We start from the raw sequence: 72,089 nt of genomic DNA, 5'->3' as shown, positions 1-72,089 counted from the left end.
GTGACAGGGAGGTACAAGAGATATGTCATATTAAAACCCAATGGGTTTTAAGAGGTTTTACATTTTTAAAAGCCAAAATTTTGTTCATTAGGAAGTAGACGGGAACCCACTATCTTGGACTCTGTGTCCTCTCCATGCACTTTTCATTCATAATTTCAGGGAGACATAGAGGGCGGAAGGAGAGTGGTGCTGAGTAGGACCAGTGTGCAATTGACAAATGTTCACTGCAAGCTTGTCACCATATATTTACAAGCTTTAGAATTGCATTCATCACCTGAGTTTGTTTATTTAAAATCAAACAAAACCCCTCAAGTGACCAAAAATTTTGATTTTGACATAAATCCACATTTAAATGATCCGTTTTGACATCTGACTGATTTTGATCCTGCCACATATTGGACTGATGGTGAGGAACAGGAGTTTGGGGGAGGAATGGAGAAAGCTGAGATGAGAATGAGGTGAAGCTTGGAGAGCAGGCGCAGCTGCTAGACAGTTAAATGGTGATTCTCAGGCACATGGGAAAACACAGGTTAGTGACATGAAAAACACAACAAAGAAAAACACTGGGTAAACTGAGCCAGCCTCGACATGTGACTACTAGAGGCTGAACAACAATCTGACGATGAGTGGTTGGAGAGTAGATAAAATAAATGTGGATGAACTGATGAGAGGCAGGTGCACTTGATGAGCTGATAGCAGACAGGTGAGTGGTGAGCAGAGCGTGCAGCTGGGAGAATGAAGGAGGAGGACTGTGCCCACGCCGGCAAAAACAGGCAAAATAAAACAGAAAGACAAAGAGACAAAGGGGAAACACAATGAAACACTAAGGGAAATACATTTACAGCATGTCCATAGCAGAACCCACAGATTATTGTAACATACTCTGCAGTCCCCTCAGCTCTTCAGAGTGTTTTAGCCTCTTTCATCTAATTGTTTGACAGCTCTTATCATGTTTTCAGCAGCAGCAGCAGCAGCAGCAGCAGGCGGCTGTTTTCAACAAAGAAGCTTTAAAAACTGACTGCTCACTACCTGCCCAGCACCAAACAGAAGACAGGACAAAGATCATTGGTGAAGACATCAACAGAGCTAAGAGGTGATAATGTGTCCTGTTGTTGTGTGTTGCACTGCCCCCAAGTGGCCAAAAAATAATGCAGCTTTAACAGTAAAAATAAATAAACTAATAAATAATATATATGTTCACACCCAGGGTACCTAGCATGTCGTATGTGGACGTGGAAAGTCCATGACCAAAACATCAATATGTGACAAGGTGGGAGTGAGAATGTGTTGCCCTGCAAAGCACTGTTTTTTGTTTAGCACTGTCTATGGAGTTAGCATTGTTAGCCGTTAGCCACCAGCTCAGCCACCTCCATGTTAAGAGCTGAGTCCAGACAACTAATATGCTCTGAAGTTTGCATAGAGCCCCTAAAGGTAATGGGAAAATCATGATTTCAGCTGAATAACTGTTAAAATAATGCAGTAGTCACTACAAGTGGATAATGTGTTGCAAGATTGGCCATTGTGACAAAAAACAAATGTTGTCAGCAGACGTTGCGCTAGACTTTTTCGTCGGCGGTCATTTTGACCGACAGGGTCATAAAAATCCGGTCATAATCTATTTTTACCGGTCATTTTAATTTTCGTTTTTAAATGATAATAAAGATATTCAAAGACATTTAGTTTTCATTCTTTCGTTTTTAATAAATCCAACAAGCAAGTTATAAAGTGTGTATTAATAAGGACATGAACGAAAAGATGAACAGACATCCACACACCCGTGCCATTAGGCTTCGCCCTGGACACACCGGATGGCACTAACGCGTCCGGTGTGTCCAGGGCGTTATGTAGTTATGCCTGTAGGCTCAGTGACACAAAATTAAAATTGCAATGAAGTGATTATGGTATTGAAAAATGTGTTCGGTTATGCACTGTTTTTTTAAAATTATAAACACGGTATTTTCTCCTCACGTTCCTCAGTGCGTGCTGTTGTTATTTTATTTTGAAAATTGGCTGGATTCTCTCGTCTTTTCTGTGTCCGACTTCCTGTTTGGTACGATCCGCTCGATCCAGCTTGACAGAAGCGCTCGCGGCTAGCGTGAAAAATAGACCAGACGCCGAACTGAAGCGCTGCCTCCGCGGGCGCTCCGCGGGCGCTCCGCTCTGCTCAGCGGCCTGTGTGGACAGTCAGATAGGTTAACATGGACGCCGACTGAAAACTGCCTCCGCTGCTGGCCGCCGTGCTTCAGTTCCGCGTCTGGTGTGTCCAGGGCATTATATCAACAACGATGAATGACCTTTTCTCTGCAGTGTGAAAATGGCAGCCACTTAAACCACTGACTGTGCACTCCGCCGCCAAGTGGGCAGGGGTGGTAATTGCAACCGGTCAAAATGACCGACGGCCTTCATTTTTTCCGGTCACTGTTGTAAAAAAAACGGTCAATGACTGAGAATATCTGGTTAACGCGACCCCTGGTTGTCAGTGGACCATCCATTTTCATCCATTTATCCGGGACTGGGTTGCCGGGCAGTAGGCTGAGCAAAACATCCCAGACGCCCCTCTCCCCAGCGACGCTTTCCAGCTCCTCCTGGGGGACCCCAAGGCGTTCCCAGGCCAGATGAGGTATGTAATCCCTCCAGTGTGTTCTGGGTCTGCCCCGGGGCCTCCTACCAGTGGGACGTGCCTGAAACACCCCCAGCAGGAGGCGCCCAGGAGGCATCTTGATCAGATGCTTAAACCACCACAAGGGGTGAGGAAATAAAACCTGAACAGCCAATCAGAGTAATCTCTCTCATCGACAAGCTCCGCCGCCGATTCAACATGCACAATCGGCCGAAAAGCCGCCGACACCGAAGTGCCGACGGTGCATACTGCAAAAACTAGGGCGACAGACGCTCACCGACGGCCCGACTTTGGTCGACAGCCGACCGTCGGCTTGGTGTGTCAGGGCCTTTTGAGACTCCTCGGCTCTGACTGGTTGTTTTTCAATCGCAAGCAGCAAAGCCATTAGAAATGCTACGAGAGAAATATCTTTTTCACTTATTATCTGTCTCATTAAGCGCTGTGTGAATGTAGTGACAGTTTCAGCAAATACAAAAAAAGCTGATTTTTTGTTATGAAAGTTAGGAACTGTGACTTTAACGTTAGGTTTTAATAATGTAGGATGTTCTCAAAAACAACCGACTGTTTTAATAACGACAAGATGATTAGGTAATGTGCAATAATTAGAATTATGTAATAATTGTTTTCAAAATCACACCCCCAAAAGACATTAGGCTTTTATAGTAAGTGAAAAGGAAATGAAGAATCATAAACAGTAATGGGACCACTTGCATGGTTTACAGAGTTAGACATCATGGGAAGAAGTCGTTTGACATCCCAATAAGCAGCAGCAGCAAATGAAAAGCACTGTGTTAATTAAACTGCTTGCGCGTCTCTGGGTTCTGTCCTAAATTTAACAATTCTTTATGAAGGCATCATTGTCAGAGCTGAGTAATCCGGCCAGGAGGTAACGATTTGTGTGAGGAGAAATGGCTCGCTTCATTACATCATCAGCATAAATATATCTCCAGATGGTCCATATTGTCCCTTTGTAAGGGAGACTGGGAGCGTTGCCTCTGAGCTCTGCGTAATTTATTGTTGTAGACAGTGCAAAAAGGCAGACTGCAACAGAGACAATGAACTGATAATGGTCGTGTCAGAAAACAATTATCTCATACAAATCACAGTAAGAAGGAGGCAGAACCTGAAACCATCCAATAAATCTTAGAAGCATATTTTCAATGTGACCATGAAGATGTTCAAAGCTGTGCGACCCTTTTGACCGTGTCCACTGAATCAAGGTTGCCAGACAAAAAAACAATAAAACCAGTCTGAATTCCATCCTGGGTCTGGTTTCTGACCTCCCTTACATTTTTATTATTCTCTAATATTGGTTTTTGTAGAGAATGTTTGGTGTAAATGTAGCAGAAGAGCCCACATCAGGTCATCTCTTCAGACTGTTGATAGTCTGAATTTAATCCCTGTTTACTCTGAACGGAGCCAGACAGTCCTCCCCAGACAAACATCAGTATCTGTCAAGCTTCAGGGTTCATTCTTGACCTTGGATATTATAGTTTCACAAAAATTCTTGGTTCAAAATCCACTTGGCAGATTTCCTCCACCGCTTTTAGCCTCATCTCAAAGCCATCATCATGCATTGTCATTTAACCATGGGCATAGTAGTAAGGGGAATAGTGAAATGAAGTACCCGACCCAACACGTTTGTCAAGTGGTCCATTTTATTGTATGTTATAAGTATCATACACTATCATATTATTTTAAGAGGCTGTGGCTCATTTTTTAACCTAGGTGGTGGCATCTTGTAAAACTACACACCCTAAGGCATCCACTGGTACCAACCATGACAGCATAGCTTGTCAGGAAGGGGGCTACATAATGCTCTAAAGTTGGACTAAGGCCCAATCCAAATACCCCTCCTTGTCTACTACCCCTTAGCCCTCGAAATGAAGCAACGAGGGGTAGAGGTTGAAATCTTTCCCTAGGAATTGGGACACCACTCACTACGTCACCGTGTCAGTTACGTTCATGCATACGTAACTATTTTAAACAGGAAGCCGCGAGCCATCTACATTTCCAACCGGCATCTACAATGGAGTCTCCGGTTGAGCTCATCCTACCTATCGCGTTTGCTGTATTCATCGTGCTTCATTTGAAGAAAGACAGACGACAGGGGACTTCTGCTAGCTAGCTAGCTAGCTAACCAGCTAACATTACGAGGCAGCATTCGTAATGTGAAAAATCCGACAATTTTGCAGAACAGGACAGATGACAGACGCCAGATAGTGCGAGTTAGCTAGCTAACAAGCAACCTGACGACGCTAACGTTAGCTATGTATGAACTTTTTTCCCCGGCTGTTGCTCGGTGGTAGCCAGGGCGACGTCTACCCCTCGCTGGCGAGTCAGCATCTGAAATCTCTTGCTTCGAAGAGCTAGTTTCATACCCACTACCCCTCGTTATGCCCCCTTACCCCTACACACAAAAAGGAATTAGGACACCCCTACCCCTCGCAGGAACGCACAAATCTAGGGGTAGGGCCAAGGGGTAGGGCTAATGGGGTAGGGCTAGGGGGGGTATTGGGACTGGCCCTAAATTTTGGCGAGGGGTCCCTTGAAGTTCTGTGGGTACCAAGGACCCCCCTTAACTTCAGAAGGCTCGTTTCCAGTAAATGTTTTGTTCCTTACAATCTCCTTCAATTTAAAGCTGTATATTTGCCTTTTTAAGGAAAAGAACAACCAGCCTATTTGAAGAACAATAAATCACCTCACATGTATAAATACATAATACATTAAAACAATATTGTTGTGGAACTCCAAATGTTAACTGTACAAGTATTCGTCGATTTATAAAAAAAAAAAAAATAGTAATATTAACTGCTGAATAATAAAACAAAGTATTTCAGTGTGCAGTTCCTTCCTCCTCATATTGATCTGGTCACTCCTCTGAAAACTTTCTGTGGGGTCCACTGCAGCAGCATCAAAACTGTTTAATATTTCAGGCTGAGTTATTATTTAAAGGGGAAAATAGTTATTATTTAATGATATACTATGCAGAAATTGTTGGCTATTGTTTGTTTTGTATGTACCATAGACTGTATCAAATTATAGACATAGCGACTGAAACATCACCAGTTGGTTTGCAGACTCCCATTTTGAAGAATAAAGATCAGCAGCTATCACCATCTTCGGATTTAGTGCCAAAGTGATTGAATTTGGATGAGAAGAGGGAATGTGGATCTGACTAAGAAGCCGAGGACACTATCCACAGACAGCTTGTCACTCAAAGCAGCCAGGCCCTTTTATACATTACGTTAAGCTTTAATAAAATCTAAACAGGTGATTCATTCATCCATTTTCTGTAAATGCTTATCCTGTTGGGTGTCGCGGAGGGGGGGGGGGCTGGAGCTCTTGTTCCACTCACCTGTGTGTAGTTCAACCCTTGTGTATTTAAACCCCAGTGTTCCCTCCATTCAGTTGCCAGATTGTCATTGTCATCCTCGTGTGTTCATGCTCTCCAGCCTTTTTCCCTGGGTTTGATTCCCTGGATTTTGACTGCTTGGATTTATGGACTTTTCTGCCTTCATGTGTTTGACCCCTGACCTCCTAAGTACAGATTTGGATTTGATAAACAGTTTTTTTCATAACTGTGTGTGCTATTGGCTGGGGGCTACCACCCATAAACATCCTGACCACAGCAAAATAATAAGAAAATACAGGCAGAGGGGAAAGTCTCTGCAGATAAATACATTGCTACACACTTCTAGTGGGTCATAAGTAATGACTTCCTCCATTTGGGTTGTGATTTTAAGTTTGTATTTAGTATTTATACATTTCTAAATAATATTGTTCGCTGGTGTTAGCATGTGCTGTGATGTTGCAGGCCACAGTACCTCAAACCCTTTGGAGCAGTTGTCTGCCTCATGAGTAAAGTGCTTGACTGACCTCCAGAGTCTAAAGGACGTCCAGCTTCAAAGTGCTGTCTGGGTTACTCTGCATTAAAGAAGCCTGCAGACCTCACTGCCCACTCTGTGGGTTGCCCTCACTGCCTTCACCTCACTGCCATTAGGCAGACGATATTGTGCCATTAAGTACTAACAAGCCCTTTCAGAAGAAGGTTCCTCCCCAGTGCTGTTTGGATATTCGGCATAAAAACTGCATGTTAAATGGCATTTTTATTTCAGGCTCTAATCTGTGAATTCTTCGTAGCATTTGAATGCTCATGAGGTTTATTTTATTTCATGCATCATGTTGTCGGTGAGGGGTAATACTTGGATGCTCAGAATGCTTTTGCTATGGGACAACATCTGCATTTTATGTTGAATTTCATGCTTTGAAGTGTCTTGTAGGTTTATTATTAACATTATTATTATGTATTTTGATTCGCTCTCCACTTCAAAATTCCAATGTGGCTCACAACGTTTGACAAATACACAGAGCCATCCTGACAGTCTCATCTTACCGTCCATAAAATCGAGAAGGAATCAGCACCAAAGTGTTTTCCCACTGAGCTAATGTTTTCTACCGAGGCTCATTCTGTGGAGACTACCCCATCTAGTTTGGCAGTACACTCTCTTCTTTGGTCGTAATTTAAGACAGCATTAAAAGGAAGATTGAACATGACTTCGCACATTCAGTATTAGTCTCATTCTCTCAGTGGACAGTTGTGCACCATCTGTAAAATCACTGGAGGCCACTCAGGTCACCCACCATACTTATGGATGGAGGCCATGTGGGATTGTCAGGTGAAGTGCTGAGTAGACTGAACAATCCGTCTTATAGTTGCTGAGATACTTCACAAAAACCCCCACAAATCATCAAAATCATGTGGGCGCAGGAGAAATAGATTAGATGATTGGAAGACTATCAGAGTCATTTGGCTTTATCATCCGATAGGACTGGATATCTGTTCCCAATACCTTCAGGGTATCAACCAAAATAACATAGTACCCTTTGTTTCTAAATGTCTCCAGTCAAATGTTACCTGCATTTGATCCTTTTTACACCAGGGGTCTGATCTGTCCCAAACTTTCTGTTGCTGCCATCTCCACAGCCACTCTCCTCCCGTTTAACTGTCAGTTAAACGTCTGCCTAGTTAGCACAAGCTAACAGCAGCAGCAGCAGCTAACATTTGACACAGAGCCAATAAACTCACGCGGACACCACTACAGCTCAACTCTGTTGTTAAACCCATTTATTACTGTTTAGGTAACGTTAGCTGTGTGATGCTAACAGTTAGCCCCGTCACTGTGTTCTTAAAACCACAGAGCTCACACTCCTGCAGCAGCAGCTACAACACATGCAGTCTCTGGTGGTGAAGTCGAGAGCAATGCATTTGAAGGAATTGCCCAGATGTCATCCACACACCACACGCCATCCCATTCAAATCACTGGTATCGAATCAAGTACTTCTGTGGTATCGGGATCACTTTGAGGTAGTGGTACTGGTAATGCCATTTTTTTAAAACTATACCCAGCCCTTTCAATCGGGGGTCCATGAATGTCCAGACAAGAGTTAATGACAATCCATCCAATACTAAGAAATTAGAAATACTAGATATATCAGTCAAAGTATTGGACTGACAGTGCAACAGTCTCATCTACGGATCCATGGCTAAAAGCATGGCCAAAAATGTAATCCAATACTGTATGTGTCTTCTTTCCCATCTATCTATTTTAAATCATGATTGATAGTGAGTGGCTAATGTCTGATTTATAACAGAATAATTTAATAAAGAGAGCAAAATCAGCAAAGCAAAGTATCAGTCTAATTGTAATACACAGTGATCACTTAACATTAACGGCATGCATCAGCTCTCTACAACTGTATTGCCATGAATTTGTATGAATCATAAGAATCAATCAGTGTGATTGAGATCGACTCTGCATCCTAGTGACAGATTTAAGTGATCAATGTTGGCTCACATGGCTGCCATGAGCTAGAGAGCCCCTTGTATTCGATATTAATCTCTGCTTAGCTGCAGTGAAATTCAATAAACAGAGGCAGCTGCCTCCAGCAAATGAGTGGCAGTGATAGGACAAAAGAGATGTAAATACATCAAAAAATTTGGTGTTTTGGAGGATGATAACATAAACTTTAAGCATCCGTACACAGTCACGCTCTACTTCCTGTCTCATTCTGCCTGAAAAATTAGTCCCTCATTTAATTTCCATTCCTTACTTTCAGACCAGGCTTTCAAACTCCAAGTTAGGGTTTGCACCAAGATAAACAGATCCCAGTGGACCAGCAAAATATGACAAGTGACTGTTCTTGTACTCGAGTGAAATATCAGGTTCCTGCCTGGGCTCCACATAAAATAACATTTTGATGTGCAATTAAGAAAAGATAGAAGAGCGTATTGGGTTCCCTGTGATGAGGCGGAGGAAAATTAAAACACCGGAGGGAAATTTCTCTTGAGAGGTGAATGCAGGCCCTTATCTTGTTGGCTGAGGAGGGACGTTTATGTGCTTCATTTCAGAGGATATTAGAGGTAAAGTAAGGTCTAAATAATGGAAACATGAGCACAATTTTTACCTAAATGGAAAACTGAATACTACTTGCTGCTGTTTCCAAACACACAGTGCAGCATTTCTGTTGTTTGGACCCAACAACAGGACTCAGTCAAAGACTTCCAAAAAGGTCAACAACATTTTATGTTACGAGTTGGTGAACTGAGGGTTTGAGGCGCTGAACCAGAGTTTACAGTGGAGCAGGGCAGGCTAAGTGAACTGGGAGGTCAGCTGGAAACAGACTGGTGAGTTGCTGGACAAAGCAGGTGGAGATCACAGGAAGACAATGGACCTGAGGCTCAGACACAGAGCTACTCAAAGTATGGGAAAATGGAAGGATTATGTTGACTTACACTTGAGACTAGCCGTGGTGTTTGTACCACACTGGTAAACTAAATGATCTAGCGAGGACTGGAGTGTAGAGCCAGTGGATATATATGCGCAAGCTCAATGAGTGAATGGGTCACAGGTGCACAGGCCGTTTTCAACCTGTTGTAATCGCAACTCGTCGGGTACCACCACTTTGTCATTAGCCCTTTTTAAACAGGAATTGTGCAAATTTGCAGGAAAGTCCAATCAGTCTTCTTCCAGCATTGGCAGTATAAAAACAAAATCGGGGAGTGCAGCAAAATGCCGCCTACCTACTTTTGTTTATACAGAATGCGCCTTTTTTCGGGGCAATGGGGGGCGTGAGCAAGTAACAAAACGTCTAGCTCAGCGTGTGACGTAAACAGTGACGTGGGAGGGAAGCCGCGGCTGGTCAGTCCTTCGGCGATTCTCTCATAAGTCGGCCCGTTCTTCACCGTCTCCGTCATCTGATGGTTAATGGCCTCTTGGTTTGCGAGGGCAAGGAGGGCGTGCAATTCCTTGTCTCCAGTTGCTCATCTTTACAGTCTCTGTCAGGTTTGCGTTTCCCTCTTGCTACTAGCTGCTCGCTAATTCCTGCTATCAGCTGTTTCCTGTTTATCCACCGCCAGTGGCTCACACGTGCGGCGTCATCAACAGCTGCTCCCACAAGTCATCAACAGCCCCTCCCGTGGTGGAAGGCCACCTCGTTCTGTTTAAACTAAAAAGGTTCCGCCAATATGTCTACCCTACGAGGTGCAAAATTGGGCACCTCGGATCAACTCACCAATCCGGCTCTGTGTGTCTAAACGCTCGCAGCTTGCCGGCAAAACTGCCCAACAGTCACCAAAAATCTGGCAGTGTAAAAGGAGCTATTGACTAAACGTCAAAATATGATGCGCTAGATAGCCTCCTGCATCGGTTTTGGACGTTCATGGACAGTGTGTCAATTGACACTTGTTACATGCATTGAGTTTTTTCAAAATAAACTTTGTTGTTAGATTTATTTCCTTAGGATTAGGCAACAAAAGTCCCTGATTAGATGTAGAAAAAACATCGTGGTTTGGCTTCAAAGAAGTACGAAAGTAATGTCACGTCACATGACTGTACGACATGTGAGATACATCATTACTGTAGCATTCTACATTCTACGTATACTAGCTCTATTGACTTGTTTTCACATGTGACACAAACAGTGGGCTCCTGAGTGAAAGTCCAGAGTCTGTCTGACCCATCCACCTCCCCTCCCGCCCATCCTTTTTGGACTTTCTCACTTTTTAAAGTACGAGTTACTGGCTGCGTCAGAAATAGCTGTCGCCTAGTGTGAATCATACTGTCATGAAGAGTGTCTTGGTGAGTTGGTGTCTGACACCAACATCCACTGAAAAAGCGGCAGTATTTGATGAGCTCAGCTGTTGCCAGAAATATTTGTCAGAAATAGCCGCCACCGGATGCATAAAATATGCTGCGAAAGGTGCCTGTCTGTGTCAGTATCTGATGCATAGATCCCCAATAAAGTGGCAGTATTTGTTGAGTTGGGAGTGAGAACAAGCTGTTGATTGGCAGCAGGAGGGGAACTGAGTGCCAAGCCCAGACACACACACACACACACACACACACACACAGAACAAACAGGGGACCAGCAGAAAATTAGGAAGGTTCCTACTTTAGTGAAACGACCCAGGAGTATTTCAGTGGCCGCCATGAGCTGCTTGAATTCTCTAGAAGCTAAGGACAGGTGCTTCTGTGCTTTCTTTCTTATCTTGTTTAGCAAAGGATACACTAGACCAAAGGAGATAATGCTGTCCCACAATTCCTTGCTGCTGCAACATTTGAAGTGACACACCATTCGACTCTTCTTTGGGGAATCTACTACTTTGTCACATTAAACATCCACAGCCTGTATCAACCATAAGAACTTCAAAGCACGGTTATGTCAGTATTAAAGGTTTTTCTGAGTTGTGTGGTGTTTTAGATGTAATTATATGCATAGGCTTATAATCATACTCATTTTAATGAGGCAAAAGCGTCTTCTGAGGATAACTGCAATGCATCAGCAGGCACTTGGTAATCAGCTTCATCAGTGTCTGATTTAGAAATTTCTGTTTGTGATCTGTATCATGATTATCTTAACTATTACTTAATATTAAGAACTCTGAAAATAATAAGCCAACATCGACTCACACAGGACTCAAACCCCAGTCTCCTTTGTGAAAGTCCTGTGTTTGACCCAATCATCCACCACATTTGACCCCATGAACTGTGTTGTTCTTTATACCATGGTACCTTATTTTCTGGTACTAAACCTACCAGTTTAATCTCAGAGAATATCCGAAATTTCGTAGTACTAGCCTTGACCATGACCTCTTTGCCGTAACCCTAACTATCTCTGAACTCCAAACTCGACACATCAACGTGACGAAGTCATGGGTGAAATTGCAAAATAGCTGCAGTGCGACTATTTTCAGTCAGGCACAAATAGACTCTCAGATGAGAAAAACTAAAACTGAAAAACATGTCAGATAGTGAAAATATTTACTTTTTAATTTATTATTTTATTTATATTTCATTGTATTCATCTTCTTCTTCTTCAGTGGTAAGCAACCCGAGCTTTATGTACATTTCTGCCACCTAACCATGGATGCATTGCTTGCAGCAAATATATAACTGCAATGCACTGCGGCTGAAATACACTTGTTGACCTGCTCCCTCAACACTCTGAGGGTTGATTTCACCAAGTTCACTTCAGTTTTTCAGACAAATGGAACGACTTTTAAGACGGCAGCGGGGATTCCAGTCAACAAGGGCATGTTGAGGAAACGCAGCCCAGGAATGAGGAAGAGGCACTGCTAAACATGAGAGCATCACGTCTGTGAAGGTCACCTTTTCCAACACCTGCAGACTGAATATTTTTTCAAATGACATTGAACACAATTCCATGACAGAGCATTCTCGAAACCCATCGGCTGTATTCGGCGTCTGACTTCTTGGCATTCCGGTTTGATTTGGGCGGAGGAGGCGAATTTCCGTTTCTGACTTCCATTCATATATATAAGTAAATATGCTGAACCATTGCGATGGATTCAGAGTTTGCAGTGACACCAATTATGTTCTGCCTCGTTAGTTCACCGCACGGACCGTTTAACCTGGCAACAACTGCAGCCGGCTCAAACGTGATTGGTCAATATCACGCAGACTACAAACAGCCTACAACCGGAAACCAGGGCTTTTCTGCTCTTCTTCCGGAGGCAAGATCTCCAGGGTTTGCCTACAGACTCTACATTCACTGAATGTAGAGTCTGTATATAGAGACTAATGACAGAGTGACTTTTAGAGCACATTCATTCTCATTCCATTCATTCTGAATCAGTGTGTTTGTGACAGCCTACAGGAAAACATTGTTTTGAATTCAATACCAGGTTAAGGACACAAACACGCTTTGTAAATATGCTCTGTTTTGTCCATCTTGATGGACATTTCAATTGAGAGGCAGGCTGTTATATAAACTGCATGCAGGGGCTCAAATATTTCTCTCAAACTATTTCCTTACATAACAATTTTCCTGTGTTAACACACTGTTCTGAGTGAGATGAGAAGATCGATATACCTCTCTCACATCGGTCATGTCTGTTATTATGGAGCTACAGCCAGGAGACTGTTACCTTGGCTTTGTTATCTTTGTGACAAAGGTAACAGATTCTGCCTAGCAGTACTAATTAATATGCCCATAGACTGAGGAACATGTGCTGTATTAATTAACTGATCTATATTAACGCTGCAAACTATAAATATCCAAGGTCAGTTTCATTTAAATTCACTCATTAGCAGATGTGTGTGACATGAGATGCTGAATTTGAATTATATAACAAGCTTTTTAATGACACATTTTACTCCACCAGCTCTGCTTTCTGCTATGATGTTGCCATGGGTTGAAAAACAATGCTAACTACTATAAAGATGTGCATCTGTTCTGTTTTTCAAAACTGAAGTATTGCTTACTGATTGTGGTGAAGAAAACAAACAGAATTGTTGTCCTCATCATATGGCAAAAACACCTTTATGACCCAGAGCGAGAGACAAAACTATTCAGCCTAGTCCACAGAAGAAAATGTTGGCATTGTAAGTTTCTGTAAACAACAGGTACGTTACATTTGTACATTTCATAGGTATCATATCAATATTTCTAAATTAAATTCTAATTAAATTTCCAGAATAGTGCCACCAAAACTTTTTAAAGACCAAACCTGAGGCCTGGACTATGAAGTAGAATTTGGAGTTAGCAAGGTAACTTCAGGGTTAATTCTGGGCTTTCAGTACTACGAAGCTGGTTCTCTTTTTGCCTTGTGCTTATGCTGAACAGCTAACCTGCCCCGGAGCAGGTTAACTTCAGAGTATCTGATCACAGACTGTCAATACTTTCCTACATTTCATGCCCGTCTTCTAACTCACTGCCAGCCAGGCAGCATCTCTTATGGTAGTTAATTTTTTTATAGGCAGTATCATATAATGTTGACTGGTTGGAAACAGCAATAATTAATATCACATACACACATACTCCTTTGCTGTTGGTTGAGGCTGTGAATTTGCTTTGCCACTGAAAACGAATGTTTTATTTGCCCCTTTGCTCACATTGAATAGAAGTGAAGGGGAGGCGAATATTGGCCGATGTTAGTTTTGCTCTTGTGTGACCATACCCTAATGCAGTAAGAGCAGCAATGCCACTACAGCAAATGCCATTGGACATTTAAGCAGAAAACTAAAAACTATAGTTAAAAACCTGACAAAGGAAACAGAACTTAACTATTAGCTTTTTAAAGCTGGGGAATCGTACAGCAGCTCTGCAGCTCTTCTCTGCTCTCTGCTATGTTCAAGTTTTTGAGAATGTATTTAATATTTTCCTTTCACCCTCCTGCAATCCATCTGTGGGTTCCTGTGTGTTTGGCAGAGTGTACGCCTTTCTGAATAATGTGCCCTTCAAATAGCATGACAATACTGTGCCGTTGACCTTAGACCAGGTTTTGTTGGTCAGTAGCACATTCACTTTCCGCTTCCTTAAAACACCAATGTGCCTGACCACAACTCATTTAAAGACCTACACACCTACGGGTGCACATATGGACACAAGGGTACTTACACAACGTGGGTACCCGCTGTGCTGGGTGTAAGGTAGGTTTTTTTTGTTTCACTACCCATCCCTGGGGGAAAAGCTATCACATCACCTTAATGCTTTACTCATTTACTGTCTGAAGCTGAGTATTTTTCAATCAGCAGAAAGAAAGAAAATATACCATGAGCCAATGCATACCTCCTTTATTTCATTTTCTGTATGTCATGCCATTACAACACAACCATGATAGTCAGAGCTAACATTTTTATCCTCCACTGTGTTAGTCTATCACACCCTGTCGTGCACGGAAAACTGTGATATGGTACAGTATAATTTAGTTGAACAGCTCTTTACATCAGCATGGTTGATTCAGTGTTTTTCTAAGTTGCAAAATAAACCTAAATCGGCAAATCCACTAAATAGTGAGTATCCTAAACTAAGAGAGGCTTATGCGTTTAGAACAAAGACCAGAGGTGGAGACAGAAGATGTAAATAAAAAAATAAAATGGTGAGAGAAGTATTCAGGCACTTAGAAATACTCTCAGGTCCTTGGCTACACTGTGCTTCATTACATTGTACATGCACTTTATAGTCTATCCTGATGCTGTCATGAGGAGTATGAGGTCGCCTCTACAAGACAAGGCTAAGGGATTCAGCACATTCAAGAACAACTAATTAAAGGGATTTCAAGTATTTTCACACAACATCAACGTTCCTATTTACATGTGATCTAGTGTACCTACGTATTCTCGTTGCATATCCCCTAAGACGTCATTTTAACAACCATAATTGTACAAATTCTATGACAAACAATTGAAACATGAACTGAGAGGAAATTTCACAATATATCAGCAACACCCAGTATCCAACATTTCATTGTGCAGGAGTTCTTTAGGTCATTATTTAAAGTAGTCAGTATGTATGAAATGAGCTTTTTTTTTCAGTGAAAATCTAATTTCCTGTACCTTCACATATCAATCTTGTCTTTCAAGTGGCTTTCATTGGATTTCTCTGGTCGTATGTTCCAGCTGCTGTGATGGAAGGCAGGCCATTTGAGAAAATGACAGCGTCAATTTTCTCTTCACCCGCTGCCGGGAACATTAGTGTACACAGTGTTATTAAAGGGGAATGATGCATGCACTGGCAGCTTGGATTGAATAGGGATGTTTGTGTTGATTTGTCATGACTGAGATGATCGTATAGTCTGCAGTCTCTGACTTAAAGAAATCTGTCCTTGAAAGTGAAATCAAGTGAAGGCAAATGGTTACAGTAAACGGTAAACTGCATTAATTCTGAAGGACTGGAGTAACCACACAACACCAACGAGAAGAAGTTCACCGAAACTGACATTTAGTTTTGTGCTTACTTCTGATCAGAACAGATACACAAAGACCGACTCTGACGGACAACAGCTGACTAAAGACAACAGGAACAAACATAGACTTCACAAACTGAAGGAAGAAATGTACAGTACAACACAGCAACAGTCTGTCCACAGATGTTAAACCATTCCCAAATACCTTGGATTCCAAAACATCAAATAAGACACTCTCAGTTTATGAGCTTTTTCAAGGGTGTTTGGACACATTTCTTGGTCTTCATCTGCAGAGTTTGCTCAGTTGTCACAGAGAGAGTTAGGATTTTCAGAAACTTCAGCTACCTGATAATTAGGAAGGATACGTGGGGGCAATTCCTCCAAACAATCTCAAACAATGGGCCATTGTAGAAACAGAGACTTACAATCCAGGTCATGCATTTTGGGCTAAATCCATATGTTCAAGAGTGAGGAACAGATACCGTTACTGGACTCTATTGAACGCCTTCTCTGCATCCAATGAGATTGCTGCCATAGGACAGTTCTTGCTCAGAGAGAACAATGTAATATTGAGAAGGCGTCTGACATTGTCTGCAAAGCTTCTCGAATTAATATAACCCACTTTATCAAGATTATACTTGTTATAATTTCATCAGTTCGATCAGTCTACACATGCTATCTACTGCACGTCTGGCCTTTCTAGAAGAGGGATCCCTCCTCAGTTGCTCTTCCTGAGGTTTCTACAGTTTTTCCCCATTAAAGTTTTTCTGGGGGAGTTTTTCCTTATCCGCTGTGAGGGTCCAAGGACAAAGAGATGTCGTATGCTGTAAAGCCCTCTGAGGCTAATTGTGATTTGTGATATTGGGCTTTATAAATAAAATTGAAATTGATTAGCCAAGACCTTTGAAAAGATCTTTAGGTCTTATCCGAGATGGGATATGGGTCTATGACTTTTACAGTCAGAAGCCAGTTTATCCTTTTTGAGAATATGATAAATTAGAGCCTCATTCAGAGTGGGTAGTAAGGTTCCCTTCTCCTTTGCTTTCTTGGACATACTTAGTAACACTCAGTGATTTCGTTGATGTAAGTCTTTTTAAAACTTGTCTATAAGGTGCCATGCCATTGTTGGGACGGCTCATAATTCCAAAGCCTCAATAGGTTGAAAAATGCCCCATTGTAGCAAACAGCCATTTGTCTGACACTGCAAGGTTTCTGGTGTTGGATGTGAATATGAAGTGGTCCCCATTGATTTAGCAATGTCCATCCTGGTATTATGTTTGGATTCTTACAATCCATGAAGTATCACCATCTGCTGATCGATGTTCTGCTTCAAGTTAGGTCCCATGATGACAGCTAAGCCAACTCCATGTCAACTGAGCACCATTCATCTGCAGATGACGACTAGAGATCAAAATCCTCGGAAAAAGCTAGTAATTGGACCGTGAGTTAAGATTATTTTATGGAAACCATCACTCCCAAGGTCAAGAATGAAACTGTCTCCCTCATTGTAAATTCAATTTTGGGACCAATTTATAAAATGTTGTTGAATACCTATTGTTTCACATCACTTAACATTCAGGGTCCTTATCAGTGACAGTCTTTACGAAGCACTGTAGTTCTTACCATAGTTGTCAAAACCAATGGATATATTGGAAACCATTTTCTTTCAACTAACTGTACCAAGTTTGTCAATGTTTTAAGGCATAAATATACTAGAAATAAAATTTAAATGCACATGCCCATACAAGCAGAATGGCACATTTATGTTGAATAGCTTGTATGTGATGGACGGGTTTCTGTAGAGAGCAAAGGATACACTGTTTTCCAACATCTCAAAAAAACAAAGCTGCAATGGCCAAGAAGGCTCAGTCTGGAAGAACCTCTGGAATGGGGCATGCCTTGTTGGCCCGCTACAACACATCTGGACTCAAACTGCAGACTCAAGAGGAGACCTATGCTGAACTGGGACATCGCTGTTGTCCCCTATTTTTTTGTCATGTCTTTCATGGAGCAGGAAGGGAGAAGGGAGAAGGGGGAATCTAAAACGCTGTACCGACAGTAAACTGATTAATTGCTACACATAGCACCATAAACTGCAGTCATATGACATGTACCGTTCTGGTTCCAACACAAGGACACATTTTCAAATTCAAGATTTCTGCATTGTCTGAGCGTATTTTGTGGAATTTAAGTACTTCAAAATAAGATTCAACACAGGCATAGATTTAAAACATGCAACCCTGTACCAACTCTTTTTGTAAGATTAGGTCTGTTTTAGGTCTATATCTTAAATAATCACATATTCTTCACTTTATAAATGTAGCGTTAATTTTGATAACATTTAAGAGATTAGTAAAAAAGTATGTCATTGCAAGGCAGATAAATGAATCTAGTACAAATAAACATTTATCTTGATATGCTGCAAAACTGATTTTTACATATAACCACTGAAACATTTCTGGCTTGCAAATGTCCAATTTTACTTGATTGTTAATTGATGTTTTGCATGCCAGGACAACCTTCAAAAAGTTTAAGGGTTAATTGTTATTGAACTGATAATGATAATGGCTTCAATGAATGTGTGGAATCCATAACTTTTGTTTAAACACCCATCTCCGCTTGCCTTTTTCAGTGTTATTGTTACTTCCCTCATCCTCTGAGCCTGATCAGGGAACGTAACAATAGTGACAGAGTTGTTAAAAGTGATGACTCTGTCTGGCAGGTTGTTGTTGTCACCATTGCTCAGTTTCCTTAATACACCAATAAGAAACCTAGTTATAATAGTGTATTATTATCTTACGATGACATGTTATTCTTGTTTATACTACATACCAAATGATTAAATTTCAACAGGAATCTTGTTTGTTATGACAATATATCACTTTTTCAAGAAGCTTTCTGGTTATTACCAACACATTCTCACTCTGACTTCATCACATATCGATGTTTGGTCATGGACTTCCACGTCTAGAAAGTACGTGCAAGGTACCCTGGGTGCGTTGGTTGTTGACGTTCTGGGACGCTGTGACTTTCAAAATAAACTTACATTTTCACAGTAAATTTAAACTTTACATACAGTCTCTTTCAAAATAAATGCACGGTACAACACCCCGAATTGACTTTTTCTTTTTTCTTTCAACAACAACCACGCGTGGTTAGGTTTACGAAAAAGAACAGGATTTGGTTTTAGAATCTTACGGGACACAAACACCACTCTCTCGGGTGAAAGTCGGTCACCACCCCTCCACCTGCCCTAGTCGGGCTTTTGCTGCCTTAACTTTTATCCCTGTCCCGCCGCGTTTCCCACTGACGCAGCCGGGCGCCATTAAACTATAACAGCAACTGGCAGCGTATCATGCCGATGTTAAAGGACGCCTTTTTTCGTTGGTTTCTATCACTGCATGTCACTGCCCAAGTGCCGCATTTGGATGACTTCGGAGTGAGGCCCTCAAAATACACTTCTGTTTGCACAGGAAATTAACCATTTACATAGTCTGTTTCAAAATAAAAGCACAGTATGACTTCACGAATTGATGTTTTTTTTGTTTGTTTTTTCCTTTAACAACTAACGGATGTGGGTGGGTTTTGGAAAAAAACAACAGGTTTTGGCCTTAGAATCTTACAGAACACAAACACCGCTCTCCCTGGTGAAAGTCGGTGTTTCCTCGCCCTGCTTGCCCCGCTGCGTATCTCCCCCTGCCACCATTTAACTATACCGGCGACCAACCACAAATCATGTCGCCGTTTAAGGAAGGCTTTTTCGGCGGTGTCTGATGCCTGAAGTCACTGCCCAAGCATCAGATTTGAATGACTTCGAAATGACACCAGGTTGTTATTACACATAAGAGTGTAGATACGGTTTCATATTATCGTTATCATAGTATCAGCAATGACCATTTAAACTCAATTTTATTTGTCTTTACTACAAAAAGCTTTGTCTTCTACTGCATTATCTTTGATTTGCGATCAGTTCTAGCATCCTTAAATGAGAATTGTCTTTAAATAAAACCGGATGCATTTTATGATTTACCCAAAAAATGCAAAAGGAGCTGGCGGTGGCTTTCATCAACCCTGAATCTGCACACAGCCCTAACAACCTCCACCAAGAAAGCAGAACAGCTTGCATGTTGCCTGAGGGGCAAAAAGTGGTGTAAAAAAGTCTGTAATTCACTCACTATTGCTTGTAAAGCTTATTTGCTGTGAGTGCATAGTAATAACTGGAGGTGACTCAGATGAGCATATTAACATTCTGATCAACTCAGAGCTCCATCTGGGTTTTGGTTGGGCAGAAACAATGTGGTTTGGTATTACTGTTTTTTAACCTTATGACCAGGATGTCATGGTTTGTCATGTAGCTGTACGCTATTTTAATATGTGGTAATGAACTGGTGTAGGCTAGTGTCTTCTTTTTAAGGATCCGATTGTGTCATTTCTCATAACATAATATAGACATTGTTTTAATGAGTGAAGTCTGTATTCTGTTATCACAAAAAAGCTCTCTCGTTTCAATTAAATACTGAAATCATGTACAGATAACAGTTCATTGATATGTCAAGATAAAGTGACAAATGTTTTTGTTAAAACTGAATAATTTGGTAAGTAGTAATAACAAGAAACTAAGCCATTTTGTCAGTATAATGAGTGCAGATTTCTTTGTGATGATGGCAGCAATAGGCTGATATAATTTTGGAACAAAACCTCACCATCAGTAAGTTCTCCTCACAAACCCTCTGCTAATGCCATGCCATTTCAGTTTAAAACTCTTATTCTCAAGCCTAAACACAAACCATAATTGGGATTAGCATTATGATTAACAAACTTCTGTATTCAGAAACATAATCCACAATGTTGTTATTGAAAAATAATTGCATGAACTATTTGCACCCTATTTTACATTATCCTGTTTATGGAAACTTGCTACAACTGAAAGATAAGTATTGTTTCTTGAAATTTTGGGACAGTAAGTTCTTTAAATGGAAACTTTGTATTGGCACTTTCTTTGTAATGAACATTCATACTCCAACAAGCAGAAGCTGTAGACTTGTAAGAACTCAAATCAGCAGCGCTCCAACTGTAAGAATTAATTCACAATGCCAGTGAGAATATTGCATCAAGGAGGTGTGGCTATCTGAAATCAATTCACACCCTCTGACCAATCAGGGATGAATGGATGCCCATACCTGCCTGAAATGTAAGGAATGACAAAAATACAAGGTAAAGTCATTATTCTAAGATACTAAGTCATATGGGCTATTTAGTAGGATCAACTACACCCTGAAAAATACAAAGGAACATCTACAGTTAAAAAAATGAAAATAAAAAATACAGGGACCGGTTGCACAAAACACCTTAAGATTTCTCCTTAAGTATGACAGGCTTAATTTCTCCTTAGCTTAGCTTAGCTTAGGGACTTACCTAAATATGCTGCACAGAATCCCTTAAAAGATTTCCTTATTTAAGGAAAAACATTAACTTTACATTTGCTGCATTACAACATAAACTTCTTTGTTTGCTTGCATTCATGCTTGTGATACCTAAGGTCTTTAACACAGTGGTTTAACTAAGGGTGCATTCGGAAAACGCTGGAGTGCACTCTGGCACGAACTGGACCTTTCATAAATTTGGAGCACTGTTGAAGTTAGCGTTTGGTTATCCAGAGCACTGCACTCTTGCGCACTCTGGGCACATTGACCGGGGAGACAGAGCAGCAGAGCGCCAAGCAGAGTGACCGTGTGATTAACTTAACTGTTCGTTAATTCACGTAGAAATAGGACGCTCTGTTTCCTCGAACAACAGCGCTCTCATTTTAGTGAAGAGCATCAGATTGGAGATAAGGAGAAAACCTTTAATACTTCAGTGAACATTTTAAGGAAATCTTTAAGACTTCAGGGTGTTTTGTGCAACTGATTTTAGCTTAAATTAACCTTAACTCAGACTTTAAGGAAAATCTTAACTTAACTGAAACCAGCGCCTGGCCATTTTGTTGATAGTTGAGCACATAATGTGTTGTTTCTACCTCAATATCTGCCTCAGTAACAAGACAAATCAGAACCCTGCTTCTAAACTTTTAACTTGACTTATAATAGTGACGTAGCAGGAAAAGCTAAAAAGCTCGGTCAAACTTTAATCTACTTTCTCTTAATTTTGACTTCAAAAGTAAAGTTTTCAAAATGATTTAATAGATGATACTTCTGAGTTATGATCTTATAACTCTTCTGATTTAGTAACTCAACATTTTCACCCAAGTCCAAATTTTAAGTTCATATTTCATAATTTTGAGTGAGTATTTTTAATGTTAATCATTCCAGACCTTTCATTCATGTCTTTTCTTGGTAGAAATGGGCTTCCATACAATCCAGTATTCTCTGTAGCTGCGACATGGTTCACTCAGTGTTTCAGTGACTGCCTACTACCTCTATTATATTTGCCTTCATTTTGATTTGTCTATACAAAACAGGCTACCACAGCTCAAGGCAATCAGGGAAATGAGACTACCTCACATCTGAATACCCCATGTCCAAGGTTTTAATGGTCTAAAATATTACACAACATGCAGATCAAATAATTTCAATGAGCCGGCCTTGGCTTCAGAAATGCTAACATTTCTGTGCAGAACTGTCAATATAAATATTTTAATTTGTATTTAATTTTAAGGGGTATAAAAGATGCAGTTGGTTTAGCAGGTGTTTGCAAAACTCAATGAGTATTTTATGGTGGGCTTTTAGATACCAAAATGAAGGCTCTGGCAAATGAAGTTTAGGGTGTCAGGTCTTACAAATATATTTCTTTTTATCAGATATTCCAAATTTCATCTACAAAAAGCCATTATCATATCAATATTTTAACCTGAGTTTCAAATTTTCAAAGCTCCGTATGCATTTTTTTTTGTTTTTGTAGAAAAGATAATGTTGGTGTTAGACTATTAGACTCTGTGGCCTCCCTTCACGTGTCATCTCATCTCGGATCAGTCATGAACAAACCCTGGTACGGACATACAACAGAATTTCCAAAATACAAAGATTTCTCAGCAGATCTGATGCTCACATCACCTAAAAGTTTCAAATAGTAAACACTATAAATGGGGGTCCTGTTACAATAAACATTTTGGTGTTCATTAGATTTGTGTGGGACACAGTCGCTTTGACACTGCTGTCAGACAACAGTGCTGATGTCATCAGCCTCGTCAGGTTTCTTGGGCTTACTGGGGAGAGACTTGAGATACTCCAGGTGGCGTCGGGCGTCCTCCTGGTTCTGACGGACATAATACACCACATATGAAATGACCATGGCGAACCAACCGAACATGGTCACCAGCATAGCGTAGTCTGTGGTCCTTTTGGCCAGGTTACAGAGGTCAGTGTCCACCGCCAAGAAAGGTCGGCCCTCCTGATCACGAAGCTCCGAGCTCCTGCAGAGGACCCGGGCGGCGGCCTCGTGGTTGTGGGCCATTCCACCGATGGCCTGCTGGAGGGCGCAGTCACAATGCCAGGGGTTATCGTCCACAATGACGCGGGCCTTGAGCCGAGCAAAGGCATCCTTGTGTACGCTAGTGATGCGGTTGTGGGAGAGGTCCAGCACCTGTAATGTCGCCTCTATGCCACTGAACGCACCTTCCCCTAAAGTTTCCACCGCGTTGTATGAAAGGTTGAGCTCCCTCAGAAGTCTGAGTCCGTGGAAGGCTTGATCGGGCACAGCGCCAATCTGGTTGTGGTCTAGCCTCAGCAGGACAGTGTCGACCGGGAGGCTGGGGGGGATCTCTTTGAGGCGGGACTGACTGCATGTAACGTTGAGACCGTGGAGGTGAGGGTCGCGGTGGCAGATACAGCCCTTTGGACACATGCTGGCCGAGGGGAAGCACAGGGCCATGAGGACAAGGCTCTGAAGGAGCAGGCACATGGGGATGGAGCGCGACAGCCACAAGTCCAGCAAAGTCATACTGACCGGCTGTCAGCAGCATCCCGCCTGGGGCCACTACTCTGCCACTGGTCCCTTACACACATCGCATTGTGGCGACTGGTCCTCACTGTCTGCCCACTGAAGATACTGGAGTGTGAACAGATGTTACCATGCTGCGATGAGGCCTGAAAGGAGATCAAACAGAAAGACAGGGTCAATAAATATGGTTAAGTGACACCCTTCACCATTTCATCTTGTGTAGTATTTTATTACTTATGTTTGTCAGTATCACCATCACGGGCCCTTCAAATTTGAATGTGATTGTTGACAATGTGACAGGGGCCCATATTTTGAAGTAAGCATGTAAGTTTTTTGCCCCCGATCCTGAACCAAGTATCTGCTGATACCAAGTCCAATCCAAAAGATGAGTAGCTTCTTTGCAAGGTATAATATGTACATTATATTCTCTATTCACCAAGATCCTTCTGCGTATGCGATATAGACGTGTAACTGTATGACTTTTACGATTATGGGCTCCGCACTTATTTTCACAATTATTTTGCCACACTGTGGGACGAATTCATTGTTAAATGGCGATTTAAATTTTTAGCCAGCTGCAAGACACCATAAATGACATTCATGCTGCCCAGAGGATGATGATGATGATGACTCAGAAAGCAGGGGGAAAAAAATCCAATGGACATCTATCTGAACATCTACAAGACTGGCATTTTTTTTTTTTAAAGCCATTCATGGTTCCCGGATGATGAATTCTTTTGTGATCCTATTAGTTCTCAACAGGCAAACTAGGCAATTGCCTAGGGCCCCGAGCTGGAAGGAGGCCCCCAGAGACGGCTGACATTGGTCCATGACAATATGATGGAACCCCTATTATACAGACACTGCAACAATGACAACACGTTGGAATCCCCCCTAATGGGGCCCCCTACTAGCTACTGCTTGCGAGTGGTTAAGTAGGGTGACCAGACGTCCCGCATTGTGCAGGACTGCACAGCATTTCTGTGTCTTTTTTATTTTTTTTCAAAGATTTTTTTTGAGGCATTTTTAAGCCTTTAATCGATAGGACGGACAAGCGTGAAAGGGGGAGAGAGAGAGAGAGGGAGTGACATGCAGCAAAGGGCCACAGGCTGGAGTCGAACCCGGGCCGCTGCGGCAACAGCCTTGTATATGGGGCGCCTGCTCTACCACTAAGCCACCGACGCCCCGAGCATTTCTGTCTCTTTTCACGCGTCACGCAAATTGAGACCATGTCCCGCATGATTGGTTGCCACCCGCGCTAGCATTGTTGGAGAACTGTAGTACTACGGTACCTCACGGTACCACTACTGTGGGATAAGTTCAAAGTCCAATCGCAAGAGGATGAGTGTCCATGCGCCGTCCAATAACGGCGCGCGCTGGCCATCTGGCACTCAATATGCTGCTTTCATGACTGCCCAGAAGTACCTGAACAGCCGAGCTGTGGCGGCACACAGGTATGAGACGTGTCAGAGGAGATACGAGCTGTTCACATTTCTCTCTTTGTGGCAGGTAACGCCCCCTTTGTTAATCACTTATTGATGCTGTTTTTGAAGTATGAATAAGTCAATAAGTAATTTATTCCATTGAAATATCATTGATGTATTATAGAAAAGTGATTTATCTTTTTATAAATGACAAAAGGCACATCTGCCTCATTTTTGCTGTGGTATCGTGATACTACTCAGAACCATGATACTTTCACTGGTATCGTACCGTGGGTCCCAATTTTGGTACCGTGACAAGTGTCTGATGACTAAACTTCGCGCTGGGGCGGGTGTCCCACATTGTCCCTCACAAACCTACTCCTTGTCCAACATTTGGTTTACTGTGACCTGGTCACCCTGGGGGCGGGGGTGGGGCCTCCAAGGTGCCTCTTGCCTGGGGCCCCCAGAGTGTCTTGAAACAGCCCTGGTAGCACCACCAGCAGGTTGACATTCATTGGGATGGATTGCTGTACTACAGACGCATTCATGTTCCCAGCAGAATGAATTGTAGTACCTTTGGTGATCCCTTGACTTTCATTCTAAAAAAACCCAACATAGCCATATATGATCTCACACCCAGCTGTTAGTGGTGTGGCTCTAGGGTTGGCAGTGTTGGGTGGTCCACCACTTTGGATTGCTATTAAATCTGGTGCAAATTCATAATTTCCATACGATGAATCCTTATAAGTTTGGTCTCCTTTAAGGTTTATTTATTGTTATTTCGAAAACACAGGGTTGCATAATAAAATGCAGTTGTAATCCCTTAATGCACGAGAAAAACAGGAAGCAAAACAGAAACAGTAGTGCATTTTTATGCCTCTATGCCATCGACAACCGTTGCTAGAGGCAGTACCTTGACCTCCGACCACCAAAATCTAATCAGTTCATCCTTGAGTTCTTGGACGTTTGTGCCAAAGTTGAGGAAATTACCATAAGGTGTTCCTGAAATATCGGGTTCACAGGAATGGGATGTACATATGTCAGTTAGTGAAAAATTTGTATAAAACTTTGATTTATGACCAAATATATGCAAAATTAACAACATTCCCATTGTCCTCACCTGTACATTTCTTTATTTAATTATTTTAAGCAAATGTTAGTGTGCTAATATCTTAAACTAAGATGGTGGGCATGGTAAAAATAAGCCCACCTGCTAAACATCAGCATAACAGATTTGTCATTGTGAGCATTTACACACTGCTCAACATTCCACTAATGTACTCCCAGTGTACCTGAGCAGCCCTGTGTTAGAACACAAGGCGCCAGTCCTGCACGTGTCCATTTTAGAAAACCCACACCTGCCCATACTCATGAAGCTCAGTACCAGAACCGATCTTTTACCCATCATTATGTCAAAGTCAAAGCCGCAACCCGTTAATAAAAGTCCTGCAACCAGACCTGCACCCATGATTAAACACACACAGGCTACAGTCACTCACATTAAGCTGGGTTCATCGTTCTTGAATTACAAATCCAGCGGAGGAAAAGTCGAAAGCGAAAACATTCCGCACAATCGGATCGGTCGATGTGCTTTTCAGTACAAAGCCCCAAATGACTGGAACAATCTGCCTGGATGTTTAAGATCTGCTAATTCACTTCATATTTTCAAAAGAACCCTTTTTAATTCTCTGAACACATCCTGCTGCTGTTTTTAACTGTGTATGTTGGGTATGCGTTCATAAGCCTTTGTATGTGCTAGCTTGCACTATTTGCTTAAATAATTTCAGATTTGGTTTATAGCATCCTGCCTGTTGCTGAGGGAGAGGTGCTCGACATTGATTAACCCTGTGAGAGCCATTGTTAGTGTTGTATTTGCTTGTCTGTTTTGTTTTCTGTTTGCTGTCGCCATTGTTAGTGTTGTATTTGCTTGTCTGTTTTGTTTTCTGTTTGCTGTCCAGTTTTTTGCTTTGTTTGTTTGTTTCTGTAATGTTGCATGTTGCCTGTATGTTTAGGAGACGAGATAGTTCATCTCAAGGGGCTTATCCTGCTTAATAAAGGTACATATATAATCACTGCCAGGTTAGGAGACATTTGAGCATGCTCCTTCCACCACCACAAAACCTTAAAAGGATCCTCCTTGGGTGTCTTGAGCCACCTCATCCTCGGGCTGTAAAGTTTCATGGCTGGAGTCCTCCATATTGGTGACGAACGTGACATTGTCACCAAAGGTTCAACTTGTGTCACTGACTTTCAAATTAAAAGGTATTGCGGCTTGATAATAGTGATTTAGATATTAAAATGTTACACGTATACTGCACAAAGCTATGATACACAGCTTTTTGTGGGTTACCTGTTGGGCACCTGACCCGGTGCAGGGCCACAAAATTAGTTTCATTTTTTTCCATTTAATTATAAGACAGCGAGAATCGCATTCTGTCTGCAGAATCCTCTGAAAATAAAGTGCACACTGCAGTGCAACCATTAGATTTATTAAACAGTGTAATGCACACACAGGAACCAGTGTGACGAAAAGATAAGGTGTCAGAAATCAGCTACAAAAAATTCCTCACTTTTCTTTCTCCTCTAACTGCTGGTGTTGACTACCTCACCTACGCCCTAAAACAGGCCTCCATGATGTGCTCTCATACTACGCACGCACGCTAAATAAACGCAACTGTAACTATCTATGTGAAAGGTAAAGGGAAACACCTACAGGTAGTATTTCAACAACATTCATGCACATAATTATTCGTGGTTGACAAAGGTGACTAATTCTAATCATCCACCTCACACTGATCTCAGATACATCTTATTATTAGAGTGAGTCACAGTCTTACAGCAGATCACACAGAGACAACAGCTCTACACCCGCTGGTGCTCACATTCAGGTGAGGTTTTTCTCACCTTCATTCTTAAGCAAAAAAAAACACCCATCTCTGTCTAAATAGAAATGCAGAAAAACAACTGAAATGCTGTCAAGAACACCCCAAACCAACGAGTGGCGATATAACTCAAAGAAGATGTTGGCCAATCAGAAGCCTGAAAAAGAGCTATTACTGAAAGGCTACCTGGAGCAGTGACCTGCGTGGCGCATTCTGATGCGTCTGTTCCTCAGTAAAGTGGAAAAGTAACTTTACAGTTATGGGTAAACATGTAAAGAGTCCTGGTAAACAGAACTCCTTCTGCACAGCCAGTCTCAAGGATCAGGTGCTGGAACATCTCAGATAAAAGCATCATACTTGCGTTTGGCCATGTCGTCAAGCTAGTTTGTTGTCTCTCTGTCAAGCAGCTGTCTGTTAAGCCCCATTTCCACTGACCAGTATAGTACAGTTCAGTTCGGTACTCTTTTTTCCTGCTTCCACTGTGAAAAGTTGTGGATGGTACCAATGGAACCGTTCTGTACCGTCCCCATTTTTGGTCCCCCCTCTGTTGGGGTACCTAGCACACAGATCTGGTACTAAAAGGTGGAGCTGTGAACACTGCAGTCTGATTGGTCAGTAGAGGACGGTCACTTTGCTCAGGGCTGAGTTGTGTCTGGTTTTGAGGCTCATGTAACCACTGTTCATACTGTGGAGAGTTTTATTAGTAAACTGTAACTGTAAAATGAAAGGATGTTTTGCTGCCTCTCACAGCAGCTGGAGTCTGAGAAAAAATAACTTAATTCACTGGGCCGACTGCCGGCAACTTTTAAAGTGGAACTTTAACTTGTCATGTTACTCAATGCATGAGTTGACGATGTGAATCCATCAACACACCTTAAATTTGTGTGACATCTTTCAGCCTCGTTCTGTGGACGATAAACGAGGTGCAGACTGACTGTCTTCAGTGGAAATGCAAGGATCTAGGTATCATGTCTGAAGGGTTACTTTTAGAAAACAGAACCTTGGAATAAAACCTCTGTGCCAGAAGTTCATTGCACCTCAAAATAAAGTGTTTATTTTTTACAAACTTGACATGTTCATGAGTCAGTTGTGGTCCATTCAGAATGGACCCGCGACCCACTTTGAGACTGTGACTCACCAGTTGGGAACCACTGCTTGGTACCATCACAGGGACATTCAGTAGCACCAGTGCACGAGTGCTACAAAAATGTTAGTACATGCACTGTTTTGTTGTTTAACGTGAAAGGTAGTTGGGTTCTTTGTTGGGGAAAAAAGAATAAAAAATTAACACGAATGTTTAGGCTGTAGGCTACTGACGAAGAACACCCGGACCACATCCATGAAGAGGACAGGGTAAGCAAGGTGGAGAGATCCCAGTCAGAGAGAGTGTCTGAGGGGGAAGGAGGAAGAAGGAGGCATCGGTGCCGAAAGGACGAACGAAAACTTAGTAAGAAGAAAAAGTACAAATACAATGCCCAGTGGCAGAGCACGTTTCTGTGGTTATTTAATGGTTTATTTAATAATTACACTTCACTGTAATTTTCACTGTGCAACTAAAAAATGTTGTGTGCTACTAAATTTTTCAGCATGGTAGCACAGTGCTACTTGGAGAAAAGGTATGCGTCAAGCCCTGCATCATCATCTTTTCTTATATTCACTGCAATGTTTCAGCATATACATGTTGATTTTGCTTCATGAGAGGTTTAACGATACCGTTTTTTACCGCCTCAGAGATTGTTATTCAGGAAAACTGTAATGGTACATAGGAAGTAATACATTTCACAATCTTTGTTTCTTGAGATTACACAGAGCCTTGAAGGGACTTGATGTCTGGACACAATTCTTAACATGGAGGCAAGTGAGCTGGCAGCTAGCAGCTAACAGTGCTAACTCTACAAACAGCGCTAAACAAGAACAGTGCTGACGGTGTTAACTAGGTAGGAACTGGAGAGCAGGTGCTAAACCTCCGCGATGATACCTTTACAATATTAGAGGGAACCGCCATAACAGCACAGTGGCTAGACCGGCTTATATCAACAATCCACAGAGTAGTTCAGATTACAACACACCCAGAGGTAGTGCGATCTCTTTGTCTGGACGCCATTACATCATTATATCTTTACAGAGCAAATAATGTTTGCTGCTCTATTAATGCTCTGAATGTCACATACAGAGCCTTTAACAGAAGAACAACCCATGTTATTATTTCATTCTTGTAAACTGGAGGTCATATAGGTTTTTCTGGGAGACCTTGAGGAGGCTAAATGGGTGCACAGTACTACGACATTTAAGCTGCTGCTCTATGTCATTACCGCTTAAAAAGACAGACTCTGAAAGGCTGTTTAACACTCACCCAGTCATCTAGTATTTCTTTGTCCTGGCTCAGGACAATACAGTGTTATCTAACAACAGCCTATGAGGAAGTAGCGAGGCGAGGGATTATCTGTTTTCTGCCGCACAGCGAGGACCAGCAGCAGCTCCCAGGCCCACGTCAAGCTGTTTATCCAGCTGCTGCTCTGCCACAAGAGGCAAAACCTGTTGCTGTATGGAAACAGGCTCTGTGCTGGATCTACTAAACCTGCACTGTGCTTATGGTAGGTATGATCTGTTTCTGACATGCGTCCTCATTATTACTGTAAACAGCTGCCCATAAACCACCTCATAAATTACCTCACCACGACTGGTTTGTTCATCGAGAACAGTCACGGCACTTTGGGAATAACAAAAGCTGTGAGTGGATCCACAAGGAGCAGACAAAATAGCAGAAATATCTTACAATACAATTAATGGTAAAGCTCATAATGCTTGATGCTGGAGACTGTTTCTGAAAGGGCTGTATATAACAGCTGCCTCTCTCGCACTTAGACTTGGGTCTGCAGCTGCTTGTACCAGAGAGCAGCTTGAAAGCAAAGAGCACTCACTTTGCAGCTCAGGGAGCTTTCACACCTGCAGTTCGGTTCATTCGGTCGCACCAGAGGGAGAAAATGACCCATTGTTGCATTTTAGTTTTGGTTCGGTTCCTGTTCACACTGACTTTTTGCAAACGAGACAAGAGGAGTAAACATGAAATTCTACAGACTGACAGGAAACTCGTTAATTGGACATTTTCGCGTGTCTTGCATCATCAGAGCCGACATGGGGAAATCAAATTCTGGAGTCTAGTTTGACATTGGAGTTAATGCAGCAGCACTTTGATGCTTCCAAGGTCCCGTTTATACGACAACGATTTCAACTGAAAACGGTAAACTTTAGTTGCGTTTTGGCCGATCGTTTGGGTGAAAACGCAACATTTTGAAAACGAGTTTTTTGGAAACGGCAGCGTCTCTGTTGTCATTTAAACTTGCAATATGCAGTTCCTCTGAAAACGGAGACTTTTCGCACATGCGCATTATTGTGTTTGGATGGAGACAAAAACCACTCTGTGTAGCTTCGTCTAGGAGCCTTTACTCAACTGACGACACCTAACACTTTACGACACTCTGTACATGGTGCAGTGAAAACTTAAAGGCACAGCAACACAATACTGAACGTCTTCAGACATAACACGCATTACGGTTCCAGTCACGAGGCATGCGCGAGAAAATCGACCGTCACAACAACAATGCCGAGCTCTGTTTGTGCTGCTCACCCTGTTGATTTGAAGTGAAGTGTAGATCTGTTACTGTAGCAACTCCACCTCGTCGTCCATCCAGACAAAGTTATCTGTGCGTGCTTTCACCATTGTGTCTTCTTTGTTTTGGTTTGTAATCACCGCGTTGTAGAGGAAGGCGCTTCAGCGCAGGCGCATGGCGTCATGCCGTGATGTTGCTTTGCAAATTTACACTGCCACCCATTGGCCTGGTGTGCATACTACAGCGTTTCCAGTAGATTTTGCGGCCCCGTGTGAACGGGGATCGTTTCAATAACGTCATCATATAAACGCAGAGGTTTTTTAAAATACAAAGGACAGACTTGTTGTCGTCTAAACAGGGTCTAAAGTGTTTATATTAATGTTGTCTGTCGTCACAAAGAGCTCACAGAGAAATAACTGATTGTAAGCATTATCCATCCATCCAGTTCCATCCATTCATCCATTTTCATCCACCTATCCGGGGCTGGGTCGTGGGGCAGCAGGCCAAGCAAAGCACCCCAGACGTCCCTCTCCCCAGCAACACTTTCCAGCTCATCCTGGGGGACCCCGAGGCGTTCCCAGGCCAGATGAGGTATGTAATCCCTCCAGTGTGTTCTGGGTCTGCCTCCTACCAGTGGGACGTGCCCAGGAGGCATCCTGATAAAATGCCTGAACCACCTCAACTGACCCCTTTCAACGCAAAGGTGCAGTGACTCATGTCCAAGCTCCGGATGTAAGCATTATTAGGCTGCTCAATCACATGTTATAATGACTAACATAGAGACAGGATGAAAAGAAGGTGTCTTGTATAGTAATGATTTGGGGCTTAACACTGTGGCATCACTGTCACACCCTTTTTAATGAACAAAGTACACGGAGTCGGATACAATGATGGCAGGTTTAACAGCTTTTTAGGATAAATTAGGACAAATAGGTTACGGGATAAACAGTACGTGGCCTTTATCAGGATCAATTATGAGATCGCGGACAGATTTCACGATCAGCAGTTGGATTTATTATTGGTTCAACTGTTGAAATAATGCTAAAACCACACATCTGCTATCATAAAATCCTGTGGCTGGTTTGTTTAATTTCACGAATCGCACCAGAGTCCGTTGGGAAGCGGACCGAGACACACCTTTTCGAGCGGTCTTGGTTCGGTTGACAGCTTCCACACCAGCCCAAACGAACCGTACTAACCACACAAACAGACCTGAGTTCATTTTAACTGAACCAAACAGGTTAGGTGTGAAAGCACCTAATCTTGGGACCAAAATGTCCCCAGTAATACACTGAAAAAAAAAAAGGTTTCTGATGATATAAAGAAACAAAGAAATGATGCAGCATGTCTTTACACCATTTTAAAGAAACCCAACATTTTCTTTTGCTGCTAGTGACAGTGCTGACAGTGTTCAACTGGTGCAACACGGTGTGACTTAACTGTGAGGAACTCAAAGGAAACACAGTGTATTTGTCACCAAGGTTATGAAGCACTGACTGTGATTGTTCAGGGTCATAAAAGTACTGGACAAATTACAATTTTTACCTTTAGAAAAGAGTCCAAGCAGCCAAATGTATTGAAGCTCATCGTGAGGGACTTTACTTTAATGATACATCTGATACTTTTTGAGACATTTCACTCCGAACTTCAAATGTCAATCTCATAATGTTTCGGAGGAAAAATCACCAGAGTCATTAGGACTCATCTTCAAGGCGGCATAGATATGTGTGGTAGAAAATTTTAAGGAAATCCATCTGATACTTGTTGAGATATTTCAGTCTGGACCAAAGTGATGGACCGCCAAAATATTTCCCTCCCTGGAGCCACACAGCCGGCGTGACTAAAAAAATTGAGCTGTCAAATGGAATTTGGAGCCATTAGCTTGAGGGGCCTTTCAGATGACACGAATATGCTACTGTGTGACGTCTTATTTCTGTGTGTTTAACCAACAGCACTGTCCTGGAAGATGCTCGAGGCTCGCAGATGGGACTTCTTGTTTTAAACCTTTTATTAGCTTAGTTTTTATTTACCACATGTTGCATATTCCCCCCAAAAAATCTGTCTGGTGATATTCTTTATACTTCTTACTGTCAACAAAGACCCAAACCAACAATGAATATATCTTAAGTAGTACTGTATGCCTGATATATCTTTCCTGTATCCCATAGCTCCACTTTTGTCCAAAAACTACAGTGAGTCACAGTGTGCACTGGGTGACATGTTCCTTCATTACCATGAACACACACACTAATTTATTCTTGACTCAGTTCCACACACACTGTCCTGTGGCCGAAAATACTCACTAGAGCATCAAAAGTGGATTAATCCACCGCTGAAAACACTCCCCAGTAGTTTTAGTTGAATGCATGGAATGCAAATATTTGTGTCGGCCCTGGTGTGAAAGGTTTGAATTAAGTTAAGGACTATTCTGCATTTTCATTTCATTCCTGGTGTGAAAAGGACTTCATTGTAAGTTTGAGCTCGGAGGTGGAAGATGGTGGTTTTTATTATCATTAAACCCTCTTGCAATTTGACATATTTTAAACCCACAGTCAGTGTATTACCTGCAAAAGATTACGGACACAACACTCCCAGTTTGGAGAAGCAGACAGAGATACCGGGGCACATAAGCTAAGCAAAGTACTGCTGTGGACACCAAGTTTGTTTGGTTGTGAATGTCACACAATAACACAAACTAACTAACCAATCAGAGGCAGCTGTAAGGACTAGCCACTCTCCTTTGTCTGATGAGGTAAAGTGCTGTTCTATCAAAGGAGTCTGGTTGCTGTGGACAGGGGCAGCAGTAAAATAGAATTTACCCCCCTCAAAAAGGTCCAACTAAAAAATCTATATCAGTTATGTGTATGCTATAGTTGTTAGATTACTGAACGGGTATACCAGGCACAGGCCCAGGGGCCCGAAGTGTCAGGGGCCACCCTGGCCTTCACCTGCAAAATGTCATTCAAAATTAACACATACCAACCACAATGAGACTCAAAATGACCACAAAAATATGTAAAGGAACTGCAAAGAGATGCAAAATAACTACAAAAGGGGGTAAATATGACACAAAGAGACACAAAACAACTACAAAATGGGGCATAATTAAGACAAAGACACACAAAATGACTGCAAAAAGGGGCAAAATAACATCAGGAGGCACAAAATGACAAAAAAGGCACACAATTATCTCAAAGAGTCACAAAACAACTACAAAAAGGGGCAAAAATAACACAGAGACACAAAATTACTACAAAGAGGGGCAAAAATAACACAAAGAGACACAAAACGACTACAAAACGGAGCAAAAATAACACAAAGAGACACAAAATGACTACAAAATGGGGCAAAAATAAGACAAAGACACACAAAATGACTGCAAAAAGGGGCAAAATAACATCAGGAGGCACAAAATGACCAAAAAAAGGCACACATTTACCTCAAAGACACACAAAACAACTACAAAGAGACACAAAATGACTATAAAATGGGGCAAAAATAACACAAAGAGATACAAAATAAATACAGAGAGACACAAGGCCGCAAAAAGATGCATAACAACCACAAAAAAAGAGGCAAAACCACCACAAAGTCTTTCTCTCTTGCTCTTATGTAAGAAAAGGGGGTGGGGCCCTCTGCATGTCTGTGCCCAGGGGCCCATTGTCTCACAATACACCCATGGAAAATAGCATTTCGACTCTAAAATATACATAAATCAACCAAAATTTGAATTTAAATATATAACACAACTACTGGGAAGATACAGAATGATACAAAAACCTCAAAAAAGAAACAAACAAGAACATAATAATAATAATGCAGCTGCTCTTTAACTAAGTAGCTTCAGTTGCCTAAACTTCACTGCAGTAGATGCTCATTTGAACCATTTTAACAAAGGATTTGCATTTTAGAAGCCAAAACTACTAATGACCTGTTTTATATGCTATTGATGTTGAGAAAGGAGGACTTTCAGAAGTGACTTCATACACTTACACATACAGTAACTACATAAATATTCCAACCTGCAGTGGAGCAGTGAGGATGCAGCAGGGGGAACTTCAAAAGCCAGCCTAGTGTGAGAAAGTATGACCTCCATGACCTCTGTTCTATCACTCTGCATTGGATATTAGACATTATAAAACAAGGCTGTGCTGGCTGAGAAAGGTCCTTTTTAATTTGAGACGGAGAAAGGTCTGCTCTCTGCTTTTCCTCCCAGTGAAACATGATTCCATTTAACCTCGTGAACTACAGTCTCACCCCATCTCATCTCATCTACAGGCTAAAACTTCTGCTGTGTTTAAAACTAACCTATGTCGCAGTATCGAAAATCCAACATCTACCATCTGGTTAAGCCCCAAATTGAATACAGCAGGGTAACCAGAGGATTCCTTATGCACAGGGATTTGTGTAATACTCTGAAATTGAATGTTTTCGGTAGGTAGGAAGACATTGGTGTTCCTACACAGAATTTCAAGCAGTACATGCAACCGAGAGGTCTCCTGTGTCGGGTCAGAGGTTCTTGAACAACGCCTCCTCAAGAGTTCAATTTTTCTTTGCAGTATTTCAAGGATTCTTGGCCGGGGTTATGAAACCTACCGCCATTATTCATTGATTATGTACCAGTAAATTAAGGTGCCTAATGATTCAAGGCTGGCATGAGAAACATAATTAAATGTCCCATTCACAGAGACAGAACAATTCTGCGGAGAGTAATTAAAAAAGCTATCAAGGAATTTAAGAACTCCACTTACTCAGTTTAAGACTGTTTTTACTGGATTGTATGGATGCTAGACAGACCCTGACTTAAAGATTTTACAGACTGTCGGAGGAGTGAGACATCCAATGGGACTTCTGTACATGCATTGTGTGGGTGCTTTTATCTGGGTTTGGCTGGTAAGTTTAGTTTTTTGATGTCTCAGTTACATTTTAAGGTCTCAGAAGGCCTGTGACGAATAAGTCCATAAGAAATATTGCCTGGCTGTGTCTAAAGGGAAGAGTGTTTATGTGCAGACTGTATGATAAAGATGGAGAACATGACAACTCCCTAAAAATGAAGCCAAAATATTCTGATCGCCCCCTGGTGGCTGGCTGCAGTGTAGGTCATAAATCCCACCCCTTCCTGTAAGCTACTGGGGTAAGGCCCAAAGTAATTCAGAATCACCGCCCTGCAGTTGTCAGATTTGGCACATATGTCCACTTGGACTCAACAATGAACTGATTTTGGTAGTCATAGGTCAAAGGTCAAGATCATTGTGACCTTGTCTGTCTCATTCTCGTGAACATAATTGTTATGATCCTGATTTTTTTTTATTCTGTTATCTTGTGGACTTTGTTTTGGAGTTTTTTGTTTGTGTTCCTTGTTTCATGTTGTTCATTCATGTTTAATCTGCTTCCTGTTTTATTTTGTAGATTCTCTCCTCATGTGTCGTGTGTTACTTCCTGTCTTTGTGTGTTTTCGCAACTGTCTCGTTCGTCCCTCCCTGTTCCCAGAGTCTTCCCCTCACACCTGATCTGTATTAGTCTTGTTTGCTCCACCCTAGTGTTCCCCTCCACACCCTTGTTGTAAGCCAATCTCCATTTCCCTCCTGTTGCCCGTGTCCTCCTACTCCAGCTGTGTCTCGTTCTTGTGATTAGTTTTCTGTGTATACCTGCGTGTTTCCCTTTGTTCTTTGTCAGGCTTTCTGTTGTTCATCCTGCATTCATCCCTGCGTTAATCCCTGTGTTCTTGATGTCGTCCACGCTCCATGTCCTGCCTGATATCTTGTGTTTGGATTTTTTTGCCTGAGTTCATCATGCTTTTCCCGGTTGGTTTTCGGTTTGGTTTTTGTTCAGCTTTCATTTGGACTTTCATTTGCCTGTTGTATCTGGATGTTTTTTTGTCTGCTGTATTAAAGCTCGCTTTCTGTTAAAACCTAAACCTGCCTGTCAGTCTGCATTTGGGTCCTTCCTGAACTGGCAAGTGACAATATTGTCTCAAAAAAGCCCTGAGGGAATTTCTTCCAATTTGGCACAAACGTTCACTTGGACTCTTGGAAGATTTTGGTGTCCAAGGGTTAAAGATCAGGGTCACTGTAACCTTGCATCCATCTCAATCTCCTGGACGCAATATCTCAGGAATACCCTAAGGGAATTTCTGCAAATTTGGCACAAACATCCACTTGGACTGAAGAATAAACTGATTATTTGTGGTCGTAGTCCAACGGTCAAGGTCACTGTAACCTAACAAAATGTGTTTTCGGCCATAACTCAAGTATAAATACGCTAATTAAAACAAAATGTCTGATAGTATAAAATAATGAAGTGATGACATTTTATATCAAAAAGGTCACCTTCACTGTGACATAATGTTCTGCATAAAACACTTTTCTGGTCATTATTCAACATCATATTTCAGGCACAGAAAGGGAAATATTTGGTCAGATAGTGATTTGGTGACACTAATCTTAGGTGTCCACCTTGAAACTGTGCTGATTTAGATCTTCTGTGCTGTCATGGAGAAGATGAGTATGAAGCATTCATGTTTTCACAGACATGGATATAAACTGTGAGTGAAACTTGACTGGTGCATAGAGGCATACAACTGCAGGGCGGTTATTCTATTTGGATAAGTTTGGTTATAACTAGTTATCTGATGCTAGAAAAAGCCTGGTCAGATGGCAGGAACTTCTGCTTCAAATGACATCACAAGCACAAGATGGCAGCGGCCATATTCAGGATATTTTGGCTTCATTTTTGTACAGTGGGAGTAAGTAGAGACATGTTTTCCATCTCTACATACAGTCATTGTGTTTATGCCTGTTCTGAATGGGCACATTTAAAGGCTTTGTAGTACTGAGTAGTGATCAATCAGCCCTGTTCCCTAGATGTTACTTTTTATACTACTAATTGCAATGGCAAAAATGTTTCCAGATTTAAGGTATTCCCACTCCAAGTATGTTTCTTATCAACATTTTAGGTGTAGCCTACACACTCACAGCATTTGGTTATGGTTTTGAAAGGCGCATAGTGTCTGGAAAGTGGATGGAAAAACTCAGCACTCACTTGAAGCACAACTCAAAACCCATTTTATTTAATCTGTCCTTAAGATTCAGACACATCAAACCGACATCATAAATTAGTGGCGATGACGGCAGACTGTTGTGTTGTCTCATGTCGCCTGTTTCTTGGCCAAAAAGCTGCCCATGAAAACACAGTAAAACCTACAGCAAACAGCCAACTAGCACATATGTTCTGCACCTGCCTGAGAGAAAGTAACTCCATACCAGCAGGCGGTGGTAGTCTTACCCTGCGCTTGTGAACAACAGCACAAATGAACCATTTCAGCTCAAAGACAAAAACAATTCAGTTGAATTCAATCTTATTTTTGACGCCCAATATCAGAAAAACCCTGCACACTGCTACTGCTCAGCTTCACGGTTTATTAGTAACACTAACATCTCGGTCCTCCTGGACTTTCGTCAAGAGTGTGAGAAAGACTAGTGTGCAGGATTTACTGTTCAAAGACTCAAGTGATATCTTCCAACGCACCTGCATCTGAGACAGTTGGATGTGCAACTATCTCTCTTCAAACAAAGCTCAATATCACAAATCAGAATTATCCTCAGAGGGCTTTACAGCATACGACTCCCTGTGTCCTTGGTCCCTCACAGCAGACAAGGAAAAACTCCCCAAAAAAACCTTTAATGCGAGAAACCTCAGGACGAGTAACTTTGTTTTTTATCTCACGCCCTCTTGACAACTAGCTCACCTCTGTCTCTCTCCTCGTGCACTGAGCTTAACTGCCAATCAAAGTGATTTTCTTCACTGCCAGCCCCGATTCAACATGCTGAACTGGCCATAAAAGGGCCAACAAGGACCGACAAGAGCCGACCAGTGTCAATGGTGCACGATGCACCGCAGAAACTAGGGCAACAGGCGCACACTGACAGCCAGACATTGACCTATGGCCGACAGTTGGCTTGACATGTCAAGGCCCTCAGACAAGTGTCTTTCTTGCCTTTACCTCCCCACAGGCAGCACTTATGGTACAAAGTTCTGGGCTTTATACACCTACAAGAACATAAAACATGCTTCACATGAAAAACTGTTGCCAATGAACGTTCCAGACAGCAATTACACTTCAAAACAAATCAGTAGTATATCGGCATCATGTCAGCAGGAGCCGTGATTAGATGATTCATACAAATGGAGATACCAACACACATTTTCAGACTTTTAAAACATTTATAGTGGATGGATATATTTGTGTGATGAATGAAAAGAAGAGCACTTGTGAGTGAAGTGGACATGCTCGTCAGGTTGTCTCGTTAAATTATCAAAACTCTCGGATGCAGCGCCCCTTGATTCCTCCATTGGAAAGCGGTCTTCAAACATTTATAGATGATCCAATGAGCACCTCGTTTGAAGCCTTGACATTTGTTTCAACATTTTTCATGACGATATGTCGATATCGATCAAGTCATGACTACATAACAACACACACATGATTACATAGCTGTTAAAATGCTGTTGGAACAGTATGTAACCTGTGTGTAACATCTCAACAAGCTTCAGTCAGCAGAACCTGGTCTGCTGTCTGACTAGATGAAGGAATCATTTCAAATTAATTGCATGGATCATCAGAAAAGGTGGCATTATTTTTTAATAATCTAACTTCTTGCAAGAAAAAATGACTGACTGTGCATTTCAGAGACAGATTGAGGGGGGTTTCTCATTCACTTCATCGCAGTTAGCATCTAACTGGGGGTAGCATCTCATGACCCTCAGAGGAACTGAGGCCATGTCAACCTTCTTAAAAATGATAGCACAAGAACAAATGCTTCAATCGAGAAGACTATCTACATGCTTCATTCACATTCACAGTTCGCTCTACCTCACTCCCCCACTTCTTCCAATCAGCTCAAACCAAGCCACGATCTCTATCAGCCAATCATGTTGCTGCTGTCAAACTTTAAATCTGTTTTCCTCTCTGCTGCTGCTGTCAGATGTCATTTCGGGCAGAATCTTTGCACCCTCCTACACCCCAGTCACCACGTCCTATGTCCAGGTCTAGCTCATCAAAAGTCCACTCCTCATCACATCTCTCTTCATCTCATCCCCACCAACACCACCACCGCCCGCGTCTAGACTCCATAGGGGGGTTTCCTATTCTAATACAGCTTCAACAGCCCCCTTACAATATATGACGCCACAATGGGGTCTAATCTAAAATTTTTACTTCTAATTTACAAAACCCTGACTATTAGACAACCTCATATTGAAGCAGCTCCAGTCAACATTTTTTCAATGGTTAAAATGACACATATGCACAAATGTATAATATGGAAGTGTTGCTCAAAGGGACAAACCCACAGAGAATCATCACCTGCAGTTCCCCTCAGCTCCAGCGAGCATTTAAACCTCGCTGAACTTATTGTTTAAATTTTTCGTCTGCTTTGGTTCAGTCTCACTGCTCTCATCAATCATCATCATCTCATCCAAAAGAGTAAACTACCTGTTCAGCACCAAACAACAGAGATACACTGTTAGCAACCAGCTGGTGAACATAGTGGAGGATTTAGCAGCTAAGGAGTTAGTGGAGACTGAAGCAGAGCGTGAATATTGGACTTAAATTCATCATCTAGACTCCAAATGAATGCTGATGTTGCTCTGTGTCTGCTGGATGAGTAAGGAGGAGATGATTTGCTAACATGTTAGCCACAACAAGTTAATATGGATTCATTTTATGTCAGTTTGGTGTCTACAGCTTTTTCTGCTGCCCCCAAGTGGCCAAAAAAATTAATGCAGTTTTAAAGCATAAAGCATTGACATCATTGCATTCTCGGAAGCCATCGGCTGTATTCGGCATCTGACTTCCGGCAGACGGCGATGCAGCCTCTGGGGGCAGACCCCCGATTTGGGCGGAGGAGGCGAATTTCCGTTTCCGACTTCCGTTTATATATAAGTAAATATGCTGAACCATTGCGATGGATTCAGAGTTTGCAGTGACGCCAATTATGTTCCGCCTCGTTAGTTCACCGCACGGACCGTTTAACCTGGCAACAACTGCAGCCGGCTCAAATGTGATCAATCAATATCACGCAGACTACAAACAGCCTACAACCGGAAACCAGGGCTCTTCCGCTCTTCTTCCGGAGGCAAGATCTCCGGTGTTTGCCTACAGACTCTACATTCACTGAATGTAGAGTCTGTATAAAGAGAGTAACATCATTATAACAATGACATAAAATAGATTGGACAGAGCAGTAAGCTGAGGTCAGCATTACTCCATCAAGCTGCCAATTTTCCAATCAGCTGATGTCAGTTGGAAAACCCTTAAAACTCTAATACATCATAATTTGCAAAATAAATTGGCAAAATATCAACATGCTGAGAATAAAGCCATTATAGTGGTCTGATCCATACACAGCAGTCATCTGTTTATTCTGCCACTGGGTTATCACTGAGTAGTATAGCTCTATTTTTAAAGGATGCACATTTGAGGAAAATAAGGACGGCTCCTCCTGCATCAAATTGCCTGCAATCAGGATGTTTGTGATTTTCCTGAGAAAGGAGGAGCTCGCAATCAAAGAATTATTAGTCTACTGAGGAAGCACTTACGGCCCCTGTGTTTTTCTTTTTTTCAGCGAGACAAATTACAAGGCAGGGCTGGCAGAGCTGACATACCACAGCCCCAAAACCTCACAGCAAATGTGCAGATTAGAATAGTTTTGGGCACATTTGCTGTTCATGCTGGTGACCAGTCTATGTTGGTGGTCTTGCTGGTGCTGGTTTAAGCTGGCATCTGTGCTGGTCATGCTGGTGACCAGCCAGGCTAAAATATCAGGTGATATCTGTGACTCAGAAAAGACTGATAAGCTTAATGTTATTAAAATCAAAATGTTTGAAGATCACAACGACTACGCAACCTGCCACGTTTTTACATCAGTTTGGAGGGACGATACATCGTCTTACCAATTTAACCAACAGGTTGTCTTCTTCACTTTTAGAGCACAAAATAACGTACTCTTTTGAGCTACACAAATAATATCCTATTAACAATGGATCAAACAGCTATTTGTTATGTGAAAGAGTCACTGATGAACCCTTTAGTATCTTTCAGCTGGTTGTTTTATTACTGTTTTGGTGCTCTCACCAGCAGGTAGCTTTTGAACCGAGCACCAAACAGCAAACTGACACAATTCGTGACCACAGTGAGGCATTAAGCAGCTTAAAGGGGAACTAATGTTTTTTTCAACCTGGGCCCTATTTTCTGATCTACTTTTGTCTAAATGAGTGATAGGATGTTCAATATTTGACATTTCTCCAGTACGCGGACGTACATAGACGCAGAACTCATTGAAACTGAAGAGTGGACGAGGACAGAGAGGGAGTAGCAACAGGCAGAGGAACATGTTCGATTCAAGCTTAAGGTCAACACAGACGTTCTTTTCTCCTTTCCGTTATGTTGTCGGATAATTATACTAACAATCCGAGCCTATCTGTGTGAAAAAAATGCACTTTTAGTGGATGTATNGGTTGAAAAAAAGGTTAGTTCCCCTTTAAGAGCCAGGTATTTTTCTCAAGGGACCGACATGCAACTAACAGGAGAGTGAATTTTGGCTTGAATATTGTTTATGAATATGACTCCAAATGAAGGCTAATGCTGCTCGATCTGCCAGACATGTTGTAATAGGTGTATTTGGCAGCCATTAGCCAACACATGCCATAACAAATTTATACAGTAATAATGTCAGCGTTCTGTTGCCCTCTAGTGGCCAAAAAATAATAAGAAAAGACCAAATACATCCCAGTAACTATTATGATATGACTGACTGATTAATCAATAAATAACTTTATTTGTCTCCGGTGGGGAAATTAACCTATGGCTAAGCCCCGCCCTCAAACGCGATGAGCCAATCACAGTGCGTATAGCCATTCCCATACACTCTGACATTCTCTGCCTGGACGTTCATTGAAATGCATTACAGAAAGTCGGTTTTGTTCGGTTTTATGAGCTTTTTCGGAGATTTGAAGTTTAAAAATGGTCAAACGGTGTGCATGGGGTACATGCAACTCCGATACAAGGTATCCTGAGAGGCTGGGCGACCAGGTGTATTTTTACACTTTAAACCACATCTCAACCGAGAAAAGTGTCTCCTTTGGATAAAGTTGTGCGCTAACGTTAGACCACAACATCAACTCAACGTGAATAAGATTAACAATGATGTCTACATCTGTTCTAAGGTAAGTCAACATTGTGTTTGAGGCAACATATTGTCACTTTGCTGGAAAGAAATATAAAGTTATCTTTAACATCTCTAGCTAACGTTAGCTAAAGTTAGCCTAACGTTAGCTCCTAGCTGCGTTGTTCATCATGTCACCTTGTTTGCTGGGAGTTCATTAGCCTATTTTGTTCTAGTTTTGTACTTTGGTGATCGTACATCATTGTTAGCTGTTGTCCAAAGGGCTCTAGTTAAGCTAACGTTAACTTCTGGAGCTTAGCTTCATTAACTTATCTGTAATGGCAGAGATAACAAAGGTTGGCAAACGTTATGCTGAATGATTCAGTGTAAATACTGTAGCACCAAACTAACGGAGAGACACTCTTGGTAAAGATGGTAAAAAGGCCGTTATCCTTTTCTCATATTCTGAGCCAAAAACCTTAACTTCAGTGGCACTTTAACTTGTCTTTGATGGTGACGGCAACGAGATGCGGTTCACAAGCGTACACTGTGACCTGTAAATTTTGGCTTGTAATTTAAGCTTTTCATCAACCTTCTCAACAATAGAATGATGAATATATCCCTCCAATGCGTAGTTTAGGCCCTTTTGGTTACTTACTACACCCTGGACAGGTCACCAGACTATCACAGGGCTGGCACATAGAGACAGACAACCATTCACACTCATATTCACACCTACGGACAATTTAGAGTCACCAATTAACCTGCATGTCTTTGGACTGTGGGAGGTAGAGTACCTGGGAGTACCCGAGAGAACATGCAAGCTCTGCACAGAGGGGCTCCCCCACCCAAGGTTCGGACCAGGAACCCTCTTGCTGTGAGGTGACAATGCTAACCACTGTACTACCATGCCGCAAATTATTCAATAGTTCTTAACTACGCACTATTAACTAGGTAATTGGTCAATCTTAATGGAGCACTTAGCCTTATCATCCGGCATCCAGAACTTTTCCTTGCCCTGACCCTAACCACTGGAAAAGCAGCAGGTGTTGGTCATGATGGACATGATCTAATATTATGTATTCATTAGTCACAGATCACAATCGCTCCATTTTGACAATTTTTGTCCTCATTAAAATACCTTCATCAGCAGTGTTTAAGCTATTATCTATTGTCTGTTGAGAGCAGACAATCTCATCCTGCAGCTGCCTGTGGAAATGCTAATACTACTATTATTATTACCTTTGTTATGGTTATGTTTTCAGTTTGGTTTGTTTGTCAGCAGAGTTCTACTGGCACCATTCATGAAACTTGATATAAGGGTGTAGCATGAGCCAAGAAAGAACCCATTACATCTTGGAGCGCATCTGAATCACAGGGATTCACTAATTATTTTTCAGTTAACAAGTAAAATTGGTTTTTAAATGTTCATTAAACTGAGACAATGTACTGATACTGTTTATCTGCTTTGTGCCAAATAAAAAATAAAGTAAGGAATACCCAAAAACATGACACTGAGTCACACGATGGGTACTTTACAGACTAATTCTGACATGTTTAGACTTGGTATATGTAAAGAAGACTACATTTACTCTAACAAAAATCAGGCCAGGACCTTATATCTGTGGCTATATGATACTTTTAGGAGTATATACATGTTTGTTTTTTATTTATCAATGCATCAGTGTTAGCCTGAATAAAAAAAGCTCTGTCCAAATCAACTAAGCCAAAGTCAGACATGATTTAAGGACTCAATAAATCATGTTAAACAAGCCTAACGATCTGAGCAAGCACTTGATATTTGGCACCATTCTTGATGCTACAGACACATTTTGGTCTGCGCCAAGAACGCAATCACAGTTCGTTATCTAGCCCTATAAAATAATTACAATTTTGATGCTAGAATTTTATTCGGGACAGTTTGGAGAAGGCTTCCGATGCATTTAGACTTTTGTGCTTGGAAATAAAACAGATAATATGACAGAACAAATAAAGTGTGACACATCCTCTCAAAATGGCCAGAACCAGTTATACTGTGAACATGTTTTTGCACAGTATATCACAGAGTTACCTCGCATATTGGAAAACGCAGCTGAAACAATACCTTTAATCATTTTTAAATAACACTAAAATTAATCTGCAACTATTTTAATCATCGATTTATTATTTAAACACTGTCTAGATACCGCTCAATTTTAAGGATTGGCTGCTTTATGTGATTTGATATGTTGTGAATCAAATATCTTTGTGTTCTGACAGACATCTGACAAACATAATTGTTAGCTGCAGTCCCAGACATAAGTCTCCTCATCTGCAAATAACTCATTCAACAATTGTACTATTATCATGTTATTGCACAAACTGTCTCGTGCCTTACAAATAATCAAACACAAGATTTAACCTCTTCAGTTCAGCCCATATTAAAGACAAGATAACAGCACTATAAGGTAATCATTTTAATGTGTCCCTCCTTTCCAACATTCTTCTGCCAGAGTCCACTTGAAAATTTGGCTATTTCTAAAAGTTACTGATAGCCTGTGTGGGTCTGAATACCAAGTGACACTCAGCCTTAAAATATAAAACATTAAAGAGGCAGGTTTTAATCGAGCTCCTCTAAAGGCTGTCTCTATTCCAATGAGACAGGACTCCATAACTGTTGTGGGGTTTACCTCGTCTGTCAGGAGTCTGGTTGCCGCCTTGAGACTGTGACAGGCTCTATGAATAACCAAATATGCATCAAAACAACACCCTGTGACCGGGATGCACCTGAGGTCTGCACGGACAGCAGGGATACACCGAGAATCCCCGGAGAATCCAGCTGTTGCCTCACATGTGGAGGAAAAAAAAACCTCCCCTGCGTGAACACAACTATTGAATTGCCGCATGCATTTGATTTAAAGCCCTGCTATCATATGACACAGACGAGGCTTTGCAAACACAGCCTGGCGTTTCTATGACCTGGGTAAACAGCAGCAGATAACAAGACAATTAGCTTCACACACAGACGTAATGTTATCAGCGTTTCCAGTCCAATAAACTTAACATTGCCTTAACTGTGGCCCCGATGCGCCTCGTAAATGGAAAGAACGTCACGCAAAACTCAATTTAATAATTTAGCATTTTAATATATCCGTATTCACTGGCAGGTAACTGTTGGGCTTGCTGTCAAAAAAAACGCAGATTATTAATCTTTAAGGGCAACACTATATTTCGGCTCACATTGAACACACACAGCAGCTATTATTTCAACAGCATTTTAACTTTTATAGATGGTTCGCATTGGTCGCTACCGCCCTCCGCGGTGCGTTTCATTGGTAAAAGATCGACAGAAACTGCAGCGAAGCAGCGTAAAGATGGTGTTTTGCATCAAAATTAAGCGGAATTTGTGGCTTATTCATACGCCGAATGAATGCGTGGCTTTTAAACATCTCAAATACTCATTTGGTTTATTTTTTTATGTTGTGTCTTCTCGGTAATAACCGAAGAAAGCTCAATTAGATTTCTTTTCAAATGGCGTCTGGCGGGACGTTCCCTGTGAAAACATCACGCATCAGCCTACCTGAGCTGCCGACACCAAATCAAAGCTTAATGTTGTCTGATTATGAAAAGAAAACACAGCATACACAATACAAAGCTCAAGTGCACATTTATAATCAGACAATATTTACATTGTGGGTCAGATTTACCAAAAACAACTCCTCCGTGCAGAAATAAATAGCGGCAGCGACCATGCAGAGGACAGACAGCGCAAACATAATACAGCAGACAGGCATAAGAGCAACAGGCGACACAAGTCTCCTCACCTGCAGACACAGTCATTACCTGGTGGAGTGAAAACGGTCATATCACATGAAGCAGCTCAGACAGGCTGTGAGGGCAGCCTGCCTGCTCATGTATCCGCTCACTGATGTACAAGTCGCAGTGTGAATTCGCATCTTTACCTTTCAGTATAAAACACTGCACAGGAGTGAATGGGGAGAATGGGAGGGGTTCTGAGTGTGAAGTGAGCGGGGAACAGAGACAGCACCACGTCCGGTGGCAACCTCCAGTGTAAAACAGAGTCCCTGTGCGAGTAATTCACTCCTATATAATATAAAATATATTTAAAATAGAGCAGAATAAACAAATTATAAATACAGATGCATCTAAGTTTTGTTCTTGATATTTTCATGCTTGTAAAAAAAGCATGATTTATGGTTACCTTTGTGTTTTGTCAACAAAACATTTAGGAAACCAGTTCATGGACTGTAATGTGTAACATGAAGGGACATATGAACATGTTTGGAGGCACCTGAGTGAAAATGAGATGCTGAGCCTATACTGACCCACCACCTCCTCCAATCTGTGCATGTATGTAGCCTGTCAGGCTGTTCTCATGTACTCTTCACATGTATACCTATGAAAATGAATGCACCAGAATTCATATAACATAAGCATGAGCCAGCCATTTATATAACCTACATCACTGTGAAGGCTGCAACCATGTGACAAATGCACTGATGAGTAAAGAAGGAGGTAGTACAAAGAGCAAAAGTCTGCATAAGGAGGCAGGCTGGCGTGTGGATGGGACAAACAAACACAGGACTTTCCCCCAGGAGACTGCCCTTACATTAAACATTTTACCTGATGATGGCAAACCATAATTCTTCTCCTAAAATTAACTTTCCTTTCCAAAATTTAACCTACATAACTTTACTCTTCTGATCCTAACTTATTGCTAGGCAACCTGTGGCTCTTTAGCCTCTTCTCCAGTGGCTCCCTGTGGCCTTGACAAAAAATATATGGAACTGAATACCAGTTATGTTTGTAACATTTTATTTTTTGTTTAACATTGCTGTAGCCTGAAAGTGATTCTTGCATTTTCCAGTTGTATAAATGTGTAGCCTACACACTGAAAAGCCTGAATAATAATAAAAAAAAAAAAAAAAGTCTTAACATCTTGTCAACAATGCGTGTCAGACGTCGCCTTCTCTAAATCTGTAAAAATTTGCCAAATCTCTATATCGATGGCTAAGCTTGAGTCTCCTCAGTGAGGCTATTGATTCCAAATCTGAAAAAGAAAACATCTAAAATAAAATGGAAAAAAGGGGAAAATAGTGAGTGGACAGATTTGTTTGCTTCAACCACTAATGCTGCCAAGTACCAAACAATCATAAATATCTCACAGCAGAGCAGCTACTTTGTTGTGATATATTATTGAATGCTGATTTAGACCTATTAGGAATGTTTATAGGCTAATGTAGATAAAAATAGGCTGTGTTGCCAACGCTATACGGCACAAACATGTATTGCGGCTCCAAACAGATTTCTTAAAAAATGTTTTTGCCGAAAATGGCTCTTTAGATAGTAAAGCCTGCTGACACCTGTCAATCGTAACAACACCCAACCATGACTCTTTTCCTGAACCCAGCCGACATAACACTCCTTTCCTTAACCTAACCTACCTAACTTTACATTAAGTACGTCATGTGATGACACCCGACCATAATTATTTTCCTTAACTTATGTAACTTTACTCTTCTGAACCTAACTTGTGCAACTTTGCATTAAGTATGTAACGTAATGACACCATCCATAATTCCTTTCCTAAACCTAACTTATGTAACTTTACATTAAGTAGGGCCTATGTAACATGATAACACCCAACCAAAATTCTTTTCCTTAATCTAACCTACGTAACTTTGCATTAAGTATGTAACATAACGAGACCCAGCTATGATTCTTTTCCTAAACCACGCAACACTCCTTTCCTAAACCTAACCTACATAACTTCACTTTCCTTAACCTAACCTACGTAACTTCACTTTCCTTAACCTAACCTACGTAACTTCACTTTCCTTAACCTAACCTACATAACTTCTGAACCTCACCTCTGCAACTTTGCATTAATTATGTAACGTATCGAGACCCAGCCATGATTCTTTTCCTAAACCACGCAACACTCCTTTCCTTAACCAAACCTACGTAACTTCACTTTCCTTAACCTAACCTACGTAACTTCACTTTCCTTAACCTAACCTACATAACTTCGCTTTCCTTAACCTAACCTATGTAACTTCACTTTCCTTAACCTAACCTACGTAACTTCACTTTCCTTAACCTAACCTATGTAACTTCATTTTCCTTAACCTAATCTACGTAACTTCAGTTTCTTTAACCTAACCTACATAACTTCACTTTCCTTAACCTAACCTACGTAACTTCACTTTCCTTAACCTAACCTACATAACTTCTGAACCTCACCTCTGCAACTTTGCATTAATTATGTAACGTATCGAGACCCAGCCATGATTCTTTTCCTAAACCACGCAACACTCCTTTCCTTAACCTAACCTACGTAACTTCACTTTCCTTAACCTAACCTACGTAACTTCACTTTCCTTAACCTAACCTACGTAACTTCAGTTTCTTTAACCTAACCTACATAACTTCACTTTCCTTAATCTAACCTACATAACTTCACTTTCCTTAATCTAACCTACGTAACTTCACTTTCCTTAAACTAACCTATGTAACTTCACTTTCCGTAACCTAACCTACGTAACTTCAGTTTCTTTAACTTAACCTACGTAACTTCACTTTCCTTTACCTAACCTACGTAACTTCACTTTCCATAACCTAACCTACATAACTTCACTTTCCTTAACCTAACCTACATAACTTCACTTTCCTTAACCTAACCTACGTAACTTCGCTTTCCTTAAACTAACCTATGTAACTTCACTTTCCGTAACCTAACCTACATAACTTCTGAACCTCACCTCTGCAACTTTGCATTAAGTATTTAACGTAACGACACCCAACAATGATTCTTTTCCTACACCTAACTGTGAATGCCAAGGCCACACAAAGTAAAAGCCAGAGGTGGTAATATTGCTCACACACACACTGCACTGCCTTGTTCAACACACTGGTTTATTTAATCCCACACTACACAGTTTACTTGATTTATAATCTCTTTGTTTCCTTTTAGCCATACACTGTTTCAATAGAGTGTACATATTTTCACATTGTAGGGTTAGAATGAGTAACTATCTGTTATATTAATCATTTTTGTCCATCTATGTTTGAGATACCGTGCTAGTGGGAGGTCTCTTCCTGGAGAAGCCAAAGGCGTGGCCGAGGGCAGAGAGCTGTTAAATCTTGTGGCCAGCTCATCAGGCAAAACCATCTACTGCCATGTCAGAGGGGGGATTTGTGTTTAGTTATTTTTTTCTTTTATATTAGTTCTAGTTAAACGTCCATTTTGTTTTGCCTTGTTGTGTTAGATGGTTTGGCCAAGCCACTATATGTTCCCTCATGTTTCACTTTGTTAGGTCCGATTGTTCAGTTAACACCTTGTGTTGCTGCTGATATTTGAGTATAGTTCTGTTTTGTTGACCTCTTTTATAGGCCTAGTTATTAAGTTCCTGGTTTGTATTGTTTTTGCATCGTTTGGGTAAAAAAACTAATTCATTAGGTATCATACAAACCATTGTTTGAGGATGTGTTGAGCCTGTTGCCTCCAGGCTCCCATCAAGTACAGTGCACACAGCACAACAAAGGCTCCAAATTAGAAAATAAAAAACAGTTACAAGTCACTGATGAATAATAAAAGTTTAATGTTGAGGCACACAAACTTTACAGGCATTTGGTATCCCACTGCCTCCTTTTGACCCAGTACCATTAGCTAAAGAAGGTCATGGGATATAGCCGAAATCTCTGGAGTTCGGGTTGAACTGGCTGAAAAACATGGATAATAACAGCCTCATCAGTGAGGTCAGCGAGACCCAAAAAGACATCAGAGCGAGGCTGGGAAAAGCTTCAGACTGCCTTCTCCCATCTCTGTTCTATCTGCAGATCCAAGCGACACAGCCTTACAACCAAGATGCTCTTGTGTAACAGCAATGTCAAGTCTGTTCTGCTGTATGTTTCAGAGGGTTGGCAAGTGGTCAAAACAGACATGAGGATAGTGGAAGTCTTTCACAACGGATGCCTCAGACAAAGATGCCAAACAAAATGTCCAGCCTTTAACTGTGCAAGAAAACAGGTAGCCGGAGCAGCTCTAAGGAAATCACACACAGACGTTTGAGATGGTGAGGTCATGTGCGGAGAATGGAACAGGGCCAGATCACGAGAGTCGCCTTAAGATGGACACCTTGTATGCAAACTTTGAATTACCTCTGACTCACAAACACTTTGCCTTTAACAGTATTTACTTTAGTGCCCAAACACATTTACAATCAACCAAACCACTGAGAATTTATCACGTTGATGCTCTTCCATTAATCTGGACTAAATGGCAGTTGAAGGAGTTCATAAATGAGAGAGTTAATCAAATGACTAATATGCACGCTAATTTTATCACAGCCAATATAATCAGCTGTTGGCCTCTGGCTATACACACAGCTCTACGTTTTCCAGCTCCATGTTAAAGCAGAGAGGTTCATCAGTGGCGTACAGTAGTTACAACAGGCCCCGGTGCTCACTGCTATGACAGGCCTGATAGTGTACGCTATAGTGCACATATCATCTCGTCACATGATCAGAGACTTGACATTAAATAACATTAACTTATATATTACCCAGCAATCATCATTGCATATCTGTATATCACAAAAATACCAAAGAAAATTAGAAATTATTCATTAAATTTGACAATTTATTACAGTTTATTTGGAACAATCATGTTTTTAATATAATGAGAGTTCTTCTTTGAACACAGGGATATTTCCAAGGTGGCAGTCACTCATAAGGGCCCATTCTCCACCCAACACATTGTTGGCGGGCCCACTCTCTCTATGGGCCCCCCACCTCACGGGCCCCAGTGCAACCACACTGTCTGCACTGTCTATATTTACGCCCCTGAGGTTGATGTTATGGAAGATATTTGGAGGGCTGAAACGACCCACTTGTTCTTACCAATAAGAGTTAAATTAGTTAAAAGAGTGGTATTTTTAAGTCAGCAGAAGTGGGTGCTTAGATGTATTGGGAACTAAATGATAAAACCAGGCAATATACAAACACACTATTGAATGTAAAACATAACATTTCATTAATTTTTGTATTAATCAGTTCACAGCAGCTTCATGATTTGAATCTATCTCTGTATCTCCGGCTGGGGTAGTTCTCATCAGTCCGTCTGTTCCTTTTGCTGTTGAGCAGTGACCAGTGTGACAAGCATTTATTCCACACTTTAGATAAACAGTAACAATAAAAGGTTTTGACACAAGCAGCTACTTGAGAATCAAAACCAAACCGGAGTCAGCAAATTCACTTTGTAAGAGAGCCTACCTCCTTCTGCCAGCACTCTGTTGACTCCTCATCTCTGCTTCGTCCTCTCGACTTTGACAGTGTTGTGTTCTAAGCGTCTGTGTTTGCATCTTAAAATTACATTTTAGATTTTGAAGTTTCTTCAAACTCCAAATTCATCTTATTCCAAACAGTATGAGGGAGACCCACGGATAAATCATCATATTTGCTGAGCTTACTTTGTGTTTTCTTGACTCTTTTCTTTTCCCTCATATCAAAGTCAATGTTTTTTTTTATTGGGTCTTTGGTTAGATGCCTGAAATAAGGTCTTTGGTTTGGGGTTTTGCGATATAAAATCAGTCAGTAAATACCTCGCTCTTTAAAGGAGCAATAAGCTAAATTCTTCATTTCTAGATTGAAGGAATTAAAAAATTGCTATGTGAAGAACTAGAGGTGTAATTTCATCTGGAGTATAACATGACCTCATACACCCTCTCTCTGTGTTGATCTCCAGCCCATTGTTTACAAGCCGGTCCGGCTGCGCGTTCATGTACGTTCATGTGAACCCCCCCCCCCCCTCCTCCTCTTGGAGCCCTTGGCCCTCCCTCCCTATAAAAGGCTACAGCCAGTGAGCAATGGCAGCGCGTATTTTCGAAATGAAGAGAGCGGAACGTCCACCTGAAGAAGACAGGATCTGACATTACCTCTAAAGAAACAATGGTTGTTGGCGAAGAAGTTGTCGGATAAAGAAAGGGACAGAACCCAGATTAACACTGGCCTTGCATTCCCAAGGTGGAGAGCACTGCGAGAGCTAAAGGGGCTACAATCTGACTTGGAGCTAGCTCTTCTTCTCCTGGACAGGTACAACATAAAGTCAAATGTCTGTTTTAATTAGTGTTACAGTAACGTTAGGCACATGTTGCTATGTCGATTCAATTAAATTTAATGTTACAGTTACAGAGCTTGAGTTATTAGCGGTTCGGTCCCAGCAATGGGTCAGGCGTTTCGGTTGTGTTAGGTGAGTAGCCCGGCAGCTCAGCTAACATTTGCAATTAGCATTGTAAAATGTAGCCCGGCGGGCAGCCTGGCGGCTGTGTTTAGCTATTCCCCTGCCTACTTCAATGATGATGGTCCCTGTAATAAATGCAATATATTTGCTGAATGGAGGCGAGGCTCAGTGACTAGAAGAGCTGGTAGAAGCACTCCATAGCTGCAAGCTACTCCAGTAGCCGTAGTAGCTCTAGTGCTAACTCTGGGAGCTAACACTAACATTCCTCTCTTCTCCGTGAGCCCGCCAGGCTCCACGCTAGAGCTCGCCGGAGCCGAGAAGCAGGCTCCCGGAACGTTAGCATGGCAGCCGACTAGTGCTAACGCTAACGTCCCCACGCTAGAGCTCGCCAGAGCCGAGAAGCAGGCTCCCGGAACGTTCGCATGGCAGCCGACTAGTGCTAACGCTAACGTCCCCACGCTTCTCGGCTCCGACTCACTGAGCCTGGCGAAGAAGCGTGGGGACGTTAGCACTAATGGGCTGCCATGCTAACGTTCCAACTCTTCTCCGTGAGACCATGAGCCCAGCTCCCAGCTCAGTTGGAGTTGGAGCATTAGTGTGGCAGCCGAGTAGTGCTAACGCTAACAGGAAAGCAGGGAAATAGCTAAACACAGCAGAGACCGAGAGTGAGTGAAAGACATTGCTAACTGCTAAATTAAGTTGGCTGTTTAGGTTTTATTTCCTCGCCCCTGTGGCAAGTGAATCTGCCTGCAGTGAAAGCGGGGGCTAACCGGTGCTTCTTCCTCATGCTCCACTTCACTCAGCTGCTAACACAGCCAGTTAGCCTCCGCTAGCTTCCCAGCTAGCTGGGGGAGTGGCTCATGACGCACTTTGTTTTGCTCTACAGGCAGTGCACAACAACAAACCTAGCAGTGAAATGATTTCGCTTATTGCTCCTTTAAGCTTTTACGTGTCTTAAAAAAGGCAGTTGCTAGCAAGTGGCTAAATGGCAAAATTTAGCCATTTAGCCACTGTCGGAGACGTTAAATGTCATCACACTGAACTTTTACAGCCTTGTTGTGGTGGAGACGTTGACATCATGTGACCATAGTAGTGTAGTGTGTTTATAGCCTAATGTTTTTTTACTTCTGGTGATTGCATTTACAGTTCAAAAATCATAAAAGTGGTGTTTATCTGTGAAGATTATTTTGCTGAACAAAACTTCCAATCGAGAAATCCCATTGGCTTTTTGTTTAGGGAACCAGGGCGACACTAAAATCCAGGTTAGCCTGGAAAATGTTATCCCCGAAGCACTCTGTTACTTTTATCTATTTAAACTTTGTAACCAGTGCTTATAGGTAAATATTTCAACCATTTATCCATTAGTTTTTGCCGTGTATTTTAATCACTTGTCCAGAGCTAACCATTTCAACCATTTTTAAAAATAATTTTTTGCCAATGTAACGACAAAACAATATATAAATGCAACATTTTATATGAGTTTAAAATAAATGTCTGATGTGAATAAATGCACACAAAACACTTGTTTCTCTCAGAGTTTGGTTGAAAATGTGTTAAAATCTGTGTTAGCGAGCATTTCTCCTTTTCCAAGATAATCCATCCGCCATTTATATTTTTGTTCTGAGTTAATCAAACCATTTATTCATTAATTTAATCTACTTATTTCTGTTTAACTGTTCATCTATCTTTTATTCTAACCATTTATCAATACTTCTAACACCTTATCTGTGTATGAAGTTGGACTTCTGTTACACCATATTTGAATTAAGTCATTGGCCATGCAGGCCTCAATAGGGCGTCTTATAAGCTAGCTAACCTGTTTGTCAGATAGTGCTTGAAACGCTCTGCTCCCCAAAGTAGCAAATGCTTAGCTTTTATTTTGAAAAGGGAATCACTTGGTTTCCTGGTATTGTTGTAGCCGACTGCAGCAACTTGATGCAGCTGTGGTGTTCACCATGTAGAGAGCAGATGAAATGAATGGGAAGGCATCATTTGGCAGACAGGCAATAGATCTTGCATGTGTGTTTGTGTTTGTGTGTACACGTGTGTGTGTTAATGACAATTCATTTCCGAAGGACAGTTATTGTGCTGATCTATTGTTAGTGGTAGTATTGTGCACCTCCAGCTGCTGGTGCTCTGACATACCAGGGATTACAGACACATGTTCTATCTATATCTGTAGAGTATATCTGAACAATGTGTCTATGACAGAGGTCTTTGTCATCAGTAAGATTTCAGCTTCATTTCTGCAGCTGAATATGAAACCATGTTGTGGAATATCAAAGTTATGAGAGGTGTTTGTTCGTGAAATCGTCCCAGTGTTTGAGCAGGTCACACCGACCCAAAGAGAACCAGGTCAGAGCACCGCACATTCCTACCAATCCAGGCCACGGCCGTCTGCCTGACAGTCTATCATTCTTCACCCTCAGTCAAACCTAACAGGACAGGACATGTGTACAGTAAATCAGCCATGACTCAAGTGGTGTCCACCTCTGATAAAATAACGGCACTCATATAATACAGTTTGTTTGATGACATGTTATTCTCAGGCAAGCAGCAGAGGTTTTGTGTCTGTCTCCATCTGTCCAACTGTTTTTCCATCTGTTTGTTTCACCTGCGTAAAGTTTGCTGTGGACATTTGCACACTGACCTTCGACTTTGTCCCCTAATATCATCACCATACTTCCTGTTTTCCAAAAGCTTGTGCATACCTTATCTGCAGACAGCTGCAGACTTGAACAGCTCACACAGATGCACACATTGTTCCATTTATACCACAATTTTGGGTCTGTGTCAATCTAACGTTCATGCACGCTAATTTCCTGACCCAGTTGATGGCAACAAGTGGAACAACACATCTGTCTCTCAGATAATTCCACTTGAATTATTCTACTTAAAAGAGATGCATATGCCACCAGCTGAACTAAACTGTCGAACAAGAGGTTATATTTTGTAACTTGAGCATGCCCAGGCATATGGTCACAATTTTGGACCTCACTAAAACGGACCTTCGTAGACATGACAGATGATAACATTTCGTCTCGTGGATCAAATCGTAGACATGCAGAAAGTATGAATTGCCCTTAAAGGGAAAGTTCAGATTTTTTGAGGTTGTATGAGGTACTTATTCATAGTATTTGCCTTTTTTAATGGAACAGATACTTAAACTCATCCTTGCTGAATTACTGTTTTGCCAGCCAATAGTGAACAATATGGTAAACAATTTGGAACATTGTCATCTCCTCCTCTCACCAGACGGAGATATGCTGCTGTCTGCAGTGCCTCCTCCACACACCAAAGCAGAGATGCACTCATTCTCAGGCAGAACTAATAACTGCAGGCATTCAGTTTAATCCGAAGCAAAATTAAAGATGTGAATCCTCCCTTGGACCACAGTCAGGACCAAACAGCTGAACCTTGGTGTGACGGAAACAGGTGGTCTCAGTGTGGATCAAACTGAACCATGGTTTGGTTTGTTTCCAGTGTGCAAAGATTTTTTTTGAATGATTTGGACTTTCATACTAATTGCAGAAAGTTTTGGCAGGGTATCGTCATGTGATAAGAGCGTAGAATGTGTGTGGTTTCCCAACAGAGAGAGTGCAGGTGGCTACATTCAGAGCAGACAGGTGGTGATAATCAGAGTGTAGTAAACGTACAGTGTGGGTTGCAGTTTGTCCGTGAACAACGCAGCTTGAGCCACAGTAGCACATGAGGACAGTAGGCGACACGTTTATAAAGAGTCAGCTGGAAAAATTCACAAAGACTCCTCTCCAAGAGGATGAAAGAGCACGTTCGCAAATACAAACCTTGGTTCAGACCTTGGTTGAGACTTTCAGGTGCTCAAAAGGCCCTTAGACAGAGAGGCCCATACCAAGTGCAGCTAACAACGGGAACCGCCCTACAGGTGGAGGAGAAGTCAGAATGGATTTAAGCCACATGAGCGGTTGGTGCCAGTGTGTGGTTGTGGGCGGCCATGTCTCTCCTCCCCGGCACAGGTGGAGATGCTCTCATGCGAGGACGAAATAAAAGTATTACCCGAGCACAAGGGCTCAGCTGATCACTAATCTTTTAATGATTGTCACTCAACAGTAGACGATAACATCACACTTTGAAGATGTAGTTTTTATGATACCGCTGATTTAATTCTGAAAGTGATGGCAGATTAGAGTTAGCCTGTTGTTTGTGTCACCAATTGCCACATTCATATCATCCACCAAAGCTTAATCTAATTCCATTCATTACATCACATTGGGAAATGTTTAACCGGTATGATCTGGGTTGCTCATTTGATGAAACTAATGAATGTCGTTATCTTACAGGTCGACACTGATCTCACCTCCTGGACTCACAGAGGGAAGCAGTTGATTTCCTCGTGTCGCAGGTTAATCGATATTATCAACCTCCAGGTGTCAATATGTCTCGTGTACACAAGGTACTGAGCTCCACACACAGTACTGAACTGCTCATCAAGGACAGGACCAAATATGAAGTGACCAGTGTATCTAAGTAAGTGCTTGAGTTCAGTTTGTTCTCATTCTGTAACCTCTATAAAAGAAACTATACAATCTTTGTAGGAATCCTAAATAAGATTAGAGATTGATGTAGATTATTGCTTTTGTTTCTTTGTTTTTTTATGGGTCCAGTTGTTCTGTTTTCGCAGCTACATTTCTGTCAGGTTTAATTCTAAGGCTGGCTTAAGTTAGAGGGGGATGATCCCAGGTTTGACGATCCTTTGTGCATCCTTGTGATCACATTTGTTTAATTTCTGTTAACAACTGCCACAGACTCTAATGTGTGTTTTTTATATAATAGCGTCTTTTAGCAGAGGATTTATTCTCATTTTCCTGCCCAGGGACTGCAGGTGAAAGTAGCTGTGCACTGTCCCTGTAAAATAAAATAAAATAAAATAAAATAAAATAAAATAAAATAAAATAAAGCAAAATTTGATTGAATTAAATTAAATTAAATTAATCATAATGTTTCTTTTTACAACTACTTCACTCTTCTGGTTATGTTTTACTAAGATTTCCTCTGATCAGAGTCAGTTCCACCTACCTTTTCATCCTGAATACACGCTTACTCATACGGTGATTCAGACTCTGCTTGTTAAAGTTATCACCTGGTTGAGCTGTTCACCATTTGACAGTAGTTTGACAAAGGAAATGTAAAACAGAATCCTTAGTTCTACTGTAAATTTTTGTTTACAGTTGACTGTTTAAATTTGATTTATTTACATGTATTAGTTACTGGATAGTGGATAGTACATGTATTAGTTAGTTAGTGTATTAGTTAAGTGGATTCATTGTATGTCTTTGCTTGATTTACATTTCCTTCTTGATCTCTGATTCATTTTTGACTGGTTAATTTGAGGTAAAGTACCCAAAATCCACGTGCTGCGTCACCATAAATTTTCTTGGACGATAGATAGTGGTGGAATTTTCGATCATAAAGAAATGCTTGACTCTGTGTCTCCTAAGGATGTTAAATCTGTGCATCGACATGTAGCTGACTTAAGAAGCATCACTGCCCTTCACATTTTGCATGTCTTATGTTGAGAGTCTCCTGTCTTAAAGATAAGAGGTTGACCTTGCTGATGCTCCCAAGCAACGCACACACTCTGTCTGACTCTTGTCTGGTGATGTGATGATACGAGGGTCTCAATGACGTGGGGCAGACACTGTATCAGGCTGGAATGATGGTGCTGTACTTTAAGTTTTTGGTTTGTCTCTGTCCACGTGCATGTGCTGTGCCAATGACAATAACATCAGATTTGTTTTGTAATTAAACTTATATATTCAAGTGAGAAAAACTGAGACACACTGGGTTTATTTTATTATTCATTAAAATGTGACCCAGCTGCCCAACCTGTTCTCATCCCACCTCATCAAATTCTGCCACTTTATTAGTACCTTAAAAGTCAAAATATGATGCACAAGGTAGCCACCTGCATTGGTTTTGGACGTTCACAAACAGTTTCTCAACACTTGTTACAAGTGTTGTAACTAAGTTAACTACAGAGGTAAAACACTTAGAACTGTAGTATATACGTTTATTTCCTTAGGTTTAGGCAACAAAAGTGGTTTGGCTTAAAACAAGCATGGGTCTTACTAATGTAATGTCATGTCATCATGTCATATATGTCTCTAATGTAGCATCCTACACATACTAGCACACTATGTCGTTATCAAAGTAACTCCATTAACTTTTAGTTTCACAGCGGGAAACAAACAGTATTCTCCTGGAAGAAAGTCCTGTGATTGTTTGTCAGAAATAGCCACCTCGTACGTATTATACCGCCATGAAAGTGGTATCTGACGCTGAAATCATTGACAAAGCTGTCAGTATTTCATGACAAAGCAAAGTGTCCACATTGACAACAGCTGAGCCAAAACAAAGTACTGCCCACCAACAGGACCAACCTTCTCATTTCACAGCTAAACAGAACACTAAAATATATTTATATAAACATTTCAGAAGATAAATATGCGATGCAGCACTAGAATCTTGTTTCAGATTTCATCAGCGGTGTATAGTTTAACAGTTTGACTGCAGTTCACAACAATGATTGACATGGTTGACAGCTGGGTTGGATAGTCCTCAGCTCTGATTGGTTGCTTTCCATGAGCTGTGGTAGATTCAAGCGGATGCCACTAAAAGCAATGAAGTGGAAGGAGAAACCTGATATTTTTCACAGACTGTCTGTCTTATGTAGAGCTCTGATTCTCTGCCTGAGCACAACTGGGCCCGACTTGACAACAGAGCATATAGTGGAGAATTGGGGCAGAGAGATAGAGCATGTACGAGTGATGAAAACAAGAGAAAGAGAGAGTGAGCGTCAGTGTTTGCTTCAGCCTCCCTGGTAGTAGGAGAGATGTGCATTACATGGAGCGAAGAGTGGCAATTATCTGCGTGCTGCATCAGCATGGACTGCCGTGCACACTCACCAAGGGGTGCAGCCCGCTCTGCCCGACCTGTGGTGCATGAGACGACAGACTATTTAAGTAACAGAGAAGAAATAAATGTTTTAATATTAAAAAATATATACAAATAACAAATCTTTTTACAGTAGAGATTTGGCTTTAAATTTGTGTTGGGTCCAAAACTGTTGCTGTGGTTTGGGCTCAGGTCAGGCTTGGACAGAACCTTGGAATCAGGCTTGAATTTTTCGGTGTAGATGTTGTAACAGTTTCTGCAAATATGCCAAAAGTTATTTCTATAAAACTGACTGTTTCTTTAAGCCTTGATAAAATGTAAACAGGTGACTTATATAAAAATTCAGTCCCCATAGAGGAGAGGCCAAAGCAGTATTTTTGTGCCAGGCAACAGATTATTTTTACCACTTTACATTGCTGTCCGACAGCCATTATATTGCCCTTTTAAAAGCCACCAGCCTCCACTGACTGATTTACAGTTGTCCTAACACTTGATGTCCACAGGGGCAATCAAAATGAGGTGCCAAATTTAACACTGGTACCACTTGAAGCCCAGTAAGCATGGGGCTAAGGGGCCATTATGGTTTAGGGCCTCTGGAAAGGTGCTCAATTTGATGGATATTGATCCTTGCTAATTTCTTTAATACATCTGAAAAATTGTACTTGTTCTTATTGTTGTGATTATAGCTGGACTATTGATATTATGATTAGGTTTACACGTTATCAGGAACAGGAATACTGAGACGTCAGGTAGGTTAAGATGATACTTGGTATTGTCTTTTAAATCCCCTGGCAACTCGGTTGTCACGAGGCGCCGACTTTGCTCAGCTGAGCTGCTCATTTACTACGACAAGTGCATCTCCAAAAGGCTCATTAGCACAAGATGAGTCATTATCCCACAGCGAGAGGGCCAACACCCGTGTCCACTGTGCTCCCAAGACTCCTTCGGTGTGTTTCCACTGATGTTTAGAGGGACCAAACATGGAGTAGGAATTCCATTACGCTTACAGGAAACAGGATCATAATTTGTTCCTGTCCTAATTAAGTGGTCAGTCTCCCCGTAGCCTGGAGATAATTATATGCTGTGTATACAGACGGAGGAAAGAGAAGCATAATAAATGCGTAGAGAGCTTTTATCTGCGCAGTACACAGCTCATCGTGCCATTCACCTGGTGTGAAGCATAACAATGCTTCCTGTTCAAATGTCACGGGATGACTCATGTGTTCATTAACAATTTCCAATCAAGTAATGTTACACATATTTACACACACAGGCCCGATGGAAAAAACACTTTGGTCCCAGAATTTAACAAATGATTTTTTTTATCCTCGCAGAAGGAACATCAACTACTCATGAATCATTCATGAATTATTATGGTATTGAATGTGGATACAATGGCCCCTGACTGTTTCTTTGAACATCAACATGACCATCCAATAACGTTTTATCGATCTGTGATGCTCGGGTGTAAAGGTCAGCCGCTCTGATACAGTGGGTTAGTAGAGTCTCAGTGGTGAGACATGCTGAGCGATGGCGGAGGGTTTGACAGCAGAGCACAGATGGAGGGATTTCTTTAACTGGCGCTGATCAGAGACAGTATGTCCTCGCTTTTATATCTGTTCAAAAAAGATAAAAAGGAATGAAATGCATTTATGAGTCCATGTTCATTTATAGATGCATTTAATTTGTTCAGTCTAAATAGGCCTGATTACCATATATCTCTCTATTAATCCATCGGTCATCCTTTCCATCCATCTGTCTGCTGAGTGCTTTGGTCCAGATATTCTCATAATCACTTGTGGGCCTGCAGCTAACAATTATATTCATTGTTGATTAATCTTTCGATTATTTTCTCAATGAATCAATCAGTTGTTTGGTCCATAAAACGTTAAACAAAGGAGAGAAATGTCGAAACCAGGAAAGACTTACATTTGAGGAAAAAACAGAAGGAGTTTCACAAACACATTGACACAATGTGAGATCATATATTTATTTTTAAAGATGCGACAATTTCAAATGAAAAATGCCAACTTAAGGTTGTATGAAACAAACACATAATCAGCAGCAGGCCTAAGCTCCCTTTACACTGCCTCTTCAAGGCGAGAATTTCAAGCCGTTATGCCACCTCATTCTGTATAAAAGGTACAGTCATGGAATGAGGGGACAGAGTTGTCTCGCCTTTAAGGTGGAGGTAGTAATAGCATGGGACAGCTGGAGGGACGGGATCATGGGATACATGTGACATTTTAATGTGTTTTTTAATGTGACATGTGTTATGCATGTGGCCCACTGCGGGATTTTATAAAGTAGCTGATATCAGTTAGCAGCTAACTCAAGGAAGAAGAAGAGCAGCCGAAAATGCCCACCAATTGGGAAAACAATGAGGTCCAGTAACTCTTTACTGTCCGAGCAGAAGATGAGATCAGCTGCCATAAAAAAGGGACGGTAAATAATTGTTTTTGCCACGTTAATGCTGTTGTTATTGTTTATAAAGCACTGCCAGTGTGTAAGTTATATGTCAGACTGTGACTTCCAGCATCAGACACAGACAAAAAAGCCGTCCTTTAACGTCGGCATGATACGCAGCCAGTCGCTGGTAACGGCGGCTGGTTCAAACATTTGTATATGATGCAGTGTTTGAACCAACATATGACTTGTGACTTGAACTGGCAGGCATGTATTAAGCAAACATGTCCTCAAACCTAAATGACAGATTAGGTCGTTTGCCAATAACTCCCAAAGTGACAAATATGACCTTTGATGTTCTGAGTTTTACACCTGATTAACATGAAAGGATCGCAAGGTGGATATACCCCATAGAGCTGCATATACCCTCCACTACACCACTGGACTCTGGGAACTGCAGTACCACCATTTCGCCACTATGAAAACTGGCTTCAAAGCCCGACTTACTTCCCTGGGGCCCTGGTTCTGATGGGGAGCTGTTAACAGCTTCAGTTCCCTGATCTTTTTTCCTAAACCTAACCATGTGTTTCTGTTGCCTAAACCCAACCGCAGTGCTGTACCGACGTAGTGCCTTTATTTTGAAAGAGACTGTATATAAATGTTAAATTTCCTGTAAAAACAGAAATGTATTTTGAAAGAAGACAATGCATTTAATAGACAGAACTTGACAGAGCGTCCCAGAATGTCAACAACCACCCAGGGTACCTTGCACATTGTGTCGCGCCCTTAAAATCACACACTGAGCAGCTCGATGCCGTTTTTGTTTGGTTCTGTGTGAAAGTGCAAAGGCGATATGAAGAAGGGACCTCGCAGTGGCCCTATAGTGCAATCTCTATGTAAAAAGGACTTTTTATTGTTCCACACTTTTATATTAGGCAGTGAAATAAACATTGCAGCTGCAGACTTTCAATATTTTTATGTTTTTGTGCAGAGCTGAGGCTGGTATATTTGTCTCAAGTCTTGACAATAACCCGAAGATATTTTTATAAGGCTTAAATGTGGCACATTCATCTTTGACTCAGCATGATGTAATTGTTAGAAAGAGGTCTTTTGTTAAATAAAAGCCAAAGTCAACAACACTGGATCAAACAAAATGTCTGTGATTTGCTGTAAGTACGCCGCCACAAAGAAAAGAGTTATTGAATGGTGGCAACTAGTTCAGTGCAACACTGACACACACACACACACACACACACACACAGTGAAGGCACACATATACGCCCCGCTGATAAAAGGGCTAAAAATGGCCTGCCTTCATACAGCAATTAAATATGAAGGGGACATGATTATCCAACCATTCCACCCTCTGATCTTCTCATCTTGCCCCTCTGGGAAGACTCTCACATTCATCCTCATCCTAACTTCGATATGAAAGAATGAGGAACACCTTCTCTGTCATTTACAGTTCATTAACACTTCACAGCACTGAAATACAGTCGACTCTCTCGGTCACGTTTCGATCTGCAGGAAAAACTAAAGCAGACTGCTGGGTTGAATATCTCAGTCTATATTTAGAAGCAAGCCTCAACAGTTATGTTTAAAGACTTTATTCACATTATGGATGATAATTGCCTAAAACTGTGCAGAGGAGAGAAGACAAAGGTCGTACTGAAGCAAACACTTAAATTTCTTTCGTTTAAAAAGAAGGAAGCGACACACATTTTTGCCTCCTTTATATGCAAAATAATACATCTCTTTTAGTCGTCTCACCCAAAGCTTCAGGAATATAATCCAAACTAACACTCCAATAAGCACATGACATTAAAACCTTGCCTTTGGCTGGTGTTTAATGAAAAGACTAGAAGAGTTTCACCTCTGTCAGAGGCACGTTCTGTTCGCCCTGTAACCCGTAAGGAAAAAAGGGTGTGTTTGTGCATTCAACCACCATAGCAGGTTCAATAAACACTTCTGTCAGACAAACAGAGTCATAACTCATCGATTATGCCTTATCATAATCCAGAGACTGACTATGTTCAAACAAAAAACATCCTCGTACACTTCCAAAGTTCCACATGATCTAAATCCAGTGAAATAGTTGGTCCTAACACATTATTTGTCATGATGCTGGGTTTGTCTATATCCTGTTATCCTGTGGATTTTGTTTTGGAGTTTTCTGTTTGTGTTTCCTTGTTTCATGTTTTCATTCATGTTAAATCTGCTTCCTGTTTTATTTTGTAGATTCTCTCCTCCTGTGTCTGGCCTGGTTTCACTTCCTGTCTTTGTCCCGCCTGTTTTGTCACACCTGTCTCGTTAGTTCTTCCCTGTTCCCAGAGTCTTCCCTTCACACCTGTTCTGTATTAGGCCCTGTTTAGACGACAACGGTCTCTCTAAAAACTGAAAAGTCTGTCCTTTGCATTTTAACAAACTTCTGCGTTTATATGACGATGTTATTGAAACGATCACACAGAGCTGCAAAATCTACTGGAAACGCTGTAGTATGCATGCCAGGCCAATGGGTGGCAGTGTAAATTTGCAAAGCAACACCACGGCATGAAACGCCTTCTACAACGCAGTGTTTACAAACCAAAACAAAGAAGACACAATGGCGAAAGCATGCACAGATAACTTTGTCTGGACGGACGACGAGGTGGAGTTGCTACAGTAGATCTACACTTTGCTGGAGAAGCGTTGATAAATTCAACAGGGCAAGCAGCACAAACAGAGCTCGGCATTGTTGTTGTGATGGTCGACTTTCTTGCACATGCCTAGTGACTGGAACCGTAATGCGCATGAGCGAAAAGTCTCCGATTTCAGAGGAACTGCATATTGCATATAAGTTTACATGACAACGGAGACGGTGCCGTTTCCAAAAAATTGCACTCTTTTCAAAACGTTGCCTTTTCAGGCACCCAAAACGCTGCTGTCGTGTAAACGATCGGTCAAAAGCAACTAAAGTTTACAGTTTTCAGTTGAAATCGTTGTATAAACGGGACCTCAGTCTTGTTTGCTCCACCCCAGTGTTCCCCTCCATACCCTTATTGTTAGCCAATCCCCATTTCCCTCCTTTTCCTGTGTCCACCTACTCCAGCTGTGTCTCGTTCTTGTGATTAGTTTTCTGTGTATACCTGTGTGTTTCCCTTTGTTGTTTGTCAGTTCGTCTATGGTCATTCCTGCATTCTTTCTTGTATCCATCCCATGTTCTTCCTGTGTTCATTCCTTGTGCTCATCCCGTGTTCCTGGTGTCGTTTCCTGCCTGGTGTTCTGTTTGGATTCATTTTCGTTTGGACTTTGAGTTGCCTGCCTGTACTGGACGTTTTCTATCGGCTACATTAAACCTCGCTTTTTGTTGAAATTTCAACCGGTTTGCATTTGGGTCCTCCTTGAACTGGCACATGACAGCATTACATCCATAGATATCCATGAACTACCACTGCATCATTTCACATGCTCATATTTCTCTTCTTACTGTACACATAACTCCAGTTTGCTCGAAAATATGCCGACACCTTGATATGAAAATGGTGACTGAACACTGACCTTTTGTTTGACACCTCACTTGAGCCAATAGGAGCTTCCACCTTCTCACTATGAGCTACAATAGCAAACAAGGGCCGGTGTTGAAAGGAAGGGCCTGCCTTGCTTCTCAGCTCACAGATCCAATCTTGAGCAAGCTGGCCTTGAGTGCACTTGAACAGGTTCCTGGCATCATAGTAGTAAGCTCCGAAATAGTTTCTGTCATGGCTGAATATGTTTTTCACTCATTATCACAGATTCAGTACATTGTTTTACCCAAATGTTGCTTTCTGTGATGATCTACTTTGATTTTAGACTAAATGAGGCTTCATGCTGTGTACTGCTGTCTTTTCCAGCTGTTAGGTCTCAGTTATTGTCATCTACAGCATATTTTCTCAAGAAATATTAAGGCAAACACTGAAAAAAGGCCCTTTAATTTCAGTGTGTGTTGACACTTATATAATTCAATGACAGAAGCCCTTACAGTGGAATGGTCGGAGGTTAGTATCAGCTTTTAAAAATTTCTTTTATAGAGATTTGCCGTATCTGAACTCCAACTCCATTCTTGCTGAGACGAATTGCAAATCGGACTGTAGACAATGACCAGCGCAAGAAAGATGAAGTCTAGGCCCTGATATCCACCATCCTGCATCACTGCAACCTCCAGAATATTGGCCATTGCCCCCTGCCGCTAAATCGCTTTCAGACCAAATGCCGATGTGTAAAATTGGGAAAGTTCGGCCTGCAGGTGGCTCCTGAATAAAGGTCGTAGGGTAACAGAAGCCACACAGTTAGATTCTTCTGGGAACATTTATGTGCTCACACTAATTTACAGTTCAAGGTCAACACCAACAAACAAACAGAGGTGATCATATAACATGTGCTGCTTGGCACCTGATTAACCCATTAGTTAATATTATGTCAATCGAAACAAACTGTATTTAATTGGATAGTATGTCGTAGCTATTTCCAGACTCCTTCAGTATACGGGGTTGTATATGGTCGCTACAGCAGGCGTGTGGATCCTCTCGGCTGGGTCAGGACTGACAGATTCTCACAGTGAGCAGGGCAGGCTGTTTCCCCTGATATTTGGTGTAATAACCTCTACAGTACATTGGCTGCACTGACAGTGGTGGCTGTGGTCTTCCTTCTCCCTTCCCTGGTCCGACATTAATAACACTTGACATGCTCGCACACCATGAGCAACACACTGTCGCTTTGCCTGAAAAACCCCACAGAGAGGTCGGTATACTGTCAAGTGGCAAGTATGCAAGACTTAAAATTGACAAAATCCTGAGCTCACTCTTATTGCTTTTCTGCCTTTTAAAACCTGTAACTAAAGGTAAAGCAGAGATCCAGCTCTGTCAAGGACTAAAATACATGCTCGCTGCATTGATTGACGTCACATTTCAAATATCACACAAGAGCGAATGGGTATCTTATGCTAATAATGTATGCCTTTTTGTTTGTTTTTTAAAGATGGATTGATTTCAACAAACAATATAAGTACACAACAATATTACCTCATACACTTTGTTTTACTTGTTTATGGAATTGTAAACAAGTATTTCTACTACATTCAATGTATATTAACATTGTTCAAAAGATATAATACTGTAGTTTCAACCTTCAATAACAGATTTTTGCCTGTATCACTAGCCTTTATACTACAACAGCATAATTGAGTGCTAATCCAATGGAATTTTCCCATTGGATTTAGGATTATTGCAGAAAATAAACTCAATGGTGATGTTTATGATACTTACACGTTTGCACTTGCACCATGATAATCTTCACAAATGAACACCATTTTTATGATTTTTGAAGCGTAAATGCAATCACCACAAGTAAAAAAGTGACGTTAGTTGCTTGACCCTGTTTCCAGCGAGCAGTACTGTTCAGTTCAGTTCGGTACGCTTTTTATCTGTCGTGGATGGTACCAATGGAACAGTTCTGTGCCGTCCCCATGTTTGGTCCCCCCTCTGTTGGGGTACCTAGCACACAGATCTGGTACTGAAAGGTGGAGCTGTGAACACTGCAGTCTGATTGGTCAGTAGAGGACGGTCACTCTGCTCAGGGCTGAGTTGTGGCTGGTTTTGAGGCTCATGAGTTTTATTAGTAAACTGTAACTGTAAAATGAAAGGATGTTTTGCTGCCTCTCACAGCAGCTGGAGTCTGAGAAAAGAAACCTAATTCAGTTGGCCGACTGCCGGCAACTTTTAAGGTGGAACAATGTACTGTAACTTGTAAGGTTACTCAATGCATGAGTTGATGACATAAATCCAGTAGCGGATCCTGATATGGGCCGAATGGGCGTTTGCCCAGGGTGGCACTTTGTCACGACGTGTGGGGGGGCAGCAGGAGCGGCAAGTGCTGGAAATTGTAATTTACGTGACAACGCCTGAACGCAACACAGGCTCCACTCCTGTGCGTTCAGTGCTGTACTGCGCTGCTGTGTGAGCTGCGTGTTACACACTGTCCATAACAATAACTATGTCAGGTAACAAACTGCGTCGGACTTGGTAAAAGTGCCGTTGGGGGGGCGGGACGCCCCCCTAATATAATGGTAGGGGAAACACTGCTTGTGGAGCGTTGTTCCTGTGGGCTACGGCAACACTAAACCCCTGAGCTTGCCTGAGAAGGACTGAATGCACAAACCCACACTTTTTGAATATCCTGTGGAGAAAGACTCTCACTGCAGCCTGTTTTATTTTGCTTTATTTTGAAGGGTAACTGTTGGTTCCAAAGGTACCATACCGAAAGTGTTTGGTGTAAATGGAGTTAAATTTGGGTGATTACTCTCTGTGGGTTTATTACACCAGACAACTCATTTCCTTCGTTTGTTCACTAGCTGCCAATAGTCAGTTGGATAATTTGGTATTTTATTATTCTTAATTACAATTTCAGTATTCAGTGTAATGTTGGCATGCTGCAGACGCCTCTAAAACAACTGTTAGACGATGTAATAAGAAAAATTTCCACTGAGACCTCATCAACTGTCAAAATATCTCACCAGGATCAATAATGATGACGTTCATTACATCAATTCAGGGGCACAGCGAGGAAATATTGACCTAATTGTAGTAACACCCTCTCCACTTCCCGCTGGTCCCCCCATTATTACATCTCCGATATGACTAGCATCTGTCTTCCATCAACCTCCTCACACGCATTTCAGTCTCTAGGCACAAATTGGAATTATGGGCACTTGATTGCACCAATCAGCTGTCAGAATCACATTTTCACTAGCAGTCTCCAAAATCTGTCTCAAGAGGACAGTTTTGTCCAAGACTTTGGCCCATCAGATTTTAACTGGAGAGCACGGCTGGACATAAACACAGTATGAAACACTTTGGGACACTAAATGAAGACATTTGTTATTGGACAGTTAAGGACCATTTGGCCCATTAGATATCTTCCTAATATCAGTGTCCTGGCAGCAACACACACGTACTCACTCATGTAACACTAATATTCATGTCTGAAGGACTGCGTTTTTTTGTTACGGACATAGTCGTTATACTCTGTATGAATGCATGTTTTACTTTTTACATTTTTACTTCCGGTCTAGTCAACAGTGGAAAATGAGGTTAATAGAAATGAAAATTTTGCCATCCACTCATCAGCAGATCATAGACTCTGCCACCTGTCAGTGTTACTATGCTTCAAGCCTTGCATTTATCCTGTTTCCTTGCTGTTGCCTGTTTTCCCTTGCGTAAATCCGTCTCCAGTTCCCTGAAGTTCCGTCTGCTCCGGTCCCTGTCTCTCGTCCCTTGTCTTGTCAGCCCTGCTCCCCACCCTGGACCCCTACTCTTCCCACCCTCCAATCCCAAGCCACCACCCCAGTTTCCCAGCTACCTGCCCAAGCTGCCTCAGGCCTGCATCCCCCCTCCCCTTCTGAAATAAATACATCATTCCTATTACATTCCTCAGTCCACTTTAACTGCATCGTGACAGTACGATCTGGATGAGAAATGGATCCAGCAGGCACACACCTGCCCTTCTCCCTTTTGTTTTAGAAGGAACAAAGACAATGTTCTTTGATCTCGACCCAGGCTTCCTGGAGGCCCTTGCTGTCTTTTGCAGGAAGGGCTGTGAATTTCCCCTGATGGTGGCATTTAACAGGTGGAAGCTCCATGCAAACACTTCTCTGCCCATTTCTCTTGAGCCTAACTCTGCAGTCTCCCCTGCATCTTGCCTGCAGCCTTAAAGCCCCGAGCCAAATTCCCAGCATACAGTATCAGCTCCAGCCTGTACCTCCGTCTGCTAGCTTCCAGCCTGCTTTCAAGTCAGATGGCCTCCAGCCTGCTGTACTGCAGTCTGCCCAGCCTGCTAACCTCCAGTCTGCAGCTTCACCAACAAGTAACAAGCCTGATCAGTGGCAGATCTTTCTAATGCAGGATGATACTTGACGTGCACCTCCTCAGAAATGTAACTACACGTCACGGCAATGCAGACCTTCCGTCTGTTTTTGTAAGCTGAAACCATTTCCCTCAGTGGAAACAAAGCTTTTATTTAATTTCACAGATAAGAAACAATAAATTGTGAAGACAATAAAGCCTCCACAAAAATAGCATTTTAAGTCTTGTGTGTGATTTATCCTGGCTTCATATGAGCAGAAGAAATCTCTGCTAGCTGCTCAGCTAATTTATACAATGTAAAATGCCATAGGCTTGTGCTAATAACGTTAGCATGTTGTCTTTGTGAGGAAAATGTGTCCAGCAAAAGACGTGTGAATCCTGCGAGTTATAGTGAAGCTGATTTGTGTACTTCACTTACAGCACTTCACAGAAACCTCCGCCACTGACTAGTGTTTTGGAGGTGTAACTGCAGAGTGACACAGACACACCACCGCACAAGTATAAATGCTCACAACCTCATAGGCTCTGCATAGAGCTGACGCACAAGTATTAATCTCACTTAAAGGTGACTTAGGCAGCCACCCAGAAGATGGGCACCAAAATTGGGGAGTGGACGCTTGCCTAGGGTGCCGAATGTGCTAGATCCAGCACAGATTACGTGCACCAGATAATTTCCCTTGTGCATACTTTGACTGACCCTTACGTCAGTATGTGAGTGTGTCCTCTTACAGTTTGCAAGTCAAAAATAGGAGGCAAGTAACCTGTTGCTGTCTCAAGTGCTCAGAAGCA

General features: G+C 41.6%; 1 protein-coding gene across 2 annotated transcripts; it reads right to left on the bottom strand.

The window, feature by feature from the left end:
• Positions 1 to 14,718: 14,718 nt before the first annotated feature.
• lrrc3b (leucine rich repeat containing 3B) lies at positions 14,719 to 47,795 on the bottom strand. Of its 2 annotated transcripts, none has more exons than XM_050035364.1 (2): positions 47,670 to 47,795; positions 14,719 to 23,912 (listed from the first exon to the last, which is right to left on the bottom strand). In XM_050035364.1, exon 2 carries the CDS (start codon positions 23,764 to 23,766, stop codon positions 22,984 to 22,986), a length of 783 nt encoding a protein of 260 aa, XP_049891321.1. In that variant the 5' UTR covers positions 23,767 to 23,912; positions 47,670 to 47,795; the 3' UTR covers positions 14,719 to 22,983. The 2 variants fall into 2 exon arrangements, with proteins under 2 accessions (XP_049891321.1, XP_049891320.1); XM_050035363.1 differs by having other exon boundaries at positions 47,651 to 47,789.
• Between the last annotated feature and the right edge of the window lie 24,294 nt (positions 47,796 to 72,089).

This window comes from Epinephelus moara, chromosome 22, assembly GCF_006386435.1.
Source record: "Epinephelus moara isolate mb chromosome 22, YSFRI_EMoa_1.0, whole genome shotgun sequence".
NCBI lineage: Eukaryota > Metazoa > Chordata > Actinopteri > Perciformes > Serranidae > Epinephelus > Epinephelus moara.
Note: the sequence above shows the minus strand (reverse complement) of the source record. Positions and strands in the feature narration are given on the sequence as shown.

Coding starts and splice junctions, on each gene's coding strand:
- lrrc3b (XM_050035364.1), bottom strand. CDS start 23,766: ATGACTTTGCTGGACTTGTGGCTGTCGCGCTCCATCCCCATGTGCCTG.